The sequence below is a fragment of the Castor canadensis genome, chromosome X (assembly GCF_047511655.1).
Source record: "Castor canadensis chromosome X, mCasCan1.hap1v2, whole genome shotgun sequence".
Lineage (NCBI taxonomy): Eukaryota > Metazoa > Chordata > Mammalia > Rodentia > Castoridae > Castor > Castor canadensis.
The window spans coordinates 23,889,057-23,961,145 of NC_133405.1; the positions used below are offsets into that span (position 1 = coordinate 23,889,057).

The 72,089-nt window shown below is 41.2% G+C and overlaps 1 protein-coding gene across 5 annotated transcripts; it reads right to left on the reverse strand.

Annotated features, from left to right (window-relative positions):
* Window positions 1-25,547: 25,547 nt before the first annotated feature.
* Window positions 25,548-56,863, reverse strand: Arhgap36 (Rho GTPase activating protein 36). 5 transcript variants are annotated; one of them, XM_074063002.1, is made up of 13 exons: window positions 56,688-56,863; window positions 33,574-33,732; window positions 32,303-32,368; window positions 31,561-31,796; window positions 31,109-31,301; window positions 30,860-30,915; window positions 30,475-30,625; window positions 29,818-29,966; window positions 29,437-29,613; window positions 29,116-29,213; window positions 28,870-28,976; window positions 28,276-28,449; window positions 25,548-26,787 (listed from the first exon to the last, which is right to left on the reverse strand). In XM_074063002.1, the coding sequence occupies exons 1-13, from the start codon at window positions 56,743-56,745 to the stop codon at window positions 26,630-26,632; spliced, it is 1,782 nt and encodes a 593-aa protein (XP_073919103.1). In that variant the 5' UTR covers window positions 56,746-56,863; the 3' UTR covers window positions 25,548-26,629. The 5 variants fall into 5 exon arrangements, with proteins under 5 accessions (XP_073919103.1, XP_073919104.1, XP_020010334.1 ...); XM_074063003.1 differs by lacking the exon at window positions 56,688-56,863 and adding an exon at window positions 42,211-42,365; XM_020154745.2 differs by lacking the exon at window positions 28,276-28,449 and having other exon boundaries at window positions 56,688-56,862.
* Between the last annotated feature and the right edge of the window lie 15,226 nt (window positions 56,864-72,089).

Here is a 72,089-nt window from a genome sequence, read left to right on the forward strand (position 1 = left end):
CAGAATGGTAATTGTGAGCACAATGGACCTACTCTCCAGCAAAACAACTATTTAACTGCTGGAAATTATCTTTCAAAGCACTTAATGTCTGGAAATTGTCCCAAGATCCCATAGTAAATACAGAAATATCTCATCAAAAGAATAATCTAAATCTTGGTATGAACACTGAGAGTTGTGGCTTTGGAGCCTTGACATATCCACTATCAGATCATTGTAGTGGAAAATCTATCCCAGTCATCTTCAGTTAAGAAAATGGACTTCTCTTACCACATAGATCCAAGTCTAGGGTCACAGTTTTACTCAACAGCAGATCAACAGCATCACTTATCATCCCAACTATCATATTGCAGAAGTTTCATGCTGGGCAGTGACAGCAGGCCAGTCTTCCTTCCCCATCCAATACGTACTCAGTAGGGTTTTGGTCTACTCTAGGAATAGTAGTCATGGTAAAATTTATCCTGAATTCCCTTGATTGAGCTCTTTAGAAGGGCACAGATTACACATTAGGAGGACCAAGTAGAGAAACCCAGGGTCTACCTTCACACCCAGATCCTTGCTCCTAAATCTGGGGTGTGCTATAGGAGAAACATGTTGCTCTCCTTATTCCCTGCTCACTTTTGGTGGCAAAGAAATTTTGCTCAGGGTGAAAGGCAACACATAAGAACATAGAACTCCACAACTCAGAGTAAGAGGACTAGCTTTATTTTGAAAAGTGTATGGGGAAGTTCAAGCTCAAGGTGTTGTTGAAAAACAACTCAAATTTTGGTTGTGATCAGTCAGGTAAAGGCTGGTCAGGGCTGGGGGGTTTGGCTTAAGGGGTAGAGCACTTGCCTAGCAAGCTTGAGGGTTTGAGTTCAAACCCCAATACTGCAAAAGAAAAAAAGTCTGGTAGCTCCATGATAATTACAAGGTAGACAGCTAGAGTAGATATCTGTAAATTTACCAAATTTACTTCTGATATAGTTTTCTAATTTCATTATATTTTGTGAAAATTATATTTTGTATGGTTTCAATCATTTTAAATTTATACAGGCATGTTTCAGAGGCTAACATGGTAAATCCTGGAGAATGATTCATGAGCACTAAAGAAAAATGGACATGTGCTATTGCTGGGTATAATGTTATATAAATATCTCATAGGTTTAATTGGTGTATCCATTGCTGAAAATGAGGCATTGAAGGTTTCCACTATTGCTGGATTATTGAATTGTGTACTTGTGTTTTCAGTTCTGTCTGGATTGCCTTCAGCTATTGTCAGGTTGTTTAGATACATATTTGTTTATAATTGGTATATTTTCTGGATGAATTGACTCTTTTATCGTTATAAAATGTTCCTCCTTATTTTATGTGATGTTTTATTGTTTTAAAACCTATTTAAATTCTGATGTTAGTATCACCACTGCAGCTCTTTTGTTGCCGCTGTTCGTAGGTGTATTATTTTCCATCCTTTTACTTCAACCTATTTATCTTAGAAGCTAAAGCATGTCTCCTGCATATACAATACAGTTGGATTTGTTATCGTCTCTAAATTAATGAAACAGAATAGAAATCAGAAGTAAACCCGCACAGATAGTTTCAGCTAATTTTTGATAAAGTTTCAAAAGTAATTTTATGAATCTAGGATAAATCTTCTGGCAAATAATGTTGGCACAATTGGAACTATACATACACAAAACCTCAACTAAAAACTCACATCTAATGCAAAAATTAACTTAAATATAAAACATGAAACTATAAGACATTTGGAAAAAACATAAGAGGAAACTTAAATATGGGCTAGGTAATGAATTCTTAGACTTAACATTGAAATTATGATCCATAAAATGATAAATTAATAAATTATGCATCATGAAAATTAAGACTACTGTTCTGTAAAAGCCCAAAGAGAATGAAATTTGAAGAATGAATTTGGAAAAAAAAAATTCAAAAACCACTTACCTGACAAAGGACTAATACCAAGAACACACAAAGAATATTGAAAACTTTTAAAACAATTTTTAAAATACGCTAAGAAAATTGTCAGAAGACATAAACAGACATTTCACCAAAGAAAATGTACAAATGACAAATAAGCACATCAATGAAACAAATGTTAGAACTACAATGATGCATTACTACAAAAATAAAAATATAGTGACTGTACTGAATTCTGGTCAAGATATAAAGTAGCTGGATCTGGAGGTGAAAAGGTAAAATGGTGCAACTTGTGCACATTTTCTAGGACTGCTATAATAAAGTACTACAAACTGAGTGGCTTAGACAACGTATTTAGTGTGTCACAGTTCTATAAGCTATGATTCCAAAATCAAGATGTCAGAGGAATTGGTTCCTTCTGAAAGTTGTATAGACAAAACATATTCCAGGCCGATCTCCTTGGCTCCTCCCTATGTGTCTTCACATCTCTCTTTATCATCCCTATAACCAAATTTCCCCTTTTGATAAGGCCAACAGACATGTTGAATTATGGCCTGCTCTCACAAAATATTTTAACTTTATTTCCTCTGTGAAGACCCTATCTTCAAGTTAAATCCCATTCTAAGGTACTAGGGGTGAAGATTTTAGCTTATGAATTTGGGGGGAGACACAATTCAATGCATAATGTTTACTGTAGGAAACAGCTTGGCAGTTTCTTATCAAACCAAACATGCAACAACCCTATGACCCAACTGTTCCACTTTTAAGTGAGAGAAGTGAAAGCATATGCCTGTCCAAAAGCCAGCACATAATATTCATAGCCATTTCATTCACAATAGCCAAAAACAGCCCAGATGTTCTTCAACAGGTGGATGGCTAAACAAACTGTGGTACAATATATTCAACAATAAAAAGGGACAGACTATCAATACTTACAAACACCAATCCCAATAAGATTACATAAGTATGAGTCGATTTATGAAACATTTTCAAAATGAAAAACAAATTAATGGTTGGTGGGGACTAGGGACAAAGGAAGCAAGCAGCAGGAGGAAAGCATCTGTGGCTATAATAGGAGCTATCCTCATGGCAATGAAGTTGATGTATATATTGATTCTGGTAGTAGATACGTGAACTTACACACACGATAAAATTGTATAGAACCGTATTAAAATTTATGGATTGTATCATCATTCTCAATTCACCAAATTAACAGAAAAAAATCATACTATTGCAGGAAAATCATTTGAGGAAATTCAAAATGTTTTCATTATAAAGTCCCTCAGAAAATTGGTAAATAGGAAACTTCTTCAATGTGGTAAAAATTTGTCTATCAAAAACATCACATTAATGCTGCTGTCTAGAACGTGTGTGTGTTTGTGCATTTGTGTGTGGGGGTACTGGGGCTGGAACCCAGGGCCACACATGTGCTCAGCAAGCACTCTACCATTGTGCATCTTTACTGCATTCTTAAGTAGATTAGCAAAAACCACAAAGAAATCAATTTTCACTACTTGCATTGAACATTGTACTGGAATCCCAGTTAACTAGGCAAGAGAAATTAGTTGAAGTCCTAAAATTGGAAAGGAAATAGTAAAACTGCATTATTTATAGATAAAATGATTGTGTATGTAGAAAATCCCAAGGAGTCTGCACAAAAGCTACAAGAAAAGAAAAAATTCAAACTATTAAGTTAATTTACAAGGGAGTATGGCATAAGATCAATATACCAAAACTAACTGCATTTATATATACAGGTGATGAAAGAAAGTTCTTCAAAGATTAGAAAAGAAAATTTAAAATGTCACATACAATGAGGTAAAATAACATAATATTTAGGAATAGATTTAATTTGAAAAACATATAAGATTTTTACATTTTATAATTATAACACATGGATGAGAAAATCAAAGAAAATGAAAACAAATGGAAAACAAATGTCATCAATTATGTTTGGATTCTCTCCAAATTGACTTACAGACAAAATGTAATTACAATCAAAATCTCATCAGATTTCATTATAGAGAGTGATAAGCAAATTTAAAATTTATATGTAAAATTTTTTAAAAACTAGAATAGCCAAAAGAGTTTTATTTTTTAAAGTAGTTGGAGAATTCCATCACAAGACCATATGTTGTAGACATAAGAATAAACAAGTATATCAACAAGAGAATATAAAGCACATAAGTAAACCTACACATATAAAAGCAGCTGCTTTTCTAAGGTGGCACAAAGGTAATTTAACGGTGAAAAGAAATTTTTCCACAAACGATGCTGGATATCTACATAGAAAAATAAACAAACCATTATTTCTATCTCACACCAAATAAAAAATTAATTCAAGATTAAGCACAGACTCAAATGTGGAAAATTTTTAAACAATAGAACTTGCAGAAAAAAATATAGGAAAATAACTTCAAACACATTGATTAGGAACAGACTACATAAACAAAAAGGAATAACAGTAAAATTTGTAAGGTGTATTGGACTTAATCAAAATGCAACATTTCTGCTCATTAAAAGGCAGCAGTTCCTAAAATTTAAAGTTTTTTTTAGCTGCAAGGAGTAACATGTAAAAGACTAATTCTCCTACCACAGAAAACTAGAAAATTACATAAAGTATATGAAACAGCTCTTCAGATAGAGGGCAAGAGTCCGTGATAGATTGTGATTTCAGGGAAAATAGAATCTTCTGAGGTGATTCTTAAAGAAGAGCTTAAGAACAAGCCCTCAATATCTTGTGGGAAAACATCAAGCCATATAATATACCTTATGTGAAATTTGAGCCTTCAAAAGTAAGAGTGGGATAGAAAATATTTGAAGACTAAATGACCAAAGAGTCCCACATTCATCAAAAATACAAACCCATCAAAGCTCAATGAACCCAAAGAAAGGAAAACTAACCCAAGGTAAATAATAAAGAAGTTGATGAAAAGCAATGATAAAGAGAAAATTTTAAACTCAGCTACAGAGAAAGATAATATATCCATGAGGAAAAAAAGAGAAATGGCCTTTGAAATATAATTAACAATGTAAGCCAGAAATGGAATAAAATACTGAGAGAAAATAGCGCTCTCAAAGCAGAATTCAATATCCGGTGAAAATATCATTCGATGATGAAGACAAAATAAAGACATTTTCACACACAAAAAAATGTGAGAACATTCATCACCAGTACACTTTCACTACCGAAAACAACAAATGAAATTGTTTAGACTAAAGGAAAGAAAAGCCATTGTGAAACCAAAACCTACATATAGAAATGAAGAACACTAGAAGTAGTAAGTATGGGAGTATGCATAAAAGACTTTCACCTATTTGTTTTTATGAAGATAATTGTCTTTGTAACTAAAAATTCTTAATAGCATCTGTGAAGTATATCGAATATGTAGAAATAAATTACATAACAACAATAATGAAAAGAACAGGGAGAATAATAGTGCATTAATTTAAGGTCTTCACATAATGTGTAGAACAGACAAAAAGCTATTTTCAGCAGAGCTAAATTAAGAATATACAGTGTAAATCCTACATCACCACTTAAAATATTTTTAAAACTCATAGCTAATAAACCAATAATAGTGACCAATTTCAATACTAAGAGATATTCAATTCAACTCAAATAAGGCTTAAAAATAAGGAAAAGGAAAAGAAAATGTATAAGAAAATAGAACATAAACAGTAGTATGCTGGACTTGAATTATTAAATGTTAATAATTACATTTAATGTTAAATGGACTAAGCACACCAATTAAAAGTCAGACATTATCAGGCTGGATAAAAATTACAACCTCATTTTATTTTCGCTACAGAAATTACCCTTCAAATAGAAGATATAGATTAAAAGTAAAAAGATGAAAGAAAATAACAGCATAAATAGCCATAAGAAATCTGGATTGGTTCCATTAATATTAGAAAAATTAATTAAAACAGTCATGCAAAGTATAAAGGGTGACTAAATGTGTATGCACCTAGTAATAGAGCTTCAAAATATATGAAGCAATAAAGAACTAAAGAGAAAAACAGACAAATTCAAAAAACATTTGAAGATTTCAACATTGCTCTCAGTAATTGACAGAACAAGGAGACAGAAAATCAGTAATGTTATAGAAGATTTGAACAGTGTTAAGCAACTTACTCTAATTGAGATTCAGAGAACACTGTAACCTAGAACTGCAGAATTCTTCTTAAATGCACATGAAATATTCCCTAATATAGAACATATGCTGAGAAATATTTAAAATGCCTCAATTAATTTGTGAGTATAAAATTATGCACAGTATGTTATCTAGTCATGATGGAATTACATTAGAAATCAATTACTGAATTGTAGCTCATCAACCCCTGAATATTTGGAAAATAATGCACTTTTAAGTATCTCATAAGTCAAGCAGAGACCACAAGGAACATTAGAAAATGTTTTGAACTAAATGATAATAAAAACACAACATATAAAAATTTGTGGGCTATAACTTAAGCAGATCTTAAAGACAAATGTATTGCTTTAAGTGCTTAATTTGGAAGGAAATGTCTACAATCAATTATTTTGACTTCTGACCTAAAAAGCTAAGATAAAAAGAGCAATTAAACCCAAAGTAAGTACACAGAATGAAAATAAGATTGGAAATCAATGAAACGGCAAGTTAACAAACAGCAAAGATCAAAAAGGAACCACAAAAGTTGTTTCTTTGAAAAATTTATTGAAATTGATAAAATGCTACCAAAAATTTGAGTAGAAACAAATTTAAATATCAGAACTAAATGAGAAGATATAACTTCAGATAACAAAGACATTAGAGGACGTGAAGGATAGCTTAATTTCAATAAAATTGAAATTGAATAAAATTGACACCTGAGATGAATTGGGAAAATTGTTGAAAGACATGAGTTTTGAAAAAACACAAAAGTAACAATAAATGGATAAAGAATACATTATATACATATACACAATGGGGTATTATTCAGCCATAAAGAAGAATGGAATTATGTCATTTGCAGGAAAATGGATGGAACTGGAGAGCCTCATGTTCACCAAAATAAGCTAAACTCAGAAAGACAACTATCACATGCTATTGCTCATATGTAGATTCTAGACCTTAATAATAATAATAAAAAGAAGACATGATTGTAAAAGGGTGCTATTTGGAGAGGAGCCAATGGGAGGGAGAGGAGGAAAGGAGGGAGCAATGGGAGGTGAATATGATTGAAATACATTATATAAATGTATGAAAAAAAGGAGGGGATGGAAAGGAGGGAAGAGAATAAGGAATAATAATAGAAGGGGTGATATGAACAAGCTATATGCATGCAGGGAACTATCACAATGAAACCCCTTTGTACAATCAATATACACTAATAAAAAAGAGAAAAATAGGTCTATGTTGACTTAAGAAATTGAACTTGTAATTAAAACCCTCTCCCACAGAAAACAAGCCTTTGTGTCTTTAATTATTTATTTTGTTGAAAATTAAAAGAAGGAACAATAAATACCAGGTTTACTCAAATTTTTCAGGAAACAATAAAGGGAAAAATATTTCCCAATTCTCTTATGAAGAAAAATTACCCCAAAACAAACATCAGACAAAAAAATACAAAAACAAAATATATATACCAGTATTTCTCATATAGACAGTCAAAAGAAATTTTACTATAACATCAACAAATTTAATCCAAAAATATATAAATGAATAACATTAAGAGAAAATCAAATTTATTCTTGGTAAGTAAAGTTGTTTTAAAATATGGAAAACTAACCAATGCAATTGATCATACTTATATAATAAAAAAATAAGTTTTCACCTCAATAAATTTGGAAAATATTATTGAAACTGGAACATTCATTTTTTTTTAATTTCAGGAAACTTTCATTGATGGGATGTTCATCAGTTTAATGAGGAGAATCTAAGAAAACTGATGCTGCCATCACACTTACAGGAATGCTGAAATCATTCTTCCTAAAAGACAACTATGTCTGCTTTTACAACTTCTATTCATGATTATCTTGAAGTTCCTATCCAATACAGTAAGACAATATGAAATAAAGAAATAAACCACTCTTTTTAATATTTTTAGTAGCATATTAGTGTTGTACTGGGGGCACATCATGACATTTACCAAAGTTCTTACAATATATCATAGTTGAATTCACCCTTCCATCATTCTCCTTTATCTCCCCTCCCCCCATTCCTAGAGTAGTTTCAACAGGTATCATTTTTCCATTTACATACATGAGTATATAATTTTTCCACCATATTCACTCTCCTATACCCTTTCCTTATAGTCTCCCCCTCCCACAAGTAGCAAGCCCCAGACAGAAAGGGTTTCAAAGTCCTGGTCTCCTTTTTTGCAAAAAGACGTTTTTGTTTGTTTAAGACAGCTACACAGAGCGTTTCAACAGTAAACCAATCTTCATTTAGAGAAAACAAGCATTTATTTATGAATAATCATATGAAACCTGTAAAGCATTAAAAGAGCAAATATATAATATTTTATAAAAGTTCTAGGGTATAATGTCAATATTCAAAGATGAAATGAGTTTCTATATGTTAGCACTATACAATTGGAAATTGAAATTTTAAAAAATTCCAAAAGTATCAAAAACCATTAAGTTACGTAAATTTTAGATAAATTTTTCCAAATATATGAAAAACCTAAATGGTGAAAAATATAAAATATTGCTGACTGAAAATAAAAAGATTGGGATTTTTGGGAGCAATACCCCATGTTCATGGACTGAAAGATGATATTGTTAAGATGTCACTTTAATTATATCAGCAAATTAATCAATACACTTAATGTAACCCCACTCTAAATGCCAGCACATTGATTGTAGAAACTGACATTTTTATTCTTATGGTTTTGTAGAAACGCTAAAAAGAACAAAGTTGGACAATATATACAAAATATTTCAGTCAGCAAGACATTATAGTATTGCTTTGATGATGGAAACATAGATGAATGGAAGAAATAAACAAAACAGATTCATCCATACATAGCCAACAGACTTTTGAAAAAATTGTCAAAGAAATTCATGAGGAAAAGTAGTCTTTTTATCAAATGATACTGGAACACCAAATAAAAAGGTCAGAGATTTCCTCTCACCCCAGTCAGAACGGCTATTAAGAAAACAAACAACAACAAACGCTGCTGAGGCTTTGTTGGAGGGAGGAATCTTTATATATCCACCATTGCTCAAAATGTGAATTATTGCAGCCAATATAGAAATTGGTGAGGAAGTTCCTCAAAAAAACTTAAAATAGACCCACCTTATGACTCCACCATCCCATGCTTGCACATATATCCAAAGAAGCAAAAATCAATATGCAAAAGAGATACCTGCGTATCCCTGATCATAGCAGCACTACTCACAGTAGCCAAGTGATTGAATCAGCCTCCATGCCCAAAAACCAATGAATGGGTAAGAAAATGGCTACATATACACAATGGAGTGTTATAAAGCCATGAAGAAGAAGAAAATTATGTCATTTGCAGGAAAATGGATGGAACTGGACATCATCATCTTAAACAAGATATGCCAACCTCAGAAACACAAAAATCACGTTTTCACTCATACGTAGAATCTAGACCTAATTATAGTAATATGGCATTATTGTAAAAAGGGGACTGTTGAAGGGGGAAGCAGCAGGAGGGGTATGGGGAAAGGAGAGAGATGGGGATGAATATAATCAAAGTACAATATATATGCATATGTGTGTCTGTGTGTGTATGTGTATAAAATAGCATAATGAAGCCCACTAAAAGCAGTTTAAAAGTGGGAAAGGAGAAAAGTGGTTAGGAAAGAATAATATAACAGAATGAATTTGATGAGAGTTTATTATAGGTATGTATGTAAATATCACAATGAAAACACTTTGTACATAAATTTATGCTAATAAAAATTTTTCAAAAGAAAGCATTAGTAAACTGAAGATGGATTTGGAGCAAGTATGAAAATGAAAAGAGAAAAATGATGCTAGGACAACCAGATGCCCATAGGAAATCAATGACAATTAAGCTTTCAGTAATACCATACACATAGTTAACTAGAAATGCATCCAGCTACATACAAATGCTAAAACTATAAAACACCTTGAACAGAATACAAGAGTATATATTTTCAACTTAAGGGAAGTAAAAGCATTCTTTGGGAAGAAAAAAAGGTTAACCCAAAATTTTAAAAAATGAAATACTGGTTCACTGAAATTGAAAACTTAGTTTTCTGGAAACCATCATTAATTAAAGACCCAGATAGGAAGAAAATATTTGTAATACGCCTATCTGACAAAGACTCCTATTAAAAAGACATAAAACTTCATATAAAGCAATAATTGGAAGGAACCCCAATTTTTAAAAAGTAGGCAAAACATTTGAATAAACACTTCACAAAAGAATATATACAAATGACTAGTAAGCAGAAATACCCAAAATCATTAGTCCTTAATGGAATGCAAATTAAAACTGTAATGACCTACACTGCAGACACTCTGGGATGGCTTTCATTTGGAAGAAAAAAAACCACAAACCCCTGCAATGCCTTGCAGTTTCCAAATTGTAGAGTAACTGCACCTTTCATACATTTCTAATGGAAATGCAAAATGGTGCCATTGTTTTGTAAAACAGTTTGGCATTCTCTTATAAAGTCAAAATACACTTACAACTGTGACCAATTGTTCCAGTCTTCTAAGGACTGAGAGGTTTCCTTGAACATGAGACTTTTAGTGCTTAATCTCAGACAATCCCAAGTAAACTGAGATGGTTAATAACACTACTTATCAGATGAACCAGTAATCCTTTTAAAAAGAATTTACCCAAGATAAATGAAAGTGCATGAACACATAAAAACCTGTACATGAATATTTATAGGAGATTTACTCATGATCTAAAAACTGAAGAAAACTCAAGAAGTCAACTAGCTGATAAATTAGTACACAAGTTGTGGTATATTTTATAGTGAAATATCATTCAGCAGCAAGGAGGAACAAAATGTTGATATATTCAACCAAAAAGGATGAATGTGAAAAACAGTATGCTAAACGAAAAGTCATGCTCACATAAAAAGGATATACTGTCCAATTGTATTTGTATAAAATTCCAGAGTAGGAAAAAATGCATCTATAGCATAATCAAGCAGATTAGTGGCTGCCTGATCCTGGTGATAGGAGAGAAGGCACTGTAAAGGAACTGAGGGAACTTTGGGGAGTGATAAAAACTTTCCGTATATAAAAGTAAAATGAATGGATTAATTTATACCATCAAACCAGACAAGTAAAATGAGTTCATTTTATTCTATATTTATAATTCAACAAAGATGATTTTTGAAGACTATACATATATAAATTCAAAAGATATGAAGAAACTGGAAATTAGTAGAAATGTAAATTGATGCACTTTTTAGAAAGTGTTTGGCTTTTTTCAAAAGTTAAACATCTCAAAACATTAAACACAGAGACCTGACAGTTGCACTCCCAGGTACATACTTAAAAGAAATGAAAACACCTCAACACAAAAAAATGTGCATGAATGTTCATAGCAGCAGTATTTATAACAGAAACAACCCAACTGGTCCTTGATCAATGAATAAATAAATAAAATTACAAAACTTTCAGGAACAAAAGAGCAGTAAATGGGACCATAAGTAAGGTGATACGAGGAGCCTAGGGTACAAATTTAAGGATGTCATTGCTCTCAGGGACTTGCACACCCTGAGGGAAGTTCCTACATAAAATGTGTATTCCAGGTCCCTTTTCTCTTCACTCTCCAGTCAACCCTGGGAAAACAGCCTTGTGATTTTGAGTTAAGCAAAGATTTCTAAGAAATGACACCAAAAGAAAGACACACAATAAAATTTTAAATGATAAACTAGACTTCATTAAAATTTTAAAAACTCTTCAAAAGACAATGGCAGTTAAATCACAGACTGGAAAAAATTAATCAAATTGTGTAAAATATTATCAATGTTTTATTAAAAATCTCAGTTGAAATGGACACAAATTTGACAGATATATGACCAAAACATGGAAGAAAATGTGAAAATGGCTCAACATCATTATTTTCTAGGTAAATGCAAATTAAATATGGCACATCCATAAAATACACTATTATTCAACATTAAAAAGGAATGAAGTTCTGATTCAACATCGATGAATCTAGAAAACATTATTCTACATGGAAGAAGTCAGTCATAAAAGACCATATGTGGCATGATTCCATTTATGTAAAATATCCAGAATAAGCAAATCTATAGAAATAGAATGTAGTTTGGTGGTCACCTAGACTTGGAGGATGGGTGTGACTGCTAATGAACACCTATCTTCTTTTTGAGGTGGTGATAGTATTATTAATTTAAATTTTGGCAATTATTGCACAAGTCTGTGAGTATACTAAAATTGATCTGTGCACACTAAATGATAAATTTCATGATATGAAAATTTTATCTAAATAGTATTTTGTAAAAATAGCCCACAAGACTTCTTCTCAGGACAAGATTCGTTAGACCTTTCTTTCCAAGTTCCTCCATATTAAGCACAACTCTAAAACCTGCAAATAAGGCAAAAGAGAGCTCTGAAAAGGTATTCTGGTTGTTCTGGGACCCCAAGAGGAGAGAAACAACACAGTTACAGAATACCTTATACCTCTCATGCAAAAGAAATTGGTGACCCAAGCCTGCCATTTCCTAACTACCAGTGTTGCAATAGAACATGGCTCACATGGGCTTATTAGTTCTCTCAAACACTTACAACAAGTGAGCCATATGGCACTGAAAATCAATAACAGAAAGATAACAAAAAATTCTTGAAACACTTGGAACCTAAACCAACCTTCCAAACAAACTATGGGTCAATGAGAATGCCTTAAGAGAAATAAATAATGCATCAAACTGAATGAAAATGAAAATACAACATATCACAAGTTGTGTCGTTCTGTTAATACAGTGCTAAAAAGAAAATGCACGGGACTAAATGCTTACTTTAGAAAAGTAAAAATCAGTAATCTAAGTTCCTACCTAAAGAAACTAGAAAAAGAAGAAGAAAACAAACCAGGCACAAGCAGAAAGGAGGAAATAATAAAGATACCAGCAGAAATAAGTAAAATTGAAAACAAGAACACAACAGAGGAAAAAAATCAATGAAACAAAAAGGTGGTTCTTTGAAAAGAGCAATAAAATTGAAAAATCTCCACCAAGATTGAAAGCCAGAAAAAGGAAAAGACACATATTGCTCATATTATTAATGAAACAAATATATATATCACTATAGGCTCTGTAGACATTCACAGTATAATAAGAACAAATTTATGCCCATAAGTTCTATAACCTAGAAGAAATGGACCTATTCCTTGAAAATCTTCAAATGCAACTGAAATGAAATAGATCATCTGAATAGTTTTATAATCATTAAAGAAATTAAATTTATAATTTTAGATATTCCCCCCAAAGAAATCTATACTCCCAGGTGGTTTCAATAGAGAATTCTACCCAATATATAAAAAAGAGCAACATTCAACTTTACACAATCTCTTATAGAAAGCAGAGGAGAAGGTAACAATACTGAGCTTATTTTCTTATTTTATAAGATGAATACATTCTTCATATCAAAATCAGACACAAATAGTACAAAAAAAAACCCTGCAGATCAATTATAACTCATTAATCTAGGCACAAAAGTCCTTTAAAAATTGGCAGTGAATCTGTCAGTGTAAAAAAACACTTAAAAACCATGAACAAGTAGAATTTACTCCAGATATGTAAGCTAGCTCAATAGTCATAAATCAAACAATGTGATTCATCATACCAACTACTTAAGAGAAAATCCATATGATCGTATGAAAAGATAACAGTAAACAGGCCAGGCACAGTAGCTAATATCTATAATCTTGACTACTTGGGAAGTGGAGATGGGGAGGATCACAGTTTGAGGCCAGCTCCTGCAAAAAGTTAATGAGACCCTATCTCAACCAACAAGCTGGTTGTGGTGGTTCAGATCTGTAATCTCAGCTACATCAGAAGATGTTGCTCTTGTTACAATATGAAAAGGGCAGACAAACTAAAAATCAATAATTTTTCTGAACTTATCAGGAAACCAAGGCAACTACCATCTTGGGAAGCTAGTTGAAGAGACAGACTCATTCAACAATATACAGCAACTTAAACTTGCTTTTGTAGAGTAGATGCCACTGGTGCCATAGAGTGTAGTAATATTGAAATGGTAATTTTGAAAGAATCAATATGGACCCACAATCGTAAGAGTGCCCCCACATTTTATGTGCTTTCTCTCCCCAAGGTTCTCACAATGAGGACAACCCAGGAGTCAAAGAAAATTCTCCTATGGCTCTAGAAGGGAGACCAGAATAGCCATTCTAAAAACATCTCGATCCTTCTCTACAACAAAGCTAACTCTCCAGGTTTTCCTTTTGCCATAGCAATAATCCTGAAACTTTATCCCAGCTGAAGGAAGAGAACTCCTTGGCACACTAGCACCTTCTTGCCATTTTGTCTTACACAAGAGTTAAGGTTTTAAGGAAATTGATGGGAAACACTGCAGACAAGAAGCTCAGAGTAGGGGACGGAAGGAAAAAGGGTCTCACTAGAAACACTTGTAAAGGTCACAGTCCAGAGACACAGGTCCATTAAAAGATAGATTTAATCAGAAAATTATAAAATCCTACCCCCTGGGGGACAAGAAAGGGTAATACAGGGTGAATGTGACCAAAGTAAGTTGTATCCATGTAGGAAAACGTCACAATGAAGCCTAGTACTTTGTACAATTAATATACACTACAAAGACTTTTACCCCCTGCTTGGTCCACCCCTTAACACCACAACAACAGAGCTTCAATGTAAAGATAGAGCTGCAAAACACACACTGTCTTTCAGAGGAATCAACTGGGGAGACAAAAGTAAGAACAGTAGAAAATCAGAAGCCCCAGACACCTATAATTATTATGGAAAATATTAAATACAGCCCAATTCCTGATCACTTAACATACATCCTCAAACTGCAGGTTTATTTACCTTAATTCCAAATAACAAGTACATGTAAAGCTTTCAACAAAAATTACCATGCACACCAAAGGCCAGAAAAATCATCGTATGAAAAGATAATACATGCATTAAAAACAAGACTCTTAGGTGTTACCGATTTGGAGATTATCAAAGAGGAATTTTAGAATAACTATGGTAAATGTTTTAGTGAAAAAAGAAAACAACATGCAATAATAGATGAGTAATGTAATCAGAGATATGGGAATTCTTAGGAAGATTTTTCAAATGCATTGAGAAGTGAAAATCACTAAAGCATGAATGAAGAATGCTTTTAATGGACTCAACAGTAGACTCATCAGAGCTTAGGAAAGAATGAGTGATCTTAAAGATAAGTCAATAGAACCTCCACACTGATGTGCAAAAAGAAAAATAAAATGAAAAAAAAAAGCCAGCACAGTGGTTCACACCTGTAATCCTAGCTACTTGGGAAGTGGAGATTGGGAAGATCATGGTTCAAGGCCAGCCCAGGCAAAAACTCCTGGAGATTACATCTCAACCAATAAAAACCTGGGTGCAGTGATTTGCACTTGTAATCCCAACTGTGTAGAAAGCTTAAATATGAGGGTTGCAGTCCAAGGCAGCCTGGGCATAAACATGAGCCCCTACTTGAAAAATAACTAAAGCAAAAAAGGACTGGAGAGTGGCTCAGGTGGTAAAACACCTGCCTAGTAAGTTAGTAAGTGAAAGGCCCTGAGTTCAAAGCCCAGTTCCACCCAAAAAAAATGTAAAAAGAGAAGAACATTCAAGACCTGTAAGAAATTTTCACATGATGTAATACATGTAAATGGTTTACAAAAAGGAGAAGAAAGAAAGAAGAAATATTTAAAGTAATAATGGCAGACAACTTTCCAAAATCAATGATAGACACCCAGCCACAGATCCAGAAAGCTCAGAGAACAGTAAGCAGATTAAACATTCAAAATACCATACTTAGATATCATATTAAAGGTAATGAGAAAATCTTAAAAAAGGCCAGAAGGAAAATCACTTTGTCTACAGAGGAACAAGAATAAAAATTACAGTGGGTTTCTCACCAGATCATGCCAGAAATGAGTGGAGTAAAATATTTAATGTGTTGAATGAAAAGCCCATTCCCAACCTAGAATTCCACACGCACTAAAATTATCCTACCAAAAGTAAGAAGAAAAAAGAGACTTTCAAAGATGAACAAAAGCAGAGGGAATGCATGCCAGCAGTACCTCTCTGCAAGAAATATTAAAAGATTTTCCTTAGGTAGAAGAAAAATAGTATAGCTCAAAAACTAAAATCCACATTTTAAAAGTTAGAATATTGGACAAGGAATAAACAAAGGTAAAATAAAATATTCTATTTTTATTATTCTTAGTAACTGTGATTAAAGTATTAATATTAACAATATATGAAGTGATTATATCATATGGCTAAGTGAACTGAATGACAGTATTGTCCTGACGGACAGGAGGGCAGAATTGGAAATACACACTTAGGAGGTACCTGTGTTAAATGGAAACCAATATAGTGTTATTTTAACGTGAACTTAAATAAGTTAAAGTATATACTTAAGGTACTTAAAGTTTAGGGCAACCTCTGGAAAGTTTTTTAAGAAGTATACTTGGTACTCTAAGAGAGAAACTAAAATAGAATCATGTAAAAGGCTCAACTAAAATCAAAGAAGGTGGAAAAATGTCTGTGGCAATGAATAGAAAATGCAAACATGGTTAATATTAATCTAAATACAGCAACAATCATTGTAAATGTGAATGATCTAAAGGCACCAATTAAGTATGAGTGATGTACATTCTATACAAGAATGAATATAGAATTTTTAGACCTGTTTCACTCACCATAAGAACAAGACTAAGAGAGAAAGGAGAAAAATGGAGGAAATGAACCAATTTGGGCTATAATACATATATGCATGGAAATGTCATAATGAAACTCTCTATAGAGATTTTAAACAAACAAAAAATCAAAAAATGTCTTTTTTTTTCAAAAACAGAGGACAAGAACATAAATCAAGTCCTGTCTGGGGGTTGGTACTAGTGGGAGGGGGGAGGATATAAAGAAAGGATGTAGGAGAGTGAATATGGTGGAAATATTATGTACTCATGTATGAAATTTGAAAAATGAGACCTGTTGAAATTATTCAAAGAATGGGGGCAGGAGGATAATAGAGAATGACAGAGGGCATGAATTTAACTAAGAAATAAGCACTTTTGTAAATGTCCCAATGTACCCTCAGTACAAAAATAATATGATAATTAAAAATTTAGAAAAACTAAAGGCACCAATTAAAAGACAAATTGAATTTTAAAAAAAGAGCCAAGGGCTGGGGGCATAGCTCAAGTGGTAGAGCACTTGCCTAGCAAGTGGAAAGCCCTGAGTTCAAACCTCAGTACCCCCTACAAAAAAGACCCAACTACATAGTGTCTATAAGAAACCCACTTTAAAAGGCAAACATAGATTAAAAGTAAAAGGACCAATAATGATTTACTGTGCTAACCCTAATCAAAAGGCAGCTACACTAGCAAATATTATAGCCAAACAAGTGAAACTTCAGAAGAAAATTGTCAGAAATAAAGACAGGCACTACATGATTATCAAGGGATTGATTCTCCAAAAAACTCATGACAATTCTAAACGTATACATACATAACAATAGTGTCAAAATGCTTGATAATAACTGAGGGAACTAAAAAAAGAAATAGATAAATCCACTATTATAGTTGGAGACTTCAATACCCCTCTGTTGGTAATAGGTAGATGAATCAGGCAGAAAATCAGTAAGGATAAAGATGACCTGAACAACACTGTTGGTGAAGGTAGCCTATTTATTGAATATTCCATCCCACAGCAGAATTCACATTCTTCTCAGGTCCACACAGAACATTCATCAAGATAGACCATATTCTGGAAAATAAAACTAAGATGTCCTTCTCTTTATGAATGGATAAATAAATGGTAGTACATCCAGATAATGGAATGATTCAGTACTGAAAAGAAATGAGTTACCAAGCCATGAAAAAACATGAAGGAAACTCAAATGTATATTAATTACTAAGTGGTAGAAGTCATTCTGGGAAGACCACATCCTGCATGCTTTCAACAATTTGTTGTTAGCCTAAAAGTTCTCTTAACATAAGTTTTTAAAAACAAAAAATACCTTAGCAAATTTAAATAATGAAAACCATATAAAGCATGTTTTTAGATCATAATGAAATTAAACTAGAAATTAATAACAGATAGCTGAAAAATTCCAAACATTTGGAGATTGAAAAACTCTTATGTCACCCATGGTTCAAATAACAAACCTCAGAATAAAAATTTTTAATATTTTAAACCAAATTAAAAGGAAAAATCAAATTATCAAAATTTGACAACAAAAACAATGCTTAGAGGGAAACTGACTGTTAAATGAAAATATTAGAAAAATAAAGTTCTGAAGTCAATAATATAAGCTTCCATCTTAGGAAACCAGAGAAAAAGAAGAGAAAATTAAGCATAAAACAAGCAGAAGAAATTAAATAATGAAAAAATTGAGCAGAAAACAGTGATATTGACAACAAGAAAAAATAGTGAAAAATCAACAAAACAAAAGCCAGTTCTTTGAAAAGACCAATAAAATTGACAAGTTCACAGCCAGGCTCACTGAGAATAAAAGAGGATACACACAAATTTCCAACATCAGAAATGAAACTGAAGACAACATTACTGATTGCATACACTTGAAAACATATTAAGGGAACACTAAATCCAAATCTATGACCACAAGTTTTATAACTTAGATGAAATGGACGAATTCCTTGAGACAAACTTCAAAAATTCACACAAAAAGAAGTAGATTGCTAGGAGTGGCTTAAGTGGAAGAGCACCAGCCTAGCGAGTGTGAGGCCCTGACTTCAAATCCCAGTACCTCAAAAAAAAAAAAAAAAACTCATGAAGTAGATCGCTTGCATATGAGTAAACAGACTGAATATCCCCATAGGTGTTAAATTATTTCAATCAGTAATTTTAAATCTTCTAAAAGAGATATATGCCAGTCTCACAGTTTCATTAGTGAGTTATGCCAAATATTTATGGAAAAATGATTATCAGTCCTCTACAGTTCTTTTCCATAAAACAGCAGCAGCTTAATCTAGGAGACCAGCATTATCTTCATACCAAAATCAGATTAAAATATTGCAAGAAAGGAAAACCACAGAACAGATTCTTTCATGAAAATAAACTAAAAATTCCTCAACACGCTGGATGCCAGTGGCTCACTCTTGTAATCCTGACTACTCAGGAGGCAGAGATCAGGAGGATTGTGGTTTGAGGCCAGGGTAGATAAACAGTTTGCAAGACCCTATGTTGAAAATACTCAACACAAAAAAAGGGCTAGTGGAGCAGCTCAAGTGGTAAAGTGCCTGCCTAGCAAGCATGAGGCCCTGAGTTCAAACCCCAGAAGCCCTCCCAAAAAGATTTCTCAACAAAATATTAATAAACCATATATAATAATGTATAAAAATAATTCTACACCATGAAAAAGTGGAATTAATTCCAGGTAAGCAATGCTGGTTCAACATTTGAAAATCAACTAATCTAATCCATCATGTCACAAGCTAAAGATGAAAAATCATGTGAATAGATGATGAAAAAAAAATTTGACAAACATTCAAAACCCACACATGATAAAACTCTCCACAAACTAGGAATAAAGAGGGAGTTCCCTCAATCTGATAAAAAACATTTACAAAAGAAAACTTCAGTCAGCATCACTTTAATGCTGATAAACGAGATGTTTCCCTGAAATCAGGAATAATGCCATGGTGTCCATGCTTACCACTTCTATTCAACACTGTACTCGAAGTCCTATGTAGTGCAGTAAGATAAAAAAAAGATATACAGAAATTGGAAAAAATAAATAAACTGTCCTTATTCACAGATGTCCCCATTATGTATGTAGAAAATCCCAACGGATCTAAAAAAAAAAAAAAGAAAAAGAAAAGAAAGGAACTTGAACAAATAAGCAAGCATAGAAAATACATATGATCTAAGGTTAACATACAAAAGTCAACTGTTTAGTTCCAATACAACAATAATATGATAATAAAAATAAAAAACAAAAGTCAACTGCTTTCCTATATCACACCAGTGAACAATTCTAATTTAAAAGAAAATACAACAGCATTTACAATAGCACTACACATGAAGCACTTAAGTATAAACATAACAAAAATACATAAGATCTGTACAGAAAACTACAAAACTCTGATGAAAGAAATCAAAGAATATAAGAATATATAAGTAATTTGTTCATGGGACTGGAAATTCAATATCATAATGATACCAATTTTTCCCAAACTTAGCTATTCATTTAGTGTAATCCCAAACAAGCAAGATCCCAGCAAGTTGTTTTGTAGATATCAACATGATTATTCTAAAATTTTTATGAACAGCTAAAAAAAGAATGACCAATGCCATACTGAAGAATAAAGTTGAAAGAGTCACGTGACTAATATCAAAACTTGCTATAAAGCTATAGTGATCAATATATTATGTAACTGGAAGCTCAGTAGACACATAGATCAGTGGAATAAAGTAAAAACCCCAACCTCAAGAAGTAGGGGGTTTGATCAACTAATTTTGACAAAAGCACAAATGTAATTAATGGAGAAAGTGCAGTCTTTCAACAAATGATGCTAGAGCAAATATCCATATGAACAAACATTTGGCCAGAGATTATATAGATAGTAAATAAAAAAGATGAACTGTTGTTACATACAACAACCTGGATGGATCTCAAAGGAATCATGAAGAAAAAAAAGTGGAACCCAAAAGGTGACATGCCTATGATTCCATTAATAAGACATTCTTGAAATGACAAAATTATGGAAATAAAGAACAGATTATTTACCAGGGTTTAGAAAAAGAAGGCAGTGGAGGATGAAAGGCAGGTTTGCCTCTTTTGTAGACAGGGCAACAGGGGAGATTCTCATTGGTGATGGACCTTTATTGTACCTGCACTGTGTCAATTTCAATATCCTAGTTGTGATATTGCACTCTAGTTTTGAAGATGGGTGAAGGTTATACAAGACCTCTTCCTATTAATTTTTAACATTACATATGATTCTATAATTATCTTTAAATTAAAAAAAAAAGGAAATGATGTCATTGATACCAAAAACTAAGTAGTACCACCAAAGTTTATTGAATGTGACAACATGTTATTAGTGGTCACCTCTACCACAATTATATTATTGCTGTTGTGGAAACAGAAGTCTGGTTGGTCTGGATTAAAAAATAAATGAGGCAAAAAAATATATAGAATAGAGTGTTCCTTCGACAAGCTTAGCAGAGATAATGGCAATTGTAACAGGGTGATAAAGGATCGAAAGAATAGTTCACATGCTTGATCATGTGAATAATTCAAGATAAGGAAAGATTCATGTAAAAGAACAAATAGTCTTATAAGCGAGGAGTGGGAAGGAAGGAAGAAAGAGGAGGGAAGACTGAGGAAGCATAAAACTAGAATAGGGACTTCTAAGACTGAAGAAATGGTATCCAAATGAAGTGAGAGTTAGAGAAGCAAGTCCTTTGTATGTGTGGGGGAAAGGAGTTGAAGTTGGCCTTAGTTTCATTTAGGACTTAAGAGTCTATGCCACAGTATGAGATGGAGTTAGGGTAGACTGTAACTGACCTTAATTTGAGGGGAGTGATGAGGAAAGTTGGAATGTAAATGGGGATAAAAGGGAGAAAGAGAGGACTTGGGGCATGTGAAGGATGGCTGTGTGGCCCAAGAGCCCAGCCGAAGTTGGAAGCTCTGACTGTTAGACGCACCAATATTTGGGATGCTGCTCCATTCTTCCACAGTGTTCATTGTGAGATTAGAGTTGTCAGATGTTTTGGAGCTGTCCAGAGCTAAGGCTAAATAGTGCAGAAGTAGGATTTGAAGGACCATGGAATGACAACACAAGCAGAGCTAAATCAATATGTCCTGAGATCCTGGTTGGAAAGGGAAAGAAGTGAAAAGAAAAGGAAAGGCTTGGGGCACTGGACCCAAGAGCAAATGCTGTGGAACCCAGTCATTGCTTGGGAAATTGGGTCTCCATGGGACATTGGGGTTGAGTCTTTAGGAGATGAAGCCATGCCCAGTGATGCCAATCCTACTATGGGGATGGGAAGAGCTGAGAACCTACAGATCAGAGATATGAGCCCAGGGTGTATAGGCTGAGTCTTCTATGTCACACAGATAGAGGACAGGGCTTGGAGTATCAAGAAAGCCTGTGAATTTTTAAACCTGTTGAAACCACCATAAGAAGGGGACTAAGGTAGAAAGGAGAAAAATAGAGGGGATGAAACAATTCCAGTTATAATACATCTATACATGGAAATGTTGCAATGAAACACCCTGTATAGTCATCTTAAGCAAAGAAAAATGTCTTTTTTCAAAAATGAAAAACAAGAAGATAAACAGATTGTGTCTGGAGGTTGGTAACAATGGGAGGGTGGAGGCTATAAGGAAAGGATGTAAGAAGGTGAATGTTGCGGAAATATGCACTCATGTATGAAAATGGAAAAATGAGACCCACTGAAACTATTGTAAGAATGGGGAGAGGGAGGTAAAGGAGAGTGATGGAGGGGGTGAATTCAACTATGATACATTGTAAGCACTATTCTAAATGCCACAATGTACCCCCAGCACAACAGTAATATGATAATTAAAAATGTAAAAATTAAATAAATAAATAAAACCGAAAATAAAATAAAATTAGAGCTGGGGATATAGCCCAGTGGTTAATGTTTGCTTAGCTTGCATGAGGCCCTGGGTTTGATCACCAGGATCACAAATAAATAAATAAATAAATACAATGAGGATGTGTCATCTGAATGATTTAAAAAGAAAAAAGAAAACTGTGAGCTGGTCCTTAGAGTATGGGAGAGAGTGAGGATAAGTCCCACATCTATGTACACTCTCCATTCTTTGGGTAGTAGTCAGCATAGGGAAGGAATGTAAGATTAGGAGAAGTCTTGGTTTCAGAGAAGCCACAAAGTGAAGTGAATGTCTTAACAGTTTGTTTTCCTGTTTATTATCTGGCTTATTTCTTGGTTTTTTGAGTTGAGTGGGAAATGTTCAGGTGAACTCTTCATGGGACACATTTTACTGTTTTCAACCCACAACTCCTGGAACTGAAATCAGAAGGCCCATCTGAATCTTACCCCCAGATCTCTGGCCATAGGTTAGTCCTTTCCCAGTCTGAGCCCTAGTATGGCCAGTCATGTAACAGGAAGGTTGGAATGGATGAGTTCTACATGTTCTTCTGGTTCTAATATCTGTAGGACCCAGATACAACTGCCAACACCTATCAGAGATATCTCAGGTTTGTCCTCTATGGAGAGCAAAGACCTATAAGGAAGAAACCTGAAACTTACTTGTTACAAGTACAAACCCCAACCCAAAGCAAATGACATCACAATGCATCTTTAAGTCAGAGGCAGAATCTTAAGATGGACGGCCCAGTATAATCTAGTATTTAAACAATCCAGGTTTGAAGACGGGCTATTTTTCCACTAACCAGCTCTGAAATTTGGGCAGGTTATTTAACGTCTCTGTATCTCATTTTCCTTAAGAATAAAATGAAGATGACAGTAGCATGTATCTCCTACGGTTAGTATGAATATTAAATTAAATGATATGTGTAAAGCTTTTAACACAGTGCCAAACACTTTGGAATAATTCAGTATGTGTTAACTATCATTATAATTATTATAAAATTATTATAGAAAGGCCCAATGTTATATGTCTCTTGTCTATAAAGCTCTCTGCGAGGGACTATCCAATAGCCAGTTGTGTAAAAATAAGTAACTCACTCCTTTCAGCTTTCTGGGCTCCTGTCTTTGACATGGTAAGTTTCCAAGTCATGCTGCCATAAGCATTTGGAAAAGGTCAGAGGTTGCATCAATCAAACAGCAGTGTGTTATTTCTCTTACCATTGGAAGTCATGTCTCCAGCTGTTTCTAGGATTTCTCTTGTTTATTCCCCTGCCTTCTAATTTATAGATCCTCTAACTAAACTTTCTTCCTATTTCTCCTTCATCCTTCCTTTACCATTGATCCTACTTTGATCATTCCATCCTCTTCCATTACTTATAGTCTTTCAACATTATTCCAATTACTCCCCATTAATCTACTTCACCTTTCCCCATTATTACATATCACCACCTCTTGTTTATTCCATGTCATTTCCTCTCCTCAGCTCCCCATGGCTCAATCCCCTATATTCCACCTCACCCCTGTTTCCCAATTATTCTACATATTCCATCCTCCATAATCTATGTCATCTCCTTCTGCTTTTCCCATATCAACCATTCTTTTTATGCAACATCATACCCTCCTCTTCATGCCACACCAGACCTCCTCTTTATCCCATGCCATCCTCTCCTCTTTATTCCACATCATCCCTCCTCTCAGTCCACATCAGCCCCTCGTTTATTCTATGTAATCCCTCCTCTTTATTTCACACCAGCCCCTCACTTTATCCCATGTCATCCCCTCCTCTTTAGTCCATATCACCCATCCCCTTTCTCCCATGTCACCCTCTCCTTAATCCATATCATCCCTTCTTTATTCCATGTTAACCCTCACTTCATTCCATGGTATCCCTCCTCTTCACTCATCACCAGCCCCCCCTTTATCCCATGTCATCCCCTTTATTCCATGTCACTCCCCATCAGCCTCTTGCTTTATCCTATGTCACCTCTGCCTCTTTATTCCATGTCACCCATCCCCTTTATCCCATGTCACTCTCTCCTTATCCCATGTCAACCCTCCTCTTTATTCCATGTCATCCCTCTTCATTTTATACCAGCCCCTCACTTTATACCATGTCATTCCTGCCTCTTATCCCTTGCTATCCTCTTTATTCCATGTCAACCCTCCCCTTTATTCTGTCATCCTTCCTCTTCATTCCCTACCAGCCCTCCCCCCTTTGTTCCATTTCATCCCCTTCTCTTTACCCCACATCAGCCCTCCCGTTTATGTGATGTCATCCCTTCTTCTTTATTCCATATCACCTCTCCCCTTATTCCATGTCACCTTCTTCTCTTTATCCAATGTCATTCCCTCCTCTTCATTCAACATCAGTCCCTCCCCTTTATCCCATGCCATCCCCCTCCTTTTTATTCCATACGATCTTTTCCCTTATCCCATGTAATACTCTTCTTTATTCCATATCACTCTTCCCCTTTTTCCTGTGCCATCCCCTCTTCTTTATTCCACATAACCCCCTCCTTTATCCCATTATATCCCTTCCTCTTTATTCCATGTCACCCCTTCTCTTTATCCCATGTCATCCCCTCCTCTTCATTCCACACCAGCTCCTCCCCTTTATCCCATGCCAACTCCCTCCTCTTTATTCCATATTTTTTCCCTTATCCCCTGTAATACCCTCCTCTTTATTCCATGTCACCCCTCCCCTTATTCCGTGTTATCCCTTCCTCCTTATTCCACATCACACCTCTCCTTTATTCTGTTTTCCTATCTCCCTTCCCCTTCAGCTCTCTAGTCAGAGCTACCCAACTCACCCCCAAAATTGAAAAGGGGAAAAAAACACACAGTAAGCCATGAGTATGCTGATGTCACAATACAGATGTTTATTAATGATTAAATGCCAGAGAAGTTTTAACAATCACAAATCTTCGAGCTCTGCGGTTGTTACCCATTGTATGATCAATTTCTATCCCTCAATACAATACATTCTTCATTCAATGGACATTAGCAGTTGTTACCCATTAATTTCGGCTATAATTTGGATGTCATACATAATCCATATCTGTGTGTTACCAGAGCATGTCCTGCAAATTTGTACCGTCCTGCATAGAGGAACTACAGAGACGATAGATAAGAATATTTGTTAGGTGACTTTAACTACTTGGAACTAAGTGTCTGTATCTAACTAGCTGTTTTGCTGACAACAGGGTGTGAACGCCAGCTGTCTTTAAAACAGATCCAGGTACTAAAGTCTAATTTTTCCTCTAACTTTTGACCCCAGAAAAACTAGTTAGGCTTACACTTGAGGTTTCCCTGTTGGCGTGACCTGAGCAAAACTGCACAGAATTTTGGGAGTGGCTGTTTAACGAGCCATTGGCCTAAATAATTTGGAGAAAAACAAAATCCTGAGGTGGCAGGGCTGCTGCGGGGACAGGGCTATGAGTTGGTGTGACGTGGTTTAGCATTGTTTGTCAGCTGTCAGTAGGCTGACCTAACGTTCTAGCATGCCTCTTGAGGGCCTTTCCAATAGAGCTCTCGGGAGGAGGGTAGGAAAGAAAGGAAAAACATGCAATCCCATTTGGGGGAGGGAAAGCACCTCGAGATTTGTGAGCTTCTCTGGGACAGATGTTTACCACAAATGTAACATCAATTAAAGGGAGGGCTGTAGTGAGAGAAAGCCAGGATCAGGGATAAAAGAGAGGGCAAGGTAGCACCAGGGAGCCTGGGCATGACACAGAAGTATCTCTCCTTTTACCAGGTGAAGAGACCAAGCATCCCCAGTGAAGGGGCTGGCAGTATATTTGGAATTCCTAACCTGACCCGAGCATCAGGTGGAACTCCTTCTTACCCACAGATCTTTTGTCTTCAGGATTCTCCATGTTTCCTGTGACATTCCAGGTCTACCTCTACCCTTTTCCCCTGTCCGGCACTTTATAGAAGGGAAAACATCTAAGGAAAGAAGTAGCCGATGCCAGTTTTGGCCTCCTTCTCCCGGGGCACACGGAGCAATGGGCGGTCTTGCTCCGGAATGGGGGGGTTACCCGCTCCTTCCTCATCGTCATGGGAACGGGCAGTGCCGGGAGGCACAGCTGGCTCCTCAGAGGAACCTGGAAAATAGTAACAATGTTAACTCCTTATGTTTCTAGACTTCATACCTTGCACAGCACCCAAGGCACTAAGACCTAGTTTTGAATTTCAAATACAGCATGAGGCATGAAGGTAGGGCAGGAATGATTATTCCCATTTGCCATGTAAGAAAACTACAGCCTGACAGTAGAACACAGATCTCTAAATCCAGGTCCACCGTGGGAGCTGGAAGAAGAGCTGGGTTAGGGAACAGAGAGAGTGAGGTAGATGGATACCCCATGCTCACAGCAAATGGATAATATCACCTGGGAGACGGGGAATAGGGTGACCTCCTAACAACCACCACCACCCTACAAGAAGCCTGACTAACTTTACCAAGCAAATGAGTAACAAAGCTGGAGCCGGAAGCTTACAACACTGCATAGAGGGGAAAAAGCAGATGTCACTCTTCGATGACTCTGGGGAGGACCTAGAGTCCATAACTTGGCTAGGATGAGACTTGTGTTTAAGGAGAGTGGTATCTACAGGAAATGCAACACCTGCATCTTCTTTACAGAACTGGATTGCCTTCGAATTCTGAACTTCTTTAGGGTTAAAATCTGTAGGCACTGGGACTTCTTCCATATTCGTGACTTCTTCAAGATTGACAGCCAGGTCTTGTGGAAGGTCTGGAACAGTACTAGCAATGGAGACATCTTCAGACTCTGGAGCCACAGTGCTACCTTCATCTTCTTCAAAAACATTGGCTTGGTCTTTCCGAGAATCTGGAATTTCACTGTGAATTTCAGCAGCTTGAGGCTCAGGGGCCACACTGAGAACTGAGTCCTCTTCAAGATCTGGGCTTTCTTCAGAATCTTGGTTTGCACTCACATCAGAGGCAGAGGCTTCTTCATTTCCTGGTATTTCTTCATCATCTGAGGCTTCTTCATTGTTTGGGGCTCCATTCACATCTGAGGGTTCTTCCTGGTCTGGAATTTCATCAAAATCAGAGACATTTTCGGGGCTCGTGACCACATGGAGAGCTGGGACCTCTTCAGGGTTGGGGTCTTCTTCAGAGCCCACAATCCCATTGATGGCTAGAGATTCTTCATGATCTGGGATTTCTTCAGCATCTGAGGTTTCTTCATCATTTGGGATGCCATCAAAAGCCGCAGCCTCTTCAAGACTGGGATCTTCTTCAGAGTCTGAGAGTCCATTCACCTCTGGGATTGCTTCATGATTTGGGATTTCATGTCCGACTGGGGCCTCTTCAGGACTCGGGACCACATGAAGAGCTGGGACTTCTTCAAAATCTTCAAAGTCTCCTTCAGAGTCTGAAATTTCATTTACCTCTGGGGATTGACCATGCTCTGTGATCTCCTCAGCATCTGAGGCTTCATCATTTGGGACTTCATCAACAGCAGGGATCTCTTCAAGATTGGGGTCTTCCTCAGAATTGGGGGTTTCATCATTATCTGAGGCATCTGCATTGTCTGGAATTTCATCAGTGTCAGGGGATTCTTCATTACCTGGTATGTCTTCGGTATCTGAAGCCTCTTCGTTGTTCGGGATTACATCAAGGTACGGAACTTCTGCCAGGTCAAGATTTTGGTGGTCCTCGAAATCTGGTCCCTCTTCAAGGTCGTGGTTCAGGTTTTCTCCGGCATTCAAGATTTCTTGCACATCGGGGGCTCCTTCAGGGCCTGGAACCATATCAAAATAAGGTATTTCTTCAAAGTCTGGGATCTCAATGAGTTCTGGAATTTCGTCATCAGGTTCTAGAATATCCTCAAGGGGAGGAAGATCATCAAAATTCAGGGTGTCATCATCATCATCTTCCTCTTCATCAAGCTCTGGTATGCCCTCAAGATGTGGACCTTGAATATCAAGGTTATGTGGGATCTCAAAACTTTGAACTTCCCCAAAGACTACTCCTTGATTGATATAGTCAAATACTAGCTCTTCATTGACTGACACATCTTCCTCAGAGAACTCATCTTCCTCAAGGGGCTCATCTTCAGCAAGGACCTGGTCCTCTGGAAGGGCCTGACCTTTAGCAGGGGACTGACCTTCAGCAAGGGCCTGACCTTCAGCAAGGGCCTGATCTCCAGTAAAAAACTGACCTTCATCAAAGGGCTTGCTTTCAGCGAGGACAGCAGCGCGGGCCTCAGCAGAGTTTTCCACTGGATCAGAAAGTAAAGCATCCTCCTCCATCTTTATGCGAGCACTCCTGAATGGAAAGAAATTTGAAAAAGTAAGTTAGATTGTACCTTAATTTACTAACATCAAGGTTGTCTGAAGTTTGTAAGCCCCCACAGGAGAATGTGCTTTGGGATAAGCTAAACAAACGAAAAAAAAAAACCACTCACTGGATCCTTCTCAAATTCCTGCGTCTGATAAAATCCAGGGCTTCAGGGCTGGACTTCCACACACGCTTTGCCACCTGCCTCTGAATATGGGGAGGCACCTGAGGGAAAAATTAGCAACCTTTATTTCACAGCTCCTTTTAGTGTATACTCATCTTTATTAAGTACCCAGAACTGAAGGCACCATGACTACCTAATGTGGGAGGAATTTCTAGAATGGGAGATTTTGTGACAACCTGCTTTAGTTACCCACATACAATTCTCCCTTGCCTTGTAAATAGAAGAGGAAGGTGTGAAATATGTGTATCCAAAAATTCCACCTGCCTGGAAGAGGACGTCCCAGTTATCAATCATGGCACGGACCACATTGACAGAAGCAACATAGTGGTCAATGCCCAGTTTTGTTTTCCTGGACTCCCTCTTGCCAAACTTTCCCTTCTTCAGGAGAGCAGATCCAAACACCAAAGCCAAATTGGTAGAAGTCATGCGGTTGCCAGGAACCTAGGTAAAGGAAAGCAGAAAGGATCAACCTTGAGGTAGTACTGGAAATTGTACAAATATGTGTTTTTTTATTCTTGTTTCTTTTTTTCCTTTTTACCCACCAAGCCCCTTGCTTATATACTCTCACACATATCCGCTACTAAAATTCTTACTACCCTTTCCCAGGTTTTTTGTTTTGTTTTGTTTTGTTTTGTTTTGTTTTACCAACTGTCCATCAATGCCAATGGAGTCCTCGCAGTACTCAGTGATTTTATGCAGGGCCTGCAGCAGACGCTCCAGGGTGTCACTGTGGCAGGGTGGCATCAGGTAGACCAACAACTGCAGGGCAGAAAGCTGATCCTGGGGCTTCAGAGCTACAGGAAAGAAAACAGGGGTCTGCTCAGAGAACTAGCCTTGGCAGCAGGCTTATATCAAGGAAGATGAGTTTTTGCTTTCAAATTGCTTATGGTTATGGAGACAGTACCCAGGCAAATTTGCCTTTGCTCTCTTCCAAAGCATTTGACTTCAGGAGCCTGAAAGTCAGAAATGTGCCCCTCTCCCCATCAAAAGCAGACCAGTATATAACCTGGGTTCTCCTTCGCCCTGAGAGAACATACACAGATTCCAGAAGCTCTAGAAAAATTTCCAAGCAACATAATTCTAAGGAAACTTTAAGAGGCACCAAAAATAACTTGGACAGGGTTTTTATGAAAATTTTTATTTTGACAAGTGATAATTGTAGGTATTCTGGCGAGGTGCTTTTCATCTTCTGATGGTCATTCTGTCTTACTTCCTTGGAGGGTCTTGCAGCCTGAGCTTTGTCACTAGACCCCCTGTAATATATCCTTTCCTTGCCCCAACAAGTGAGTACAGTAGACTCACTTGCTGTCAGCAGGAAGGACATGTACAGGTCGTCTGGCAGCAGAGAGTCCTTCATGTCACGGAAAAACTCCTTGAGGAGTGCAGCCACATCATGCACATTCTGATTGTCATCCAGCACTACATCCAGCCCTTGATCAAATTCTTCACGGAGCTAGAAAAAGGGAAAGAAGACATGCCTGTCTGCCCTGTCCATGACTAGCTCCTTCTTGGTGATTCCTTCATTGAGTTCAAGGTTTCAGTGGGGGTGGCTGGCGTATGGCATGTCTGGGGGGCTTGAAAGAAGACCTTGTCCCCCCACCAGTCATAACATTACCCTCAGGTCTCTGAGGGAGCCCCCACCTCCATCTGCTTTTTGTTACCCAAGGAACATGTAAACATAGTTTACCTCACGCACTCTCTGCACCGAGTATTCAATGGTGAAAATCCCCACTGTGCTTAAGCCTGAAAGAAAAGACCAGAGGATCCTAAGCACCCCTGAGCCCCTTTCCCATGGTATTTTCCTCATTTCCCCTTAGAAGATGCATCCCAACCTCTGCTGGTGTCAGGGGACAGTCCTTCATCCCACCAACTCTTTTCTCTGCCCACTACTAGAACACCCCTCCTTACTTGATTTAATCATTTGTGGGCCCCTTACCATGTTTCTCAATGAATTTGCAGCAAGTCTCAACAACCTGGGGGATTTGTTTAGCAATCGGATTGAGACTCATCTTCCTCTTGGATCCCAGAAGTCGCTGGCCAATGGGAAATGAAACTCTGGAGAGCTGCAGGGTCTGCAGCAGCAGGGCCCCGTCCTCCAGCTCAGCCAGGCTATCCACGGACACTGCACCCTGTGGAGAAATCCAGATGGCCTTAAAATGGGGGAGAAGGAATGTCCATTGGGACCTTCGTGAGCACTACGTGAGATTCAGAAGATGAGAGATTCTCTCTGTGGGAAGCCAAGCCCACCCCTCCAACATGTTCAGTTTAGCCCCCTCCTTCCCCAATCCCCTGCCTCTAGGGCCAGGACACAGACCTTGACCCTCCCACCCAACATCACTGCACACCTCAGGAAGGGCCCCTGCCTAAAACCTGGAAGGCTTAACTCACTCGACGCCCACGGCGAGTGAACTCCCGGGGCAAGGTGGGCTCATTCCGCCTGCGACTGAAAAAGCGCCTGATGCGGCCAAACATCCTCTGTACCACGTTTCCCCGACGACGGCCAGCAACAGGACCGGTGGCTTCTTCAATCTGCATCGCGGCTGTCAGTTCAAGCTGCTTGCGGCGGGTAAACTCGTTCACCAGCACCTCTTCCAGGCGAATGCCAAATGTCTTGAGTGATGCAGCTGGGAAGCCAGGGAGAGAAAGAATGAGAAACGTCAAAGCCCCGCAGGGCTTAAATCAGGAGGAAATGCAGGGGCTGGAACACTCCTCCCAGCAGCCACCCGCAGTCAACGCCACCCTCCAGACCCGCAGCGCCCCTCCCTGGGGAGTGAGCCAAAAGACCCTACAGTGGTCAGGCGAAGGACTCGGTTCCACTCAACTACCCCGACGGGGTTCAATGTCCCTGCCTTAATTATGTCCTGCCAGGAGCGACCACCTTGAAGCAATAAGGGCGATTTGTTCAGGTCGTCCACCAGAAAGGCTTAGGCAGGTCTGGGAGGACCGCCTCCACGTGCCTGCAGCTACTGCGCCATTTCCTGATAGCACCCCCGGAGGGGTTTCTGGAAGTGGGGGAGGAAGAGTCTTCAGGGGCAGTGGGCACCGCCCAGTCTCCAGTAGCCAGGGTCACCTTAAGAGAGGGGTCAGCATTCTATTTTTTTTTCCTAAAGAAAATAAGGGAGACCCTCACCCCTTTCTTGTCCTCTCAGAATCAGAAACCACTTCTCCAAGGTGTTTGGACGGTCAGTGGGTAGAGCTACAGGAAGAGAAAAAGGAAAGACACCGCACATTCACACACAAATAGAACTTGATAAGTGACTAAAACATCGCAATGCATTGATCTGCAGCGGGAGGGGGGAGGGGGGGAAAGGGGAACTCTGTCCATCCCGCTAAAAGTGTTTTGCTTTCTCCCAGCCTCAGTTTCCCCACCTGACAACAGGACCAATCATATCTAACACGCATAAGACCAAGTATTGAACCAAATCAGTATAAGGCGCTGGGAGCGCATCTTGCTACGCACCAGTAGTGTGTCAACGCAACACTTAAAACATAAATTCAGGGGCTCTGAGGCGCCAAGATCATGCAACAGGCGAGGGGAGGGGCTCTGCCTGCAGCGCCACCGCGGGCGAGGGTCGCCAAGTTACTGCGGACGCGTTCACACGCAGGTTGCCGTCGGCTACCTGCGCTGGGGTGGGAGAAGCCGCGACACCTGGCTTTCCCCGCGCTCCAAATCCCGCAGCTGTGGCTGTCCGCAGGGTCTCCTAACCCTTTGCCTCACTCAGTTCAGGCTGCGCCAGCGGTGCGCACTTACCGGACCTGCCGCCCCCCGCACTTTCCAAACCTGCCGGGACGCCCCTCAGCCGCCAAATCTGTGCGGTGCGCTTACCCCTGAGAGTCCCTGGTGCGCTGGAACCCTGCCCTGCGCCGCGTCCCCCGGGCTCCCCCGCAGCCAGCAGAAGTGGGTAGCGCTCTCAGCGCACCTCCCGCCGCCAACCCCGCACCCGCACCGCCCTCGCGCTCTTTGCCTGGCTTGGCGCGTGTCTCTCTCATACACCGTCTCTGTCTCTCTCAACCGGACCTCTGTCTCTGTCCCGGACCTCTCTCAGAGTGCCCCTTTGCGCCCCCGTCTCGATCTACCCAGTTCTCACACCGCAACTGGTGCGCCCGTCTCTTCACCTGTCCTCTGTCCACTTGTCTGTCCCTTATATCTTCTTATCTGTCTTACTACCCCCTTTAACCCCCCAGGTTTCGACCCAATTCAACTAATCTTTACCTCTTCTGTAATTCAACAAACAGCCTTCAACTCCCACTTCCTCGGTTCCCCAGGCGCCAGGAGATCTGACCAGGTCCGAGACCAGGCGCGCGCCCCTCTCACCCTACTGGACCCCCAATCTGTCCCGTCCCGCCCGGGGGGTCTACTCGTCCGAAGGCGAGGACACCACACTCCGGGGTACAGCTCACCTCTGCCCGGCTTGAATTCAGAGAGGAAATGTCTGGCCACGAGTTCGTGGTAAGCAGTCTCTTGCAGCTTCAGACGCTCCAGCTCGGAGAGGCTGTGTATTGATACCATCTTCGTCCTGCGGTCCGGGTTGTGTCCTGGGGCTCCTCCCAAGACGCTCACTAAAAAAATGAAGGCGGACAACAACAGCAAAGGGGGCATGATTCTGGGGCACCGTGTCCTTGCTGCCTTCAGAAAAAGAATGCAGCCACCCATTCTGGAATCGGATGATTATCAGGGCTGCATCATCCAATTGTCACTGGACCTGGTGGAGGGAACTATGGGGGGGCAGAGGGGGAGGGAAAACTGGGAGGCGGCTTCACCCTCAAGCAGAGCTGCCTCTGGTTGCTTATGTTTTTTTTAAATCCAACTTTAAAAAATCAGCTCTGAACAGATAGTCCAGAAAAGAGAAAAACCTAATGTGGGGGGGGGGAGGGAAGAGAAAGAAATGAAGGGAAAATATAAAAGAAAAGGGCAACCTTACAATTTTTGTCTAAAAATACTTTGAGACAAGAATAAAACAGTTTTTTCTACTAATTAATTAGAACATTGATAGAGTTTTTGCATGATGAAACTCAATGCTGTCTAGGTTGGGTGAAGAGGAGGGGTTTTTTTGTTTGTTTTTTTTTTTAATTTATGTTACTCTTCCAGAAGACAAACTGGACACATGGGTCTGGAGCCAAAAATTGTCCCCAGGCCCTTTGACTCAGTAATTCCCCTTCTAGGAATCTATCCTAATGAAATCTTCCTACAGACAGAAAAAGCCATATTCACGTGAGCCATAACAGTAAAAAAATTAAGGGAAAAAACTAACCTAGCTATGAGATTAGCTATATAAATTATGTAATGACCATAGGATAGAAACTTATGCAATCATAAAGTGATGTTTATAAAGAGCTTTTTGACAAGAAACACAAACACAGAATTGTATTAATTATGACTATAACTATGTGAAGAAAAAATGCATTAAAAAATAAAAGACTGAAGTAAATATACCTAAATACTAACAGCCTCTGTATTAAGTTAAAGGTATTTTGTTTGCATTTTGCCTTTATTCTATTTATCAAAATTTGTACAACCTGATTACATTTCCATTTCAGGAAAAAAACAACTTGTACCAAAACAAACAAATATCATCTCCAGACCATTTCTACTGAGACTCCATATTCAGAATTGGTGACCAGAGTGAAGCTTGTCTTAGTGTAATGACTAGGCTGTTTTATGTGGCTTTCTCCATGGTCCCCACAGGTTGCATAGCATCTCCCAGTGGGGATCTTCCTGCACCCCACACAGTATCCTTTCCTGCACATTCTCTTACTTATTTGTTCTTTCATCCATTTATTGAAAGAAAAGATCTGTATTAATTGCCCACTTGATGCCAGGCACAAACTATTCAAAGGATGAGCAAAATAATACTACTCCTTTCGTAACAGATTTAACAGTGTGGTGAAGGAGATACACAGGTTAGCAACAACTTACAGAACCTTGTGGTAAGTCAGTTGGCCAAGATATAAACAAAGCACTGTGAGAGCAGAAAGGAGAAACATCTAAGTCTGCCTGGAAACAAGGAGGGGAGCATGTCCAAAAAGAGAGAACAGCTTGTGCAAAGTCAAAGAGATTGAAGAGAGGTTGTCATCTTCTTGAAGCAGTATAAAGGTACTAGAAGGAGATAAATCTGGATGGGAAAGGATGAGGCCAGGAACGGCCCTATAAGTCATGTTAAGGAAGGAGTTGGACCTTCTCCTAAAGACAACAGGGAATTATTGTAGGGCTTCAAGCAGGTGTGATCCAGTCAGAGTTGCACCTTGGAAAAACAACAGAGAGCCATGAAAACCTGGTTTGGGTAGAGAACCCGGAAGAAGGTACAACAGCCAAGAAGCAAGAGATGCAAACACAAGTCAGCGTCACTGGGTAGAAATGACAGGACTTAGAGGGTAATATTAATTGACATGAAAAGGAAAGAATTTAGGAGAGCTCCAAAGCTTATGGTTTGGAGGAATACTGGCTCCTGAGGGAAAAGATTATTTAGGACATGGGTAACTAAACCTTTTGACCAAAAAAAAACAAAAACAAAAACAGGAAATAGTCACATACCTACCACTTTTATGAGCTTTCCATTCACATGGAGCTTCTCAATAATATTTTATATATAATTAGGAGATGGGCTTAAATTTCAAAGATAACATGGCTTTGACAGAGAGGAGGTAGGTACAAGCTTAGCATGCAATAATCTAAATAAATAAACTATCCTGTATCCAAAATGAAAAGACATTCCACCTGGAATTTTATCTCCAAAATTCTCTTTTGTCCAGTTTCCTTCATGGCTAAAATCAGAGATATGAGAACTGCTTGCCTGATAACAGGTAGAGTATGAGAAAGGATACGGGGGACATTCCTATAGCTTTTTGGACTAAGCCAAGAGGAAAAGCCCTAGCATGAATTTTCAACCTCCTTCAACTTCAAAGCATCAGCCCCTAGATCCAAGGTGAACCCCTAAACCCGACCACCAAGCTGCAATCTCAAAGGCACATGCATCTAACCTCAGTCCCAGACCGAGCCCCTAGCAATCTCCCACTCACAAACAGCAGGTCCAGAACCCATTCCTGAGTCAAAGGTCTCAACCTGACACACACAGATGAGCTGTGGATTAATATTTCTAACATCACTGACCCTCTCCCCTTACCCAATCTAGACATTTTGTTACCTGTCCTGGAGTTTCAGTTGTTTCTTCTTGTGGAGGCTTACCAGATCTGGTCACTCAAAGAGCAGAGCTGATTCTTTCTCCAAAAAAATGCAGGATGAAAATCAGTCCCTCCCCTCTCCAAGAAGTAATGTAAGAACAAACAGTAAGACCTCAAATCAACATCAGCCCAAAAAGGAAAGAGAGAGAGAGAGAGAGTGACAGAGAGAAAAGCCTTTGAGAGATGAGTCAGCCTAGATGCTTACAATTCTGAAGGAAATCAAAGGCCTTAGAATAAACCGTTTGCCATTGCCTCCTTCCTTGAACATATGGGCCTAAACCTAAAAGCAGTCATATGCTGCAGTTTTGCCAGCAAAACTGACACTGGATTGCTTGCCTTTAGCCCTCTCAAGGCACCAAGAGGACACAAGACAAGCAGAGCTAGGAAAACCAGTATGCCCAGACAAGAAGCATAGGGAGGAGAGGAAAAGGTGAGGCAGACACAGTAAAGGTTCTTGAGGTGTGAATGTTCTACTTGACCCCAGGCTTGACTTTCCAAACTGAACACAAGAGAAGATTCACCATAGGGCACAAGAGACCAAAAGACCCTTCTTGCTTCAGTGTCTTCCCCTTTTCCCTTAAGCATGTCACGGCACTAGCCTGAAGTGACCATGACATCAAAACTACATTCAAGAAGGAATATGACAGCAAACCAGGTCAGTTTCAGTCTAGAATTGAAGACATTTGCAAAAACAATTTTTTTAGACAAATATCTGCACTGAACTCTGGAGTTACAGCTAGACAGAACTGAGTTCAAAGACAAGCTTTATGATTTCTTTGCTAGATAACCTTAGGAAAGGTGGCTGAATTCTCTGAGCCTCAGTGGCCTACTCTATAACATAGGAGAATCTCATAACATGCATTGAGTGGTTGAGAGGTGAATGAATAAATGTATGTGTAGTAAGTAGCACTGGTTTTAATAAATATGTTGAAACTCAAAGTTCTTTGCAGAAGGCCTGAGTTTATCAGAAAATATCAAGTTTCAAAAGTGACTACATAAAATCAGAATTTGTATCAATGCATTGAACAACCTACTCTGTTCAATTTCTATTAAATTTGAATTAAATTAAGGCAAGCGAAGTGGTCTGGTAATCTATTGGGAATAGATCTTTCTTCTGCACTCTTCAATTTCATCAAGGTCAGATAATTTTTTAAAAATCATGAAATTTGGAAAAACTAACTGCATAGTTCAAAATTTCAAATATTTTTATTCAGATTAGTAAAATCTCTGTATGCCCCAGCATCAATTTCTCTTTCAAACCATCCAGTTTAACATTGTCACAAGCAGAAGATACAACTTAATTTAGATGATCAACAGAATTAGTATTTTAACAGATTCCAAGCAGGAGGATTTGAACAAAGAGCAGAGGGACACCCAAATCAAGTCTCCAACAATATAAAAATGGGGAGCACCATTGGGTGGCATCAAGCCTGTTCCTCATGTAGTCTTGAAATGCATGGCACAGATGGAGAAACAAATTAACATTAAAAAGGTCACCGCTTCGACACTGTGAGGACGAAAATGCTCTCAGCTAGGCATAAATCTACAGCCTTCACATTTGGTGGACTAATCTGCTCCACTGCCCCCATCAAATAGTTGGCAGTGGTGCAGGGATTACTAGTAGACACCTAGGAGAAGAAGGCAGAGACCACATGGATGCCGTGGTTGGAATCCTTATAAATGAGGCACTTTATGGCATCAGCAGAATTTTGTCTCCAACTACTGAGAGACCTTTGGAGTTTGAGAAATTGATAGCACATGGGGCTGGGTGCCCCGTGTATTGCATCCACGTTATTCAAATGTCTACAGGCAGTGACAATGGATAAAGACATCCTCATTAATACATCACAACATGGGAAAGAGATACGGGTCTCTAGATGAAAACATCTGGGCACCAGTTTGGTCTGCTGACACATTACTTCATTCATCCCAGCATTAATGAGTTAGACTTTAAGTTGTCATCCCATAACCTCCATTTCAGTAAAGGCTGCAGATGCCTTGAACAAAATGACTCATTTTATCCTATGCAGTGGCGATGCCCCAAGATAATTAAATTTGGGGACAGCATTCTTCAATACGTGGAGTCAACACATCATGCCACAGCAGAAGCTCATAAACTGGAGATGGTACTGTTAAAATATCATGAGAAAAGCCCTGACTTAAAAAATAATCTGTTTCAATAATTACCAAGAATGTTAGAAGGGTCATTAGCCATTAGCCATTCCAAAATCTCCATTCTCCATTTCAGAAAACTGAGGCTCAGAGAGAGACAAAGATTTTCCCAACACCGCACACAAATTTGACAACAAGGCCTGAACAAAAACTCAGTTCTCAGTCTCAGAGCATTTTCTATTGCCCAACCACCTCTGCTCTTAATAGCTGGAAGATTCTGCATCGCTACATAATGAAATCAAAAGAATACACACATAATCAAAGCCTAATTCCATAAAGCCAGAGGAGGTCATCTCAAAGCAGGCAGGCACCAGCAATTACAACATCTTTGTTAAATACATACAATCATCATTTCACAGGACGTGGGATGCCCTTTTTAAATTTTGTTGAGTAAAGGAACAATTCAAGCTCAGGGTGATGAAAAGCAATCTTTATGCTAGAAATGTCCCAAAGGATACTGTAAACAAGGCAATGTGACATCAAATGCAACAAGATGTAAATATTCTCACTATTATCTGCAGTGTGTGTCAGGTTGCATAATAGTACTGGCATCACAAGTTGTGTCATATGTATCATCTTTTCCCCTTTTGGCTGCTGCCGTTTCTATTAAATTGTGGTGGAAGAAGGAAAAATAAGATGTTCTATCAACAAGAGGTAAAAAAAAAATTAATACCTAATTTGCCTTGTTCTTTTCATTTTTTCAAAAGCTTTCTTTACATCCTTCATCTGTAGACCATAGCACACAGTAGGTGTTCATTGGGTGAATCATAGGATTATAAAGTCTGAGGATTTGAGAAAACATAAAAGTCTTATAATTAAAACACCAATCCATGATTCATGGATAAATGAATCATGGCACTTTATTCTCACAACAACCCCTGGAAAGGAGGTAGGTTGGAGATTATAAACCCCTCGCCCCCAAATTTGCAGATAACAACAAACTAGGGATGTAGAGAACTTGTGACCTAGCTAAAGTTGCACAAAAAAATGCCATGGACGAACATGATCTGCTGTCCCTACCTATTCTTTGGCCAGGCCTTACCCTTCTCACCAAACCATGGCATTTCTTAATATTCATCAAGACCTGCTGCCTGGAACTAGGAAGGTCCAAATTAAGACAAGTGACTGGATTTCTGACGTCTTATTATAGATGTTATTCTGTGGTACTGGAAAATGGGAATGAAAGATAGATAGATAGACAGATAGATACAGAAGACTATAATAGTCTTTATATATATGTATATATATATATATATATATATATATATATATATGGCTATTATGAAAGACTATTAGGAAAGTAGAAGGGAGAAACTAATAGAGGGGAAAGGCACCAAAAGCCTTCTGTATTCATTCTACCCCATCTTTCACCCCAGACCTCCCCCCAGTTTAACAGCATGGTACCCATATTCTGAGATATGGACTGGAACCTGGACTCAAATCCCAACCTCATGACATGTTAAGTTCACATATTCACCAACTACATGAGCAAATTATCTCACTTCAGCAAGCCCCAGATCCATGACCTTACAAAATAAGAATCCTGACACCTGTTATGTGTGGCTATAAGAATATTAAATAAATGATATGGTGGCATGAAAGAAACCTCCAAAGGGAGCACTGCTGTGCCAAGGGGAGGAATTGTGCCCCCTACCCAAAAACAAATACCTGGGAGTTAAATTTGAGAGGACTAAGCAGAAGTGCTACTTATCTGAAATGAGGCAGAGAATGCCCCTGCTAAAGAATGCCTCTGCACCAGTTTTTATGGGTACTCACTTACTGTCAGCATGAAGCAGGCTTTCAGAAGGGATACATGGACTGGGTCTTTCCTGATTCCAATGCAGATTCGAGATAGCCAACTGAGGGATCTGGGGGATTAGTTTAGTCTGTGAAATGTAGAAAAAAGCTGACTAACCCACAAAAGGTATTTAGTTCCCACCTTTGGACCCCTCAGCACCATACACAAGTCACCTATGCTCACGATGGTGGAGGGAAGAGAGCCATCTGGAGTGGAAAACACCAGTTCCTGTCCTTGGGATCTTATAGCCTAGTTGAAGGTCACATAAATGTCATGAGTCTGAAGGACTATCAAGAAAGGGTCCTGGGTCTAACATCATCCTTCTGTCCTTCCCTATACTCATTTAAATACATCTCCTCTCTTTTTGTTTCTTTAAGGAATGTCAAGGATTGACTATTTCCCCAGGCCCACCAGTACTGTCCACACCCTTATTCAACCTTAGGTCAGTAAATTCCAGTTGATTCTTCCTGCCCTCTCAACCCCTGCTCCTCCCCAAAAGCTTCTCCTTTTCAGACATGCATACATGTTCCCACTCACAGACGTCCATCTCCACAATCACATCCTCAGTCTCTCACATACACATTTTCACACACACACACGCACCCTCCTCTCCCTTGTATTCACTGCAAGAGAAGGAAAGGGGACAATGGGAGTGAATCAAAGGAAGGGCCATGAGCCATTCGCCAGATCTGCACAAACCAAACCGTATCTGTGGCTTCTACAGGGTGGGCAAAAGAAAGACCAACGGGGACAATCCCCCAAGCCATCTGAGCAGAGGTCAACAAGAGGAAACCTGCAGAGGGAAGAAGTTCTCAGAACCTATGCTTGAGAGCTCCTCCATCTTTGGCCCCCCCACCTTCACATCTCTTCTTACATCTTCTTCCCCAACAAACATCCAATTTTCTGCCAGTTTTTTTCTTCAAAATCCTGTCTGAGTGACTGTCATAGGGAATCGGGACTGTGGAAGATGTTTTTCCCTGCAGTTTTCATGATAGGAATGGTATTTAAAAAGTAAATTCAAATAACCGTATTTCTCAAGTATCAATTCCTATCTATCGAACCATCTTCCTTTAAAATCAGACCACTAACTTGACTATGAGGTGGTGAAAAAAGCCCTAGAACAGAAGCCAGGAGGCCTGCTTCGTTACTAAGCAGCTGGGTGGCCTTGGGCAAGTCAGTGAGCCTCTCCAAGCCCGAAACAAACTGGTATAATTTATTATCATCCTGTTTAGCTAACAGCACTGTAGCAACGCAGCCCTCACGTTTACAGAGTCCTTGATTATTCTAAAGGACTTAGTGAACTCCAGCACACAGGGTCATGCCACTGCTATCCGCAGTTCAAAAGAGAGCGCCCCCCCTCTTCTACCCCCACTCCTCCGCAGGTCTACACCCGGCCAGAGTGCAGGGAGGGGGGATTCTGAGGCAGTCTCCCCACCCCCCAACAGGAGCTCCTGCCCACCTGGAGGCCCTTGACTCTGAGCTTGCCTCTGGGTGGGGGGTGGTCTGGACTCCAGAGCTTATCCTGGGTCTGTGGCTGCCACTGCGCCAGCGAGGGCAAGAGCGGCCTTTGGGCTGCGCTGGGTTGCGCTGCTGCGCGTGTCCCGCTCCGATGTAGCTCGAGGGAGCGCAAAATCTGCGAAGTTAAACAAAGCCCCGCGGCGCCCCAAAAGTACTTTCTGCTGCCTGTCCCCGCTGCGTAATCCAAACATTAAATCTTTGCTGCGAACTCTAGGTTGGAGCCATCCATGCTAAAGGCTGGGCAACTTGTCCAGCACTGCCAGGCCTCCTCTCCCTCCCTCACGTCGGGCCCTCCACTTAGAGGTCCCTCACCTCCCTCTCGCCCCGCAGTGGACCGCACTCTGACCCCTGGTGCCCGGCCCCTGCTCTACCTCTTGGCGATTCTCCTGGTCCGGCCAGGGAATAAGAGGCTGCGACCTGCTAGTCAGTCCAGCGACGCGGCTGCGGCTAGTCCTGAGACAAGCTGCAGGCACTGTGAGCGCTCAGCTCTGCCGCTCCGATTCCCCCACCCTGTGTACAGCTTTCCGCGGTGGGGTAGGGGCTGATTCATAGCAATTTTCTACACAGCAGCCAGCTCAGTGCCTTACGCATACCTGTTTGCTGAATTCCCTGGGCTACTCCCACTGTTTCTCTCTGTACCCCACAATCTTCTCTCTCTGCATTCAAAACCAATCTCTTCTTCAAGATGCAATCGAAGCATCTCTTCCTTCTGAACGTTCTGACTACCCTTCCTCAGGCCATGTCACACAATTTCACATTACTGGTGAGGGAAAGGCAGAAGTGGAGGTCCAGATGGTCAAGAAATTTACCCAAAGACACAGGGTTAATTAGTGCCAAAGCCAAGGCGAAGGCCCAGATCTCATGAATCCCAGCTTGGCACACTTTTTGATATGCCACATTACCTTCCCTATGCCCTGACTCCTATGACATTCCAGAACATTCCTTCTTTGTTGGCCATTTATGTACAAGAGCTGCACCAATAACCCCCTCTGCTCCTTGCCTTACTTTTTCTGCTCTATGTTTCCTACTCTTGTCCAGGGCCTCTGCTCTTACAAACTCAGAGACAAAAAGGTCATTTTGTTCAAAGTTCAAAGAGCAGAACAAGCAAACAGTAGCTGACTTGACAAAATCTTCCACCCACCTGGATAACAATGATCTCAGTAACCTCCCCCCAACCCTACTCCGCCCTACACACACTACCTACTATCCATCTTCATTTTTCATTATCTGTCTTCCACACATGTTTAGACAACTGGGGAAGTCAGAAGGCTATCTTTCTAAATCCCTTCCAAAAACACCCTCTTCGAATCTGCAATTCACAAAACCATACATACAAATCACCATTCAATTAAGCAAGTTATATTACTTACAAGAATAAGATGTTTACAATATTCTCATCTGATACAACAAGGGTAGTATGGGGTTATAAACACAAGATCTCAAGTGGGAAAGACTTCAAAAACACAATTACTCCCTCTGGCAATTGAGATTCCTATTTTTTGGGGACAAGTAAGTGGACAAAGGGAAAGCCTTATTGTTAAGAGGGACAAGAATGGAGAAGGCAGGAGATTCAAGAGTGTCAAAGACTATGGCTAACCCAGCAAAAGGAAAAGAAGAGGAAGCAAAGTCTAGACAATGGACAGAAAGATGGAAGGGAAGAGGAAAGGTTAGAAGGCAGCTGCTGGATCCAAAAATACATAGCTACAGTGAAGGCCCAAGAAGACATGGCCTTACTTCCCAAAGGCTCAGAGGTATGACTCTGAAGGCCCAAGATTGGAAAAGAGATCCAGAAGCCTAGTGGCAACTGTCTCTTGTCCTCTTGAGAGGGGGCAGGGAGATTCTGGCTTCAGCAACAACATTGATGGTGCTATTTTGGATTCAAGTACCACCAGCTCACCACTATCACCACCACTGGGAAGCCCTTGCCCTCTCCCTCTTCTCCTCACCGCTGAAATTAAATAAATCTTACCCCACACAGAAGCGTAATTTGAGTGCTCATGATCAATCCCCTTCCATTGGAGAGGCTCTCTCCTTCTCCTCCTGTTGGAAATTAGTTGGGTGCTGCCCCATCAGGAGAGGGGGAGAAGGGAAGTAGGACTTTGAAACTGGTCCAATTTGTCCCTCTCATGTCTCTGTCTCTCTGTCTCTCTCTCTCTCTCTCATTGCATTTGTCTGCAGCCTCTCCTTCTGGCCCTGGCAGGTCTGCTCCCCTTCCTCACTGCAGCATCCTGCAGCCAGTTCCCCTCACCTTGTGATAAGGGGCTGGTATTAGGGGGCATCTATCTGGTGGTGCTTGCTTTTTAAGGTGGAATTTTAAACTGATATGCCAGGGAAAGGCTTGAGTTGGGTAGGTGGATGTGTCACAGAAGATGAAAAGAAAAGAAAAAAATCCACTCCCAGTGTCTAGCAACATATTGGTGTTGGGGACAGCTGGGAGGTATGACTTGAACCTGAATGCATAGGGAATTCCACTTGGGTAGAGAACTGGCCGTATGTTGGCTTGGATTACAGTAATTGCCTTCATAACCTAAATACACAAAGACAGCATGATATATTAGAGAGCAGAGAAATCATGGAATATCACTCAGCCTCAGTTTCCTCGACTGCAAAATAGGAGACTCAATGCTTGCTCTCATGGCACTGTGGAGAAGTGTGAATAACATAGGTAAAGTACCAAGCACTTACCTTGCCACAGAAGCACAGAGAAGGAAAAGAGCTTGCTAGGGTCAGGATTGGAACTGAGAGCTCCCCAACCTCCCACCCCCAGGAGGGCTGCTTTCATCTCACTTTCTCCTCTAAGAAGGCTACCTGGACTATCTTTGGGGACTTGGTAGAGGTGGAAGCAGGGAGATAGGTTAGGAGCTCACTCTATGCATATGAATATAGAAACTCTATCACTTAGTCTTAGCCTCACGTATGCATATGAATATAGAAACTCTATCAGTTAGTCTTAGCCTCACGGGACTAAGGTTCAAGCTGCTGCTTCATTCTCCCTCTCATCATCACTCAGGTAATCTTCCCATGCCATCTTGGACTGATTCAATGCCACTTTAGCGCCATCTCTGCTGCCCGAATCCTAGGTGGTGACTCACCCTCTGGCTGGCTGAGGCCTCTGCCCTCCAGGAAAGAGGCTTTCTTCTTAATTGACTGCAGAAGTCTCAGCTGCATTGAAACAACGCCCTTCCAGGCAAGCTTAGAGATAAAGGAATGGAGTAGCCCCTTGTCCAAAGTCACTGCCCTCAACTCCGCAGTGCCTGGGGTGCCACTATTGGAATCCCCTCTCTAGGTTCCTTATAATTCCTTAGATACCCTCAAATCTCTAAATTTTCAAGGGATTCCACCCAGGACGTCTTTTCCCTGCATTATAGAGACTGTTCTGTGTGTCTGGCACTGTGCTAGGCACTGACAGGACATAAGGTGACAGGAGACATCCTTGACACCCAAATGAGTACTCTCTACAAGTTTAAAAATGTTTACATGGCACCTTGGAAAGGCGTGGGTGGGGGGGTGAGTTAGGAAGTCTCTGTGAGGGGTGGAGGTGATAGGCAGAAGGACCCCACCACAAACCTAAGGTCTAAAGCTGTGACTTGGAATCTCTGATGGCCAATGAGTTGTATTACCAAATCACTGATAAAGGCATTTCCCTTAAAGACAGCATGTTGCTTAAGAAATTAAATTAGCTGAACCCTACCCACTCTCCCTCTGCCTTGCTTGCTTGCTTTGGGGGCACTAACTGGTGTCCACGTTCCCCTCCTAGCATCTGATCCGCATTCCCCAAACTAACATATCTTCGTCGTCCTGACGAGGCCAGGGCGGGGAGATGGGGAGGAAATTGACATCTTTTGTATCTTAACTGGGATGGGGTCAGTACTTAGCATATGTTACCTCCTTTAAACCTCACAACTATCCCTTGACTTAAGCCAGGGACGTGCTAAGGTCGCCAGCTACAAAGTGGCAGTGCGGGATTCGAGCCACTAATAACTAGGAAGCCTGTGTGCTTTGCACAGCAATTTATACAATGCGGTTGGGGTGGTGGGAGGGAAGGAGCTCTTTCTCCATTTCCCTCCCCACCGCTGACCATCTACACAGAAAGGACGCAAGCGAAGGATAGGAGCTGGATGCTCAATCTGGCAGCAGAGCCTTCTGAAGTGACCCTGTAACCCGCTTACGGTGGGAGGGGACCTCAGAGTTTCCTGCACGGGGGAAGGGGCGGGGGTTAATGTTGGAGTGGGGGCGGGGAGCAGGAGCTTATGCCCGCAGAGGAGCAAAACACCTTCGGCCACTCTGCTGCCCCCTGCCGCCGGTGGTGGCTCCCGGTCCAAGGCTGCTGTTCAGCTCAGGGTTTGTGTGCTAAGAAAAAAAACCAAGTGGCTAAGAGCGGTCACTGGCCAGTGCTAGGCTACTGATAGTCTTGTTAGATTTGTGACGTAAGAGGGAGGAGGGAACATTTACACAGCCCTACTATGCTCCCAGCTTGGAGTCAGGAATTTCTAATAGCCATTGCCTTTTATATAGAAATTGTGTTGCTATGCAAAATAGTGAGCTCTCCATTAAGACAAGTCTTCAAGCAAGACTAGAACAGGTTTCGCAAAAAGCGTGTATGCAGATCATTTGAAACCAATACTTACTTCTTGAAACAAATAAAGCCCTACACCCCTCCACAGTCACAGGCTCCCTGGGGTACAAAAGGAAAAAGCACTTCCCTGGGGGAGGGGCAGAGGTCAAGGCTGTGGAGGGGCTGAGGGAGGGTGCGGGGAGGAGGAGCCTCTGGCAGGGTCGACCATAATCTGAGTCAGGGTCCCCGCGGAGTCCTCGCGCCTGCCGGCTGATTCCCCGGACCTTCCCGTTTTCCTGGGTTCCCACTGGACCCTACCTGGACACAACTCACTCCCTTTGCCTGGAAATGGGGATCAGAGGGGCAACAACCCAGGTCAAAGGGAAAAGAGCATCTGTGCCCGCCCCGCCTTGCCCCCGCCCATCCTCCCTCCTTTCTTCCCCGCCTCCACTCCGCGCCCCCTTCTCTTCCGCCCAGGGAGAAGGCGGGGGCGGGCTGTGTGTGTATGCATGTATGCATGTACGCGTGTGTGCGCGCGCGCGGGTGCGGTAGTCTGTGTGTGTGTTCAGTGTGTGGTCGGGTGTGTGTAGGGGTGTGCGGTGCATGTTTTAACCCAAGTGCATTTGGTGTGGTGTGCATTTGATTTTGCGCTCTGACATGAAGCATGTGTTTGTGCGGTGTTTGTGTGTGCATGCTTGAAGGATGTATGATTCTGCCTGATAATAATATGTCTATAAGGGTGCGGTCTGGATGTGGTTGTGTTCGATGTGTGTTTCTGCCGGGTTTGTGATCCTGCTGTGGTGAGTGGATTTGCAGTGTATGGATGTGTGTGCGCTTGTTGAAGCTTGTGTGCATATGTATATTTGGTGTGTGCTTACCCTTACATGCGGTGCGCCAATGTGGGTTTGCAGGTGGTGTTTGTTGTGATGTGTAGTGTGTGTGCTAATGAGCAAGGTATCTCGATCAGTCTACTTAAGGTGTGTGTGTTCAAAGATTTGTGTGTTAGAGGGTTCGATGTGTTTTAATTGATCAGTTCAAGTGTGTGGTGTGGACGCATGTGGTCAGCTTACGTGCTCGGGCAGAGTGCTGAATAAGGTGTGTATCTTGGAGGGAGATCGCGGGAGTGCATGGGTGCAATGTGTGAAAGCACGGGGTTATCTAAAAGAACCCAGTGATCTTTGCATGGTTGGGGGGAGGACAGGGTGTGTGGGACGTTGCACCTGGACTGGGACGAGGAAGGCGGTAGGGGCCCGCGACCCCAGGAGGGGCGCCCGCGGTCTTGATCTCCTCCTTCTTGGAGGTCCGCCCGTCCACTGCTGTGCCTGCCAGGTCCGCTGGGGCAAGGTGTGAACTTACCTGGCTGCTTAGAGGATCGAAGAGGAGGGCGCCGCAGGAGATTTGGCCAGGTAGGGCGCCTAGTGCGCGGTGCAGGGGCTGGTGGGAGTAAACTGGAAAGATTGTTGGTCACTGACCCGATGCCACCACCACCACCACCACCCCGCCAGGAGATCCCAGTCCTGACCAGCTGAGTACAACTATTTGTTCAAGGCCTGGCTGTTTCACACCTCTTTGATTTTGTGTGGGCAGATCCAGTTGCCTGGAAGCCCTTTCAGCCTGGGCCTCATGACAAACTGCAACTTATTTTTTAAGACTTTACTCAAGAGTCAAAAAACTTTTTCTGCTTTCCTGTACCCTTCTCCCCAGTTGAGGGCTCTCTCCTTTGAGCCACCACAATTACACTCTTCACACTTCTCCACACATAACCACAATTATTTGATCCCCTTTTAAACTCTGAGTTGCTATAGAGAATGCCTGGTATATAGTAAGAATGATAATAGTAATCATTATTGCAATGTTACCATTTATTAAGCACCTACTGTGTACTAGGCACTCTTAAGCACTCTTACTTACATGCATTATCTCCCTAAGTCCTCACAAGAAGGCTGTGAGGTAGATAGAGCTATAATTATCAGTATTTTACTCTTCACACATCAGGCTCAGAGTAGTTAAACCATTTCCTCAAGGTTACACAGAGCATAGGAGGGCAGAACTAGTATTTGAACTCAGGTTTGCCATGCTCCCTTAGGCATTCATCTGAACCAGGCAGCCTCAAGAAGAGTTGCCTGATTCCTGCTATACATTGAAGTCTCTATCAAATAATATCATTTCCTCTAAAAAGCTTTCTTTTGAGTTTACTGAGAGTACCAAGAGTACTCAGCATAATTACTTTCTCTGTCTCTCAGACCACTGATTTCTTCTCACTAATTACCTGCTTTGTGGGCATCTCAAAATCTTTAATTACTCTAGGCATATAAGCATCTCACCAGCTCCAATTCTGGGAGCTCTCCTTAGACTGGTGCTGAAAGAGCCAAAAATGAGCATTTTCTGGCCAGAGTATTACAGAATTGGGGGTGGGGAGGAGAATGGAGATAAGGGGTCAGGATGGAGTGAGGGAATGATTTCACAGCTCCCCCAGACCTGTTTTAACACAGCATCCCCTCCAGAAGTTGGTATGCAGTGAAACCCAGCAGACTAGCCATTTCCATATCAAACTGCATATAGAAAAACAAACAGAGCCCACCCCCCCAAAAATGATTACCGAATGGGCCCTGTTTTGTATTATTCATGATTGGGGGGGGGAGCATTGTGCTTGCCTAATGAGGCTCACACTGCTGGAATGCCTTTCAAGTAGCTTCATCTGAAAAATTCAAATTAAAACAATACATTGCATTTTGGGGAGCATGTTTATGGGGGGAGGTATGATATGAGCCCAGTCACAGCTAAAGGACCTCTGGAAGCACTGCTGGGTCCCCAGGGAACCATCTTGGACTGCTGCAAAGAGGTCAGGGGGTGGAGAGAGAGGGACAATTCAATGCTGGTGAGTCACTTTTCCACTTTTCAGGGGGGGAAGTGAGAAGCACGATTTAAATTGCCACCGTTATTATTGTGCCCTTTCAACTGGCACAAATGAGCCTCGTGTGTGGATGAAAAGCAGTTGGAACATCCATAAAGCTTCCCTCCAGCTGGGCCTGGGTCAGCACCTCATCCTGGCTGGGCAGGAAAAGCACTGCCTAAACTGCTAGGTAGCTAGAAAGTCTTCTTTTGTGGGAGAAAAACAAAGGGCTAGAGAGGCCAATCCAAGATATGCAAGGCCTAGGTCACCTGAAACCTTTGCTTCCATTGCATTTAACTTCTTGTGAACTCTGTACAAGGAATTCATGCAAACTTTAGTATCATTCAGACTGTGGTCTCAGGCACTCAGTGTGCACAGGCCACTGTGACACTCCTCACTCTCCTCTGAATACACCAGCTTCACTTCTACTTCTTTCTGACTGCTCAGGTCTCTTCCCAAGTTTTCCCCCATCTCTCATCCCCAACACACACACACACACACACACACACACACACACATCCCTCTCCTCTGAATTACTTGTCTAAATTCTGATAAGTTCTTCACAAAGAACTTTCTGCTTCACTCCAGCTCAGTGCTCCTGCCTGTGAAGTGGGGACAAATTTTGAAGAAGCCAAAAGTTCCACAACTTGACTCCTAAGATACTGTCCTAAGCCAGAGGTTATTAGCCTAATGGAAGGCAGTCTTGGTCACCCACACCTCAGGCCCCTTTAAATGGTGGGACAGGAGGGGCTACCAGAACCACTGTCCATATTGGCAACACACACACACACATATACACTTTCCTTAGAGCTTAAAAATAGCTACCATAAGTCCTTCTTTGGAGGTCAGGAATTGTGTCCCTATGACATGAGGATTTTATGGGGGGACTGTCAAGGTAGGAGGTGCTTTAATAACTCCTCATTACTGCTCAACACAAACAGAGATTTGCTTGCTTGCATCCCCAAAATGAGGATCTAAAATAAGGATCTACAGGTTCAGGGCACTAAAATGTGAATTTTGTTGAGGAGAGAGATCTTGATTTCCCCATGAAAGCAAAGCCCTTAAAGATCAGTGCTTTTGTCTTTTCTGTGGGGGCTGAGGAATTCCACACGCATTGGAACAAGCTGTATCTCAGCTCGATCACTTACTTGCTGTGTGATCTTGGGAAGGTTCCTTCACCTCCTTGAGCCTCAGTTTTCTCAACTGTAAAATGGAGATGTTTAATGCCTACCTTAGAATTGCTCAGATGGCTGAAGGAGGTAAACCATAGAAAGCGCCAGTCAAATACCTAACACACATAGTAAAAATTCAAGAAAAGGTTAGTTAATTCCCTTCTCCATTTTTTTTTCATGTATCCCACAGTATCTTAACTAGGATGTTCAGACAGTGGAGCCAACTGACGGAGCTAACAATTTTCCTCATTACTGGCTTGTCTGACACTCTCGAAATAGTCCCTCTTCTTTTAGGATGATGTTTTGATCAGGCTAATACAGCCTCTGAAGAATTGGACCCTAAGTCCATTTCTCACTCTGCAGTTTCTCTTGGCAGTGTTAATGAGACCTGGGTTGCAGATGTAATACTCCACACAGGAAAGTCTGACCCCAGCTGCAGACCCAACCCTAGTCCTGCCTCCTAAATAGGTGTCATTGTGTTCAAGAAATTGAGAGAGTGATTATTTCTTGCCAAGATTACTCTATGGACTTTTGGGGGGGAAGTTCCCCTTACGTCTATCCTAGAAATTAAGAAGAGCTTCTAAAACCACCTAATTTCTAGCAACCACCAAAGGTGGGAGTTAGATGGGACGATGGGGGAAGAAATGATGGTTCTCTATGCAGCACCTAAACTATATCTCCAGTAAGTTCTTATTTAATTGTTTCCAGTTAAAGGAAAACAAAAGCTACCCTTTGTTAACATTGATGAAGTGGGAAAAGACCCCAATCTGTGCCCCTTCCTCCCTGAAGCTGTTGTCTCCCTCTAGAGACAAAAGCAAGTCACTACAAGCTGTATTTGTGCGAGGAAGGGAGGAGAGTTAAATTGTGAGGGGTGGACATGATCCCAGGGAGGAATAAAGAGACTACACGGTAGAGATTCATGAAGGAGAAAGCTCTGAGAGGCCAGCCTTTCCATGTTCCCAGTCTCTGGAAGATGCCTTCAACTCCTTTTCCTTCACCCCTCTTATTCATCCTGCATGCTACACCCCCCACACCCTAGACTTTTCTACAAAAAACAACCTAGTAGTGAGTGCTTCTGAGAATTTAAGAATTTAGAAAAACTTTTCTAGCTCCTACCCGTCTGCTTCTGAGAAGGTGGGGGAGCTTCACTTCGAGAAGGAAAATGGGAGGGGTGACGATTAAAAGCCACCCATATCATACAGAGAATTAAGTAGAGCAGGGGTTCAGGATAAGCCCATCAGGCTTAATAGGTTTCCTTAATAAGCAGGCACCTACCGGCTGCTGGGTACTGCGTGCCCATCCTGAGGAAGCTGCGTGGTTTCTCAAGAGGTGTATCTGAGACGTGACAGGAGCTGCCAAGGCTCATCAAATATGCCGTTTACCTACTGCTTCAGATACATGTGAGAACAAATGATACTGCCAGAAGGAAACAGAAATCATTTCCTAGTGACTCACAGCCCCAGCTATGAGGACACAGGTGGTGTTTGCATTGCATCTTCCAGTTGAAATGGGCACTTTTTCACAGAAAAGAATCTATAGGTAATCAAATAGGTCAAAGACTAGAATTTGGACTCTGGGCAAAGTATCACCAATGACATCATATTGACCACTTTGTAAATATCTGCTGGGTGTTAGCACAGTTCTAGGAGTTTTGCAAATGTTATCTCTTTTAATCTCACTCAAATGTTGAAGTCAGACCAAAAGGGATTGTAATTGTTGCTCAGCCAATGTGTGAAAGTGAGCAAGTTACTGAACTGTTTTTTAAGCTGTTATCTTTAAAATAGAGATAGTCATACCTTAGAAAGCTGTTACAAAGATAAAATGAGGTAGGTTATGTAAAGTGGCTGGTATTTAGAAATAGTAAATATTTGTAGAAGAAACAAAATATATCTTTGATGCCTGAGCCATAATAAGCATTTTATATAATGGCAGCTACAATAACAATGATAACTGTTATTATTATTTATAACACAGCAATGTAGGCATTATTATATCACTTGAAGAGAGGTTAAGTAACTTGCTCACAGCAACACTAGAGGCAGGCCTGAGATTTAAGCCAGCTGTGCCTTTTCCCATCCAGCATCAGGGGACATTTCACGATCATTGGGAAGTTCGTGCTTAGTTGGTTTGATCTAATTATCCTATTTAAACTAAACTATGAAGGAAAAAATATTTCTGTATAGTGGAATTCTAGATCATTTGTATAGGTTAATTGCATATCATAGATATTTGATTTGCCTTTTTAAAAATTTAAGAATAATTTAATGGGGCTCAGTGATACAGCACTTTTCTAACATGTGTGAGGCACTGGGTTTGATCCCCAGCACTACATTAAAAGCAAAGAATAATTTAAGAAAAAATAAACAAAAAAGAATATCAAAAATAATAAAAATAAAAACAAAGAATAATTTAGGACAAACCTTAACACAAATTTGAGAAAACAGAGAAAAAGTAACTATTATCTTATCACCTTGATAGAATATCTAACTCTACCTGTTGCTGAATTTTCTTCCAGTCTTTCAATGCTGCATGTTTGGTGTATTATAATCATACCATTTTTCACATTACTGTGTATTCCTCACCGACACTGTTTTTATGGTTGCGTACTATCTAACAAGTGGATATGTCATAGAGTTTATTTAGCCATTGCACTATTGTTGGATATTTAGATTGTCTTAATAGGTAAGTGTGAAAACAAAGGAATGATGTTACTTTCACCATTGCCATAATCACCTTCAAGGACCTGGTGTCCTGCTCTATCAATGCTTAATGTGCTTTCAGTCATTTGATATTTATGCTTGATGAATGTCCACTATACTGCTGGAGGCTTAGGTACATTTGCGAAAGGATTTTTTTCTGCTAGTTTTCATCACACAAATTCTGCATTTCATCCTCGTGCTGGGTAAAGTGTGGTCTAACCTGGGAACCTAAGCCCCACAGTATCATATTTTTTTTTCTTATGGAGAAATGTCTTGTGGTGCAAACAGAGAGCTCACAAAGGAACTCTGGGCAGTCCTTTAGTTAGCATGGGTGTTTGTCTGACCCCCTGACCAGGGGAATGGGGTGTCTCATTGGCAATCTTGCCCTAGCTCTGGAAAATGATCCTGCTGCAGCTCAACCAGGCTTGGGCTCAGCAAATCGATTGGGTCTCACCTCCAAGAAAAGATCAAATTTGTATGTGAAGAGGGCCCCAGGATCCCTTCAGCTTTAGAGTTTTGGCTGCTTTACAGAAGTCCAATTGTTTGAGGCCGAATCCAATGCCAAGAGTGAACTGGGGAGAGAATTTCAAGTGGGTCAATCGTGCCGTCCCTTTCCTTGGGAAAGAAGGCCTTTTTGGATCTTCATTCCTCCCAGACCTCAGTGATGTTTCTCCCAAATGCCTTCAGATGGTTGCCCATTGAGTTTGCCTCCATCAAAAGATGTCTCTGACATACCAACTATCTCCTGGGAAAGGATGGGGGTGAAAGGACATTTAGAATACATCCCCCTTCTGTCCAATCAACAGCCAGCTACTTCTCCCACCTCTGACTCCTGAGGATTTCTGAAAGGCATTTGAAGAGAGGCACCAAGGGCAATTATAGCCCCACAGAATATCAATAGTTTTTCACAAGTTACCTTGCATGTTGCACAGCATTCCTCAGGAAGAGTGTAATGAGGGGGACTATTACGTGGTCAAAAATTGTTCGCAAAGTTTTATTATTTATTCCAAAGTGATGTGTGACTTAAGTGAGAGCATACATGAAAAGGACTGAGCCTAAGGGCCCGCAATTATATATATTAGCTGTTATTGTTGGAGTTGTCCAGGAGGTGTAGGCAGTGGTGCGCTACAGGGGTACATGGAAGGGCAGATCTCATCAGACTGAAAAATATGACAGCAAATATAGGGTCTTGCAAATGGGTTTAAACACCAACTAAATTCAGAATGGAGACTCTGAAAAGAACTTAGGTTCACTTTGTTTTAAAAAGTAGCTGTAGTTACTTTTATTTATATTAAAGCTAATTTCAATATAAATGTAAATAAAGCCTTTGTGTGAACCGTGTCACAGATACAGGGAATTTGTGAGTGGGGTGTGCACGTGCGTTATAAGTATATTGAATTTTGTGTGGAAAGAATGTGATACACGTAAAGTGCATGTGTGTTTCTTCTGGCTTTGTGTATGGACATGCATGGGTGTGGGATGTATCCATATAGGTGTATTTATGGTTATATATGTGTGTATTTTGGGTGTGGTGTAGGCTTCCAAAAGAGGGAAAGTCAGCCATCCAGGGCTATATTTATGGGGGCACAGCTGGAAATCCTCTTTCAGTCAGGTCACTGGGCATTTATAACTTGGAGAATGTTCAAAGAAGAGCAGCCAGACGTGGGTAGAGGCCTTGCAGCCATGTTACATGTAAAATAGACAGAGGAACGGGGGAAGTTTGAACTGGATAGGAACAGGAGTGAGTGGAGGTGAGGGAATGGAGAGGGCTGCCACTGTTCCCTTGGAAAGGATATCATGAAGGTCAGCACCAGGGGCAGAAGGTGCAAATAAATTTGGATTTGGTTTATGGAAAAGTTTGTAATTGTAACAGACACTGCTGGTTTTAGATGGGAGTGGGCTTCCTTGCGTGATACTCCCTCTCATGAGATTATTCACAAAACAGCCTTCATATCCTTGATCTCAATGGAGTCACACAACAACCTTGTAGACCAGGCAAGGTTGAATGGTTCCCCTACCCACCCTTTCAAGGGCAAGAGTGTTCAAACCCTAAGGCCTTAAAAGGCATCTTATAAAACTCCCCATTTCATAGTTTTTTGTTTTTTGTTGTTGTTGTGTTTTGTTTTGTTTTGTTTTGAGACAGGATCTCACTATGTTGCTCAGACTGGCCTCAAACTGAATTAATCTACCTACCTCAGCCTCCCAAGTGCTGGAATTACAGGTGTGAACTAGCATGCCTCGCTTCCCCCTCCCTTTTTTTGATCCATGAGGATCACATAGAAATTTGAAAATACAGAAAAGAAAGAATTAAACATGATATGTATGTCGAGCTCTTTCCTTCTTAGAGAGCTTGTGGCCTGTCAGACAGTGTACTTGTACTAGCTACCGGAAGTCAGACTCCTGGATGGTTCTCAGCAGGGTGCTGGGGCTGGCAAAATTAAAATCAGGTCTCTGCTGAATTAAAGTTGCAAAGGCCCCTCCCCTTGCTGCCTCTCCTCCCTTGCCTGTGAGGGGGCAGAGGAAAGAGGAGACAACCCCAGGTTTGGTCTATGGCTGGTGACCAATGACGCACTCTCACCAATATAGATTTTGGAGGTGGAGACTATGGAAAAACAGGTGGCCATGGGAGCAGGTGGCAGCCTGGAGGGGGTGGGGCTTATCAAGGGGGAGTGAAGGACAGTGGAAAAGAAAGTATTAGTTTTCTGAAACTTTAACAAAGAAAAAAAAATCAGTTTCCAAAATTCACTTTATAGAAAGTGATCTAGGAAAAAGGGGTGAAATTCGGCCCACATACTTACACCCCTGCTGTGTTCTTTGCATCCTTATGTCCTCAATCCCACAGGGATAGGGGAACTTCAAGTACTGACCTCAAGTACCCAAGGAAAGACCCAGACTAAGGACCCTAGACCTCCGTCATTTGGGGCAGTTTGGGGCAGTGAGCAGTTAGCAGAGCCTAAACTGGCCCAGATTTGCTGCCAACTCCTTGGGTGACCTTGGATAGGCCTTTTCCATCTCTGGGTTTCCATGTCATCATGGAATTAAACAGAGGGGCTTAATTTCGACGACTCTACGGGACCCAGGCTGATATTCTGTACTTATGATTGGGACAAAAGGGACAAGTTTCAAGGCAAAGGAACCCCCGCCTCCTGATTCAGGGCCCCTGGGCCCTGGCTGCCCTACCGGAGACATTGATCCTTGGGCCTTTAGAACCCTTGGGTTGCGGGATGGCACTCCCGGCCCCAGGGCTTTGGCTGTCCCCGCGAGCGGCTGAGCCAGCGACTCCGCCCCCGCGTTCGCCCCGCGTCCCGCCGAGCCATTAGCGCGATTGCTCTGGGTTCCCGGCAAAGCTGGTGATTTATGCGGGTCCTCGACGGGGCAGTCCCTTGGGCCAGGAACAATTAGCTAAAAGCCTGCGGAAGGGAGGCAAGGGGGGCGGGGAGCCAAGCCCCAGGGCGCCCAGCCTGGGCTGCAGCCGCCCGCAGCCCCTAGCTGAGCACCCCAGCCCCCCGGCTCGGTGGGCCCCACTCACCACGGCGGGGGCGGGGCTCAAAGGCCGACGCGAAAAGGCAGTCCAGGATCCACGCCATGACTCGCGCTCAGTGCCCGACAGCCTCGCAGCTAACCTCCGCGCCGTCCTCGGCACCGGCTGCCCTAAGTAGCCCCCTGGTGACCACGCCCTGGGCCGCACCCTGCACCCAGCCCTGAGTGTCTTGGTCACCGGACACCTCAAGCATGTCACAAAGGGGGCAGGGCCTCAGGGGAGCCCCCCCTCCCGCCGGAGGGGAGGGCCGCTGGTCCCACAGCCCCTTCCCCCACGCGGAGGGAGGCCAAGGCACAGCTCCTGTCCTGAGAAGCTCTGACTCTGAGGGCAGGACCCTGCCCCTACCCCAGGGAGCCCACACTCTGAGGGGAGACGACTTCTCAGTCCTGGTGAGCCCCAAATCTGTGAAGAAGGAAAGGCTCTCCACACCAGGTACCCTTAACTGAGGGCCTAAAGGCAGGCCTGTTCCCAGAGATCCTCAGATCTGAGAGTGAGACTGTGTGCCAGTCCTATTTAGCGGAGGTCATCTCAGCCCTCCGGAAGTCCACTCTTAAGTGGGAAGTGGTGCTTGCCCTACAAACCCTGAATCTGAAGGACAGCACTGGCTCAATCCTTGGGAACCTTCCCACTCTTACCCCTAACCGCCTTCTTAGGCGAGGCCTCACCTCAGGCATGGGTAGCGCCAAGTCTGATTTTAAGGCACTGCTGCTCCAATCTAAATGACCAAGAATATGAGTAGGATAAATGACTTTTGTCCAGCAAGGAGCCCCAGACCTGGGAGTAATTTTACTGCCCCTCCCCTAGGACTGCCACAGGGAAGAGGAAGATGCTCTTCTGCCTGGGAATCTTTGTTTTGAGGGATTTGATCCCCCAATTGACATAGAAGAACACAATGTCAAGGATATATAAAATGTGGGGTGGCCCCACGTGGTGTTGACTTATAGATTCCACACCCTATGCTTTTGCTTGGCGCACTGGCATAGGAGGGGCACCAACGTTTATTTTTAGAAAGAATTTGATAGTTGATATTTCAATGGGGAGGTGGTACTGTTGGATTTCCTTACACTTCTTTTATGGCTTTGTATTTTTGAAGTTTAAATACACATGGGGGTACATGCCACACCAGGACTCAGTTTGGGACCTCTGGTGGTGGTAAACCAGCCCTGTCCCCAAATCCTGGGGTAGAAGTAGCCAACAGAGTTGGAACACATTGGGCAGGAAGGGCTTCTAAAGGAAATTTCCTTTTTTTCTTCAAGCCCAGGGGCCCAAATTAACTTCTTCCCAATTCCCCACTGACAGCTGTACAGACACGACTCTGTTCCCTTGATTTGCTCTACTGGGAAAATGGGGGTCCGTCTGTCAAAATGCTAGTGAGGAGGTAGAAAGGAATATGGAAAATCCTCATCCAACAGCTTGATTGCAGGTCCGAGGAGTGGAAGCTGCAATCATGGGTCCTTTGGGGAGAGTAGTTAATACATTTGCTTGGCTAACCACTGATATTAGTATTAATGTGGGAAAGGGGGTGCATAAAATGGAAAAATCTCTTCTACTTAACCATGCAGTTCTTAGCAAAGTAGAGCTATAGTTGGAGCTTAAAGGGCTTCCACTTATTTTCCTTCCCATCAGGGAAACATGGCACCCCATTGCCTTTGTACCAATTTCTAAGTCATTTCCAAATTTCCCTGCTTTTTAAAAGCAATCATAGACAACAAACATTCACCAGACCTGCTCTTTTACCAATTTCTGTTATACAAATACCCAGTCAACCAAAGCCAAACAATTCTGACGTCTAGAAATGTCCAGCTTCATGTTTTGGGTATTGACTCCTTAACTCTTAGCCTTACCTCTTCTCATGAACTTGTAATGGTCTCCATGGATTCCTTTGTTCCCCCAACTAAATGAGCTTTTGTTTGGTTCTGTCATGGCACAAAGTCTACCTGGCTATCTGTTCCCAGTGGTTGGTAAATAAAATTTCTCTGCTTCCAGAATAGCTCTAACTGAGGTATACACCCATGAAAGATGTCCTCCTCTGTTGCCCTTTTCTCAAGAAGTGTGATGTGGTAAAGGAACAAAGGTTAGAATGCTCACAAACCAAGACTGGAAGTCCAACTGTGCTATGTATTAGCTATGCAATCTTAGGAAAATTATTTAACTTCTCTAAAGCTCGGCTTCCTCATCTGTAAAATGCAGGTGTTAATAGTTGTAAACAAACTTCAGGCAAACCAAAGCATCCAATCTTTTTTTTTAAAGAAAAAAAGAAAGTAAAGAAAAAGAAAAATAGATCTGAATTCTAAGAAAGCATATTGGAAACCACTTAATTACTTAGTATTAAAGTTCCCTTCAAATGTCACACAATGCAGGAATGCAGGAATGCATTTATCCATCAATCCATTAATTCATTCAACAAATATTTATCAGACAACTTCTAGGTGCCAGGTATTGACCTATATAATAATGTTTATTCACTGGATGAATTATTAGGCAATTATTTTTAAATATATAATTTGGAAGCTTATATAATAATATGAAAATACACTTATGATATTTTTAAATGAAAAAAAGTTAGAATGCAAAATGCATGCACACTATAATCCGGACAGTGCAGATAAATAATGCACCCATACATAGAAAATAAAAGCTAAAAGGGAACACACCAGAATCTTAATCATGATGTATTTAAGAAATGCAATTATGGGCAATTTTCACTGTTTTATTATTTTCATATTTTAGCATTTTCTAATTTATCTTTAATAAGCATTATTTTCTGATGTTAGAAAATGTGCTTATAGAAAACAATCTATAACTTTGTCTCTGCTGAACAAATGACTAAGCCAGATAGGGAAATGACTGGAACTATTGGTTGGAGTTGTGATAGTGACACTTGGGCCTGACTTTGGTGAACAAGAAAAAGCTGAAGAAGTTGGTCTATGAGTGAAAAGCAAAATTCACTTCCTGTGCACAGGCACATAACCAGGTACAACACCTGTTTTCCAAGGATACAAAGGTCTTGAGCACCCCAATCAAGCATCCAGGAGCCAATTAACTTGGACATGCAATCCCTCATCTAAGGTGTATGCCAGTAAGGGACACGTTGGGCATCTTTATCCTCGCCCTGACAGTCCAAGGCCTAAAACTTGACAGCTCGCTGCTTTTTAAGGGCATTCTATTATAATTCCAATTAAAAGGCAAGCACCTTGCTCCTAACTTAGGTCATAGTCTACTTTAGCCACAATAATGGAATCTGTCTGAGACTTGAGAAAGAAAGATTCAAACTTTCCTTTCCTTTTCCTGAAATCCAAGAGTGCTTGGCATCCAGGCAAACAGTGGATAATTAAATGGAGCTCTAAAACTCAAAGGCCCTTAAAACTTGTCATTGATCACTGTTCCTCAAGATATGGTCCATTGGCCCAGATGCTTCAGAATCACTGGGAATGGGACATTACAGTGCACATCCCTTGCTCTCTTTCCCATCCTCCTGAATAAGAATTTGGGGACATGTATTCCAGAAAACAGCATTTTAACAGGGTTCCATGGGGTCCGTTAGACCCACTAAAACTAGAGAAACTTTAACATAAAGAAGTCCTTCTTTGCACACTCTCTGTACTGCCTCTTTCCATTGTACCTTAGCTACAAGGAATATTGGGGAAACTGATCACTTTAACTCCACTCTATTTCCTTTGGGCAAGTGGGCACATATGTAGCAGGGAAAGTTGACCAAACCTTGAAACTTAACTCCTGATAGAGCGAAGTGTATTCAAAATGTGCCTATTCCACACAGACTATCCATTTGGATTTTCTAAGAATCCTTGCATGCATGGCTACATGGCACTTCCCAGTCTGGTTGTTTCTTTTGAACACTCTACTAGTGAGATTCCTTGCATCAAGCAAGAGGCAGCTGAAGCACAGTAGAAATGTCAGGAGCAAGGATGGACAGTTGGCTGACCAGCTGAGTGAATGCATATCTGCCTCCAACCCTGAACCTCTATGAGTTGGGATCTCAGTCTCCACTACGAGTTGTTGTAAAGGTCTCTGCATTTTCAGGAAAGAGATAAAAAGTTGTTTACCTCATGGCCCAAGGAGGGAATTGGCAAATTAGTAATCCCTACCCACTGCCAACACACACACATACATACACACACACACACACACACTCACACCCACCACCTTTTTGAGAAATCCTATCAGAATGTACATATTGTGTACACAGAGACCATATGTTCACATTAACAGGGACTCTGAGTCCCAGGATCTCAAGACTCCACTTCCCTACTTTTCTATTTGGGAAGGATTTGTTAGGCTTCTGGTGAACCTATCAGTGAAATCATTGGGGACCTTTGTGGGACCTCTTTGAGCCTCAGAAAGGCCTTGGTTTCCTCTTTTCTCAGTAGATTTGTACAAGGAGAACTGGAAGTTCCCTTCCAGATATTTTAACAGCATTCCTAGGACACCCTACTTCCAAAACATCTTTTTTCCTTCCGTAGCTCTGTTACTTTCAAACATTTTTACATCATCAAAGTCTAACAAAGTCCTCACAATCTTCATGAGATAGGAATGGAGAAAATTATTCCCATTTTTTAAAGTTAGAAAAGTGAAGCAAAGTAAATGACTCGTCCAAAGTCACTCAGGGGAGGAGAGATGAGCCGAGATCAACCTCCAGATCTCTCGCCCCCTGCCCGTTCTTTTCCAGTACTCCTCACTAGATCCCAGGAGCTGTCTGTCAGTATGCTGACACCACTCAGGAAAATGCAAGTTTCATCCTGACATCAGAAAGACAGAGCTACGATTACGCTTCAGTCCCCAAGGAGGCAGAGAAATTGCTTTTAGTTGACAAGTGCATCTCCCACACACATACCCCTCTGGTTGAATGAAAAGATAAAATCAAGTTAAAAAATCCCAAATGCTCACTTAATTTTGTAAAGCATTTTGTTCTTTGAGCTAGGGGTAGGCAGGATGAGAGAATTTTCCAACTCTACAAGTCTCAACAGGGTGGGGTGGGGAGAATAGTAGGTACTAAGGGGACATAGAAAAAAATGTCACAAAGAAGAAAAAGTGGGGAGGTAATCTTTTACTTTTGTGTATTTTCTGAAAAAAAAAAGAACTAGAACGGCAGTATGTGCATATGCCTTGAAAACTGCAAGATAAGGGTCATTGAGATTTCCATTTTAGATGAAAGTTCTGTGGCTTCCAGTAACAAGTGTTTGGGGGACCATGAACTTACATGTGTTACCAGAGACCTCCGGGCTTATGGCCAAAGAAGCATTGCTCCTGGACTTGACTAGATCTGAAGGTCAATCTCTGCAAATCAGTTGCCCTTATATGTTTAAGTGCGGCAGCTCCCAAAGTGCTCTCATTTCTATTTTCACATCTGAACCTCATGCAGCTTTGGGAAGTTGGCAGAACAAAGATTAGCATAAGCTCCATTTTATAGATGAAGAAACTGAAATTCAAGGACGGGAAGAGACTTGGCCAAGGCCACTGCCTTTTAAAAAAACACTGCTTGTGCTCCCTTCTTTTGTGCTCAGCTCCCTTTCATAGTACATATAACCAGACTGAAATCTGGTCTTCAGACCTTATATGCCTAATGACACCTCTCAGACCATATATATCTCCAGTACTAGAGTCTGGAGACTTTCCCCTGGCTCTGGACTCCAAATTCCTAAGAAAACCTGAGAATCTTCCCAACTAAGAACATCCTTATTCTTAGGAGATGTGTTTTGAAGTATTTAAGGAATGAAGAGTCATATCTGTAACTTGTTTCCAAATGGAGAGACAGAAAACAAATATGCCAAATTGTTAATGAGGATATGTACAAGTATCTTTAAATTTATTTTTAGTTGATACATAAAAACTATAAATTTGACATATCTATGGGTACCATGTGACATTTCAATATATGTATATATTGGGTAATGTTTAAATCACATTAGGTATATCTGTTTCCTCAAACATTTATCATTTCTTTATGGTGAAAACATTCACAATCCTCTTTCCCACCATTTTGAAATAAACAGTATCTCTCTGTAAGCTTTTGTCACCCTACTGTGCAATAGCACACCAGAACTTTTTACTCCAGTCTAACTATAATTTAATACCTCTTCATTAACCTTTCTCCATCCCTCTGTCCCCCACACTCCTCTCTCAGCCTCTGGTAGCCACCATTCTACTCGCAATTTCTATGAGATCAACTTTTAAATATTCTGTACAACTCTTTATTGTGCCACTATTTCTACTTAAAAAGATTTGAAAATACAAAGTTAAGGGGAATTTCTTCCCTTCCACCTAGCAGCCACCCCACCTGCCTGAGTTAAAACCTGAGTGCCAATGGTACATCTCCTCCCATAGAGCTCTACCTCAGGACTCCATCAGGGTGGCCCAGCCCCAAGTGCAAACTTGACTCAGCAGGAAGAGAAGGCTTAGACCTATGAGGTCTCAGTATCTTAGATGGAGCTTGGGTGCTAGTAATGGCTGCATGTACTGAGTGGGACTTTAGGGTGAAGGATTTGGTAGCAAAGCAGCTAAATCAGAGCCCTAAAGGAGTCCCCAAAGAAAGTCTAATTAGAACTGGAGACTAAGTTTTTTTTTAAAAAAATCAGAATTTTCTTATCAGGCTGGAAGTGTCATTAGAGATAACCTAGTCCAACTTCCTACATCACAGCAGGAACACGGAGATCCAGAAAGGGAAAGTGACTTACCCAACATCGCCTAGCAAGTTACTGGCTGAAATGGGACTAGAATTCTGTCAGGGGTCCACTCTCCTTGTCCAGGGTTTCGTCCATTACGTCACGCTGCCATCCCACCTTGAGTTCGTGAGTTCTTGAAAGGTCATCTGCTCACCCCAGGGCTAGCTTTCTTCAGTCCAGCATAGCACTTGGGGGATTTGCAGTCAGCCACAGTCCCTGCTGCTGGGAGCAGAGCCAGGCGCCTGAAGATGGCACCTGTCACATCCCATTGGAATGAATGACCTCCCTCTGAAACTGAGACGGGTCAGGCAGAATCTGGGAGCGGCACCTTGAGAGCAGAGTCAGTGCTGGCTTGTACAGTTGGTGTGCCATGGGCGTTCAAGGCAGAGGAAGTCATGGAAAATGTCTTGAGCACTGTTTGCTGGGGAGTTTTTCACCTCTCTTGGACCCCAAGTGATTTATTGATTACTTTAGGGGCAGCCACTCTGGTTCCTTGGTTTAGCTGCCATTACCCCTGAGGGGGCGGGGTGGGGGGCTGTCTGCCTGCCACTTCCCCTGGTCTGTCTGCTCACAGGATTGGTTCATGGGACAGCTCAGTTGGGCCCTCGTGAGCCTGTCGGGATTAATGGCATTTGACTGTAGATCATGAGAAATCACATCAGTAGCTGCGGGTGGGGGTGGATGGAGCAAGCTGGAGGAGAGCAGAGGAGAGGAAGGGAGAAGCATGATAGGAGGAGGGAAGAAAAAGGAGGAGGGAGAAGGAGGAGAGGAAAATGTGATGAAGGAATTCTCTTGCACACCAGCCACTGACATTTCAGAGCCTGTAGCTTCTCTCACTTTTAGTCATCCCTTGGGTTAATTGCCATTTGTCAATGCAAATAAGCCTTCTTCACTATAACTCAATCCTGGAATAATAGAAGCCTTAAAGAGAGATGCAGGGCTAGCTTGAGTCCAGTTTCTCCTACCTAGTGAGGTGTTTGCTCTTCTCTCCTTATTTTTCAACATTCTAGGGACCATAGAGGTTAGCATGTGAATACCAGAACTGGCCCAATGGCAAAATGATACTGAGATCTGACTTAATCTTCTGAATTTCTTTGGATCTGGCATCTACCCAATCCCTCTCCCCCAACTTCTAGGGCCCAGCACCCTCTCCTACTTTCAAGCAACCAGGGATCATAATTGCTTTGCTATTGTCTCTTCCAGATCCCAGAAGACTTGTCAAACTAGAAGCTGAGGAGCAAGGTAGGAAAGTACCATCAGAGACAAATCTGCTTCAGACCAGAAAGTAGCTATGCTGGAGAAGAGAGGCCATAGCTAGGGTAGAGCAAGTGGCAAAAAGGCCATTTAACACATCCAGAAGGCTGTGTGTGTATATATCAAAGAGCTGAGTACCAGATTATGTTTTTAAAATCCTGTCTCTTGCTCTCAGTGGAGGAATCATTTGGCCAAGTTACAGGACTCTGATCCCCCGGTGCCTTAACAAATGATAGGAAACCTCAAGTCTTTATGTGACTGTGGACCCTGTTTCCAAGTAACTCTCCAAGGGTGGCAATTTCAATGAGAGGGAAAGAAGAGACTGTGAGGCATGCCTATGCGGTCCAGGACATGGACTGTAGCCTATCCCTATTTGGCCACATTCTGGAGCCTAGGATCCTAGAACCAGGGCTATAGGTCTCTCTCACCTCCTAAGAGAGGAAGTCACCACAAAATCATACACCTTGATGTCCTCAGTGACTTTCTCTCAAATAGTGACATGCACTGTAAAGCATGGGCTCAGGGGTGATGATGTTGGTGTCCTGGACCAGGTTCAAGGGCCAAATGCAGAATCTTGTCCTTCTGTACTTTTTGTCCTTCCCCCAACCCCCATCACCAAATAAGAAGGGAGCCTCTCTGGGGCCAGGCCTCCTCATGGATGTTCAGAAGCTCCATGCCTTCTGCTGCTACCACCTCAGCCACCAAAGAATCTCTCACCCTCTGATACCTTCAGCTATCCCCTTCCCCCTTTCTGACTCTTGCCCTTTGCCTATGTGCATTCAACCCTCTGCAGATCACAATCTTTTCCTGGCCTTGTTCTACTTGTTCCTGGGTCTCCCACTCTGAACCAACTATTAAAGGACCTCATAGCTTTCTAATTCTAGATGCAGTGCCTCCTTTTTAATTCTCAGTTCTCTTGGCCACTTTGCAGCACTTGCTGTCCCCTGATCCCTTCTCCTTATTGACTGAAAGCCCCTCTTCTCTTAATGGAATCTCCCAAGTGACATCTCTCAGAATTTTCTTCTGCCTGTAAAATAATCCTCTCTCATACCTGCTTATTCATCTTCTATTTCTCTATGGGTTTCGTCTTTCACATAGTCCACAGACATTGAAATTCTCCTACATGTAAACAACCCTCCCTTTCCCCACAGTCTTCTCCTAGCTCACATCCAGAATTCCTCTCTAGACCTTAGTACTCAATGCCTTCAAATAGTAGTCTACACATGCTTTCCTCCCTTTCCCCATATACTCCTTCCCCTCTCCACAGTGGGATGGCTTCTGTAGCTCCGCTCATCTCGGTGCAGTCACCAATGTCCTTTTGGGAACTTAATACAAGGGGACACCTCTGTCCTAATTTGTTTTGCCTTCTCTGCAGAACCCCTCATTGTGAATCTGTTTTTATTAACATTTATTTTCCTTGTCTCTGAAGACACTGTACTATAATAGTGTTCTTACCTCTGATTTCTCCTTCCAGTTTTGCATTCTTCTCTGGCATGCTAAATGGGAGCGTTCTTCTAGTCCCTGTCCATAAAGCTCCATTCTTCTATGAAAGACCTTATTCACTGTGCTGGCCCTTATCTCTCTAGATCACTCACTGAAATAATGTCCTGCATATAGTAGACAATTTATGTTTACTTAATTGACTAACATTTGTTAATTACACAGTTCCTGATATATAACAAATGTTCAATGAAGACTATTACTGGGACTTTACAGCTTATAAGCATTCCCTGTATATTACCTTGACTTCATCATCATAATATCCCTGTGAAACTGATTCTTTCTTTATTCCCAGTTTTATAGATGAAAGCAGTAGAATGTAGCTGGTGTTGTTTTCTGCCTGTTCTGTGCCAAGTGCTTTATACACATTTTAATTTAATTTTCACAAAAGCACAGTGAAGTAGGTGTTCTTAGCCACATTCTACAGATGGGAAAACTGAAGCTCAGAAAGGAGTCTAAGATCACAAGAAATATATAATTTGCCTCCTCTGCTGTTTCATTGTTCTGTAAATTTGATCATACCAAATCAAGTGAGCAATAGTGGGGAGGCATACAAAAGGTATTATAGAGTGATATTATAATTATTGTTTACATATAAGGGTTTTCTTTGGTTTGCATTCCTATGAAATTTAATGTCAGGCATATAAAGAGTTGAAAATGAAAAGAAATCCTTTCTATTTCCAAACATTCTCTGCCTTTCCTCTTGCATATTATAATAACACTATGCTTAGTGTTTTACGTGTGTACTTTCATTTAATCTTCAACATAACCCTATGAGGTACGGGCCATTATTAGACCCAATCCATGCATAAAGTAATTGCATCTCATAGGAGTTAAGTAACTTGTTCAAGGACCCCTAGTAAGTTTGCAAAGTAATTGAAATTTTAAGTCTCGTTGGTCTGACTCCAAAGCCAATGTTCTTTCAGTGATACTAGGCTGTCTTTCCAAGAGGAGAGGGAAACCAAGGCTCAGAGAAACTAAGTGAAGTCAGATCTCCTGACTCTGTATATTTTCCCACCTTGCTCCAGGTTCTTGGATCTCTTTGTTGAAGAGATTGCTTTGTATTGTCAATAATCCCTACATGTCTGTGGTCTGTCTCTTCTACCACATTTTCAGCTCTGCCAAACCTCTTTAGATTCCTCACAGAAGGTTCTCACTAAATACTTGTCAATTGATAAGCATGGGGCTCTCTTCACTTGAAAGAATTATTAATAAACCATCATCAGGCTTTGACAAGGTCCTTCTCATCTCCAAAGGAGTTGAGCCCTTGGTGTTTAGGAGATGTATCAATTCCTCACCTCCTTGCAGCTTGAAGTCAGGAGCCCACACTCCCCACCTCTGCACAGCATCCATTCTCCAGGGATCCTCAATAGCGTCAGAATCATTTCACTGAAGGCTAAATTATGTGTGTGACTCTGGGAGAGTGAGGTCCCAATGAAAGGGGAGAAGACTGCTGGCTGAGACTCTGCATGCAGATGGACCCTGGGGATGTTCTCACCATCGGAGATGATGTGCCAACCTCTAGCAGCCACACTCCATACAATGAGCTCAAGAGATCGATGATTGATTGTTACTGTTATTAGTGGGAATATTAATAACCACTCTTATATTTGTACAGTGAACTTCCATTTACGCAAAAGGCTCCAGCACACAATTTCGTTATTTTTAGTTTGTGCTGCCCTTCTGCAAAACCTTTTTGGCTTCAGTATTCCCCAAAGAAACAGCCTTCTGTCCAGCTTTTGGACTGGAAATCACCCAGGGAAAATGGAGACAGCGAGACCCCAGGAAGGGAGACCTTAGCCAGCTGAATTTAAAGCCAGTAATTGACCCTGCTGAGCAATAAAACATGTTTGAGGTCTGAACGCAGATCCCCAATCATTCTTCCTTTTGCCTGTTTCCAAAGCCTGCAGGACCTCCCAACCCAAGCAGAATCCTTAGCCCCTCCCTCCATCAGAATTCACCCTTCCACATCCCTTCCCCCATAGATGGCTTCAGGGACACTTCTGTGGAAGCTGGCTCATCAATTATCTCTTCCCCTCCTCCAGACCAATTTTCTCATGCATTTGTATGAGTTCACTTAGCATCCTGCAAAGAGACAGGCAGTAGTAATAATCATAGCTAACACTCATGGAGCTTTTACTATGAGCCAGGCACTATAATAAGCACTTTACATGCATAATCGCTCTCCATCCCCATAATAGTCCTATAAGGAAGGATTATTAAGATCCCCATTTCATAGAAAAGGAAGTTGAGGTCATAAGTGAGTAAGCAACCTGCCAAGGCCACACAGCTAGCAAATGCACAGCCAGGATTCAAACCTAGGTGTGTCTATCAACCCCTCCAGGACACTGTCTCTGGATATTGTCTTCCCTTTCCCATATGCAAACACTGAGACCCAAGGATTGGAAGGCCATTTAACATTCAGGGGAAAGAGTCTCAATATGTCAGAAAATAGTTTTCCTTCCATTTCTGCCAGTAACAGGCTAGATGACTCTAGGGACTCACTTAAAATCCCTGCTTCTAAATCTGCAAGCAGGGTCCGGTGTGTGAGATTCAAAAGAGATGAGCCAAGGAAGGTTAATCTCCTTCGAATTTATAGAGTTTAAAAGCACCATGCAAATGCAAAGTGTTGCTTATCATAATCCTTAACATTATTATTCCAGCCTATTCATCTACCAATGAACCCGGGATAGAGTCCTGGCTCTGTCCCTGGATTCTGGTGCCATTTAAGTGCCAAGACAAATGGTCTCAGGGAGTCAGGGGTGATCCGTTATCCGGATATGGATTATTTCTCAGGAGTAAATCGTTAGCCCTGTCGGGCGCTGATGAATTCTCCCACCGCACCTGGGGGCTCATCTCTCTGCAAGGGACGTGCAAGGAATGCAAGCAGCGGCTGGAGTCGCAGTGTGACTCTGCAGATGGGGTCCTGGAGGTGGGGAACAAAGACGTGTGGGTTAGGTTCCAGGGAGCAACCCCACCCACCTGTGAGTGAGAAGATACATAATGAACCTACCTACCTGCAGCTCAGCCCAGGGCAGAAAGGGGTAAACTGCTGCCCTCTCCTAATGCTTGAAGCACGTTGAAGGAGAACAAAGCACAGAAGAGGTGGACAGATTCATACAAAAGGAGCTACTGCCAGAGAGATGTGAAGAATAGGCAACAGGAGAAGGAAAAAGAGGCAAAAGATGAGGATTAAAAGTCACTCAGGGGATGAAAGAGAGGAAAATGAATGAAATAAAGGACCACAGAACAAAGTTGCAAGGTGTGAGAGGAACAGAGTTGCAAGGTATAAGAGGAATAGAATAAAAAGAGAAATCCAGAAAGAAGACCCAAGAGGAAAGGTAGAAAAAGAGGGGGAAAAAACAGTCTCAGAATGAATTTTTAGGAAAAGAGATAGAAGGAAAAAAGAGAAAAGGAAATTATGTGGAGAAAGATAAATCTAGAGAGAAAACAAATAGCAACAGAAGAAGAGAAAGGGGGAGAAATACATGAAGTAGAGAGAAATATAGAAGAATAGAAAAATAGTACCACCAAAGACAAAAAACATAATAAAAGAAAAAGGTATGGGGACAAGAGGATGATGAAAAGAATAAATTTGATAAATTTGAGAAACATGGAAGAAGAAACTGAGGTCTTTAAAGCGATGAGAAGTGATTCCCCCCATTTGTGTCTTTTTCTGTTGCTTGTGAGGCACACATGATTTCAGTAAGATGTCTCAGGGCTGGCCTGAAGAAGGGTCAGCCACCAGGTTCCCTCCCTTACTCAGAAGGCTGCCTCCCTTTCACTTTAACTGGTAGCCATTCTTACAAGGTAAAGTAAAGCACTGAAGGCAGAAACAATCACTTAGTGAAATAAAGGTCACAGAAGCAAAGATCTAAACACATAGAACATGTACACACACACACACACACGCATGCAAGATCAGCTAGACACAGAGACACCTATAGAAGCAAGCAGGTACATAAAAAGTAGCACACCCAGATACACAGGTGCTGAAAGATGTGAGACTTGGGCAGAGACAGACTTATAGCAGACAGGTATCAACCTCAACAGAAAGATGGGCACAAGAAGAAACTGACAAGGACCTAGATACACTGCCGCAGTTGACAGAGGCTCAGGAAATGATGGCCATATAAAAGACAGGTACAGCAGGCAGGGTGAGAGGAGGCAGCCTCAGGTGCTGGACTCTTCCTCTTTGCCTTCATGAAGTATCCTAACAAAGGGTATTTTCCTCTGGGCTTTGTAAGAGTCAGTAACAATATGATTTATTTAAATAAACTCACTCCTGCTAACAGTCTGTTAGTTCCTCACTCTTCCTCAGGAACAGATGTCCCTCACCAGTTTAAATGACTGTATCCAAAAGGCCCCTTCAGGCATGAGTATAAATGGTAGAACATCAGGCCCTGTAGTTAAGACAGAATTGAAGCTTGTCTTGACTCCTACTCCAAGACTAAGACTTTTCCCTCATTGTGTCATGATCCTTCATAATTTCACTGGACCTTTCTTTTCTCCTCTGCAGTTTCAGACAGAGGAGAGGAAAGAGCAAGCCATGGGACCTACATCCCCACTTTAATGACAGGAGTGCTATGAGATTGCACTGGGTAAAAAGTGTTCCTTTTTATTTGTGTGTGTTTATTGTTTAAAGGGGTTTCATTGTGGTATTTCTGTACATGCATATGAGTACTTTGATCAAATTCACCCATTACTCTTTCTTATCCTCCTTTCCCCATTAAAAGTGTTTCTTGCTGAAGAAAAGTTTGAAAATCTCTAGGTTAAACAGGGCCAGATGAATTCTAAGGGTCCTCCCTGCTCTGACATTCTGGGATTCTATGACTAAGAGCTAATTCGTTCAAATCTAAACCCACAGTAATTGGACAGAACTTGATTGAATTTTCTGGGCAAACATGGCGTCACTGTCTGCCCCAATAAATATTTAGCCGTGGCCCCAGTTTATTGATTTTGTGCAGTATCAATATTTCTTGGCACAGGTTCCAACACTGTCTGGTAGACCTCTGATTATGTGAAGCGTGCAGGCTCAAGAGGCCCTCCCAGGAAAGCCACAGATGGCTATTGGTGCTTCCATCTGGCCTGGGCTATCACACAGGCTGTGCCACCTTTTCTGGCTAGTGCTGGGCGCTTGCAGGAGTGAGGCAACTGCTTTTTAAAGGGGCATGCTCTTTGATGGGTGGACCTGGTTGGCCAAAAAGCTCAGGAATGCTGTAACCAGATGATCACAAAAAGAACCTAAGTGAACTGCACTGGCTTTGTGCAGCTCTACTTTGATGACGAGTGACATGCCTTAGGGATTCTGCCTCCCTTAGTATTCATTCAGTCATTCATTATATGAAGAGTGATTTCTCTGTGCCGAGGTCTATGCTAGAGCTATGGATCCAGATGTGAACAAGATACAGTCAAATATCTCTCAAATATCCACCTGCAAATCAAAACTGTGGTACAGTTGGGGAGGCAGTATATGAGGTAAAGCCAAGTAATATTGGCCCCGTTCAGCATCATCAAACTTAGGCTATGGATAAATATTTATAAGTATTAATAATTTGGTAAGAATATTACTGTATATGCACACTTTTAATTACTCCCACTGGCAAAACTGATGAATCAGAGACCTTTTTGTATGCAGTATTCAAGATGCATAGAAGTCTTATAATTAGTTCAGATAAAATAACTTGATTGTTTCCTAAGTACAATTCTAAAAAAGTACAACTTAGCATAATCCTTTTTGTTTATCTTTTGGTTACACATTCTTGGTAACAGGGTTTCATTTGTTAGTGGTGGCTTTAAAGCATTGTTTTTTGGGGGAGAACGAAGGAAGGCATTTACTGGAAAACAAGGGAAGATTAATTCCTCTCCTTGATGCTGCCATGGTACTACCACATCATTCCAAACAAAGATATATTTGTGTAAGTTGGTGAGTTTGTCCTTCCTTTTCTTTAGTCTT

Excerpts from the sequence above, each read along its gene's own strand:
- Arhgap36 (XM_074063001.1), bottom strand. The coding sequence starts at position 33,826 with ATGGGTGGCTGCATTCTTTTTCTGAAGGCAGCAAGGACACGGTGCCCC. Across the intron at positions 29,214-29,436 it reads ACTGGGACGTCCTCTTCCAG|GTGCCTCCCCATATTCAGAG; the intron begins GCAGGTGGAATT and ends TTTTTCCCTCAG. Across the intron at positions 28,450-28,869 it reads AAGCAAGCCCTTTGATGAAG|GCCCTGAAGGAGCCCCCGAT; the intron begins GTCAGTTTTTTA and ends ATATGGTTCCAG.